Raw genomic sequence first — 67,742 nt, 5'->3', positions numbered from 1 at the left:
AAGTTTCTCTTCAAAACGTTTATCTTTCTTATTGGGATAACTTCTCTCTCTCTTTTTTCCATTTTGAGACAAAGTTTTGCTCCCATCACCCAGGCTGGAGTGCAATAGCATGATCTCGGATCACTGCAATGGCGCAATCTGGGCTCACTGCAACCTCCGCCTCCTGGGTTCAAAGGATTCTCCCGCCTCAGCCTCCTGAGCAGCTGGGACTACAGTGGCCCACCACCATGCCTGGCTAATTTTTCTATTTTTATGAGGGCGAGACATGAGAATCGCTTCAATCCCGGGAATGGAGTTCTCAGTGAGCCGAAGCCACCGCGCTCCAGCGTGGGTGAAAGAGTGAGAGTCTGTTTCAAAATAAATAAATAAATAAATAAATGAATAAATAAACCCGGAGGAATTACCAAGGGGTCTTGGTGCCTGCCTGCAGTCTGAGCTACTTGGCAACCTGATGTTGGAGGATCACCTGAGCTGAGGAGGTGCGGGCTGCAGTGAGCTGTGATTGCACCACTGCACTCCAGCCTGGATGACTGAATGAGACCCTGTCTTACTCCACGTACACATGTTTAGTGAAGCATTCTGGTGGTAGAAATGTCCTGGAAGTGGCGTATCAGCAGACCGCCACCTGCGGAATGTAAAACCTGTGCCTCTTTCCAGACAGATATACAGCAGGAAGAGAGTGGCACATGTGCGTGGGATGACTGCAAGGGGGCTTTCTGGCTTATGGATGACAGACCCCAATGGCAAGCCAAGAAGCAGCTCCCACTGCACAGTGCTCATTGTGATCCATGCCATGCTTCAATACGAAGTCGCCTGTTCCTAGTTTGGAGACGCACGGACTCCACAGAGGCTCTGCTCCTGACCACACCTGTGTTGCCTGCCTGGACCTTATAGTCACTTCAGCAGGACCCCTGGCACATGGCACGCCAGGTGTTTGTAAAAGCGAGCCACAAACGATGCTCTTAATGTGTACGTTTGTTGGTGTAGACTTGTGTGACTATGGGGAGAGATGCGATATGAATGGAGAACAGAGACTGGAGCCATTTTTCTACCTTCCTTTCTGCTTTTAGTAAACACATCTTATATTTGCGATTTGTGAAAGTTTAGTGAAAGAACTGTTGTATAAAATAAGTCCGAAGAGAAAGGTTTATTTAGAAGGATTGAATACACAAGAGAAAAATCTTTGATGTAAAAAGTTATCTGTATTTTATTTGGACGTTTACAAAGGAGTGAAAACCAGCCAATAAGAGGCTACTTAATAAAATACAAAATACAAAAATTCATAATACAACATTTATCAAACTCTGAAAAGATGGGAACTAACTCAACTTAAACATCTATGAGAAACTTACAGCAAACATCTTGGTTAATGGTGAAACATTTAAAATATTCCCATTAAAGCCAGGAGGAAGCCAAGGACACTGCCGTCAAATCACTGATTCCTCATTTAGCGGTTCCAGTGAGTCATGCACTCTCCTTGTTTCCGTTAACCTCCCCCCCACCACCCCGACACCTTTTGTCTGATTCATCAAATGTCCTTTGATCCACTTTTTCCTCAATCTGTTTGAAATTTTACCTTCTATTCCAATTCATTTAGTGGTTCCCAAAGGGTACCCACGTTGAGACTTAAAAATGTGTCAGTCTAGAGTTTTATCGCTCTTATATTCAGCCAGTCTATCGTCTCCAGGCACTAGACAAGAACTTTAGTAACTTCTAGCTCCTTCTGAATTTTCGCATGCCCCACATGTCTATATGAGTGTCTTCTGGAATTTTAATTCTAGGTCATCGATCCTTTTTCCAGAATCGTACTCCTCTGGACTTAAGAATACAGTTTCCTAATTTCCATGCTTACTGATCCTTGTTGCATCCCACTTCCTCCCGGTCGTCTGGTTTGGCTCTTTCTTGGCTGAAACACGTGACGTGTACTTTCACTGTACATGACAGTTCCATTCCAATCGCCTTGTACAGAAAGGGGGTTTGGCAGCTTGCATATTGCAAGTTGCGTACTCTAAGTTCAGGGGAAGCTCAGGCTTCAGGTCCAGTCGGGGGAGGAGTGGAGCAGAAGTGGGGCTGGGGGGAACGTCCAGGTGGAAGAAAGGGAGGCTGGGAACAACGTGGGTGGCGGATAGTGGTCAATATGCAATGTCGGTGAGGAACACTGGGACCCCTTGCACATAGGTGCCGTGGGGGGTTTGAATGACTTGTAAAACAGCTGAGTCACCCAGAGCCCTAAACCCGATGCAGGGATAGAGGGTCAACGCGGGTTGCCAGTCAACAGCCTGAGGCCCAGGAGCAGTGGGCGGCTCCTGAAACCCCAGCTCAGGTTGCGCCACGTCGGGGCCAGGGCCTTCCTGCACAGTTCCAGGCAGAGGACCTGTTTCAGAAAGAGAGAAGGCTGCGGTCTCCGTGATTTCCGGTTCCCCCTGGTGGCCTGGCTCTCCATGGTGGTCCAGTGGGATGTGCACGTCCGGTCCCATCACGCCTTCTGCCCCCTGTCTCTGGCCAGCGTCCCCGCGGGGCCCAGCCCTTCTGCCACGGCCTCGCCCTGGCCGCCGGCTTCCTCCCCGGCGCCGGCCTCTCTCTGCAGGACGGGGTGACTCTGGGCGAGCTGGGGGCTGCCATCTGAAGGGTTTCACGTAAGCGATGGGTTTTGCGGGTTGGGCTGGCTGTGCGGGCCCATCTGCTTCCACGGAGTCTTCAGGGTCCGCAACACAGCAGCCTGGCTCTGGAGGAGGCCCACCTGAGGCTAAAAGAGAAGCAGAGCGTGAGCAGAGAGAGATAGAAGGAATTTTACCCATCAAGCAGTTATAGGATACTTTTAAAAATAAATACTCAGAGAAAAGAGGGATTTTTGAAGTTAAAATTGTCAGAGAAGAAACAAAACTCTCCATGGAAATTGGAGAATGAAGTTGAGAAGATCTCCCACAGAACAAAGCAAAAACCTAAAATGATGGAAAGAAGGAGGAAATATAAGAGAATTAGAGGTATGTTGTGGCTGAGACATTTCACCACAAAATTTCAGAGTGCTGAGGAAAAAGAGAAGATTCTAAAAGATTGTAGGGAGCGGGAGACAGAGAAAGGAAAAGTCACATGGAAAGGGCTAGGATTCCACATGTCTCAAAAATCAGACATCTCAAAAGCAGCAGTTCAGTCTAGAACATAACAGAAAATGTCTTCGAAATTTCAAGGGAAATGAATTTCCCACCTAAAGTGTCCTGTCCAACCAAAGTTTCACTAAAGAATCTGGGAGGGGAGAATGAAGATGTTTCAGACCAGCAAGATGTTAAAGAATTTGCTTTCAGTGGATGCTTTATTGTTATGCATCTGTCAAACTAGACAAGATTAAAAGATTTAGGACACTCAGCGTAGGAAGGGAAATGTTTTGGAGAACAACGTGGCAACAGCCGTAAAATTCCAACTCCTCCGGGAAAGAACAAGGTGGAAGTACCGGTTTATCATAGATCAAGACGTAGCGTGAGGACTCGCTCTGCTTCGGAGAAACAGTAATACAAAACGAAACAGAAGGAAACAGCGACAACAACAGCAAATCTCAGATTTGGGAAATGGGATTACAGTTCGAAAGAGGGAAGGGAATTTGCCAGAGGATGTGGAACCTGGGAGCTGACTTCCAACAACCAGCCCAGGTTGAGGCAGGCTAGGAGAAGGTGAAACAGAGAATGCTCGATTGAGTTTGAATTCAAACAATTGGGGAAGAATTGGGGAACAAACGAAATCAAAAAGAGAGTGGCAGGCGTTTGATGTACCTTGATTAGGGGCCATGGAGCGAAGTCGCTTCGAAGGCCTTGGTTCCTCCATGAGCAATCGGCGGGAGGGGCTGGGGAGGAAAACAAGAGAGCAAGAACGGATTTAGGAAGACAGAGGTGACAAGGCAGGGGGATGGCCGTGGCCTTTCTAGGGGAATGAGGATTCTGTCCCCAGCTGCACCCACCCAAGATCTGTCCACCCCTCCGGGACTCCCAGACACACACCTGATCTTCCCACAGCTGGCTCCGGAGATCTGAAAATCAGGAGACTCTTCGACGAAGAGAGGCCCGAGGAGTCGGAGGTGTCCACAGGTTCACCGCTGTAGCTCTGAGGTAGTCCACCCGCAGCCAGGGAGTCTGGAGGGAGCACGCAGCAGGTTCTGGCTCCGAGCCCAGCAGAAAGCCGACTGCTGGAGGCCGAGCGCGGTCCCTCTTATATGGCAGCAAGGCAGTCGCGTAAGGGACAGGCGTCGTCAGAGGGGGGCCGGCTGGGGCGGGCCTGGCTGGGCTTGCGAGGCGCATTGGGCCAGTCCCCTGCCAGTCAAATGGGGCCCTTCTGAGATGCCGCCATTTCTAGACGCCCGTGGTTGACTGATTAATCTAATCATCGAGGGACAAATTGCATAATGGCCTTTGAGTGTCAGCACAATGGGGTGTGGTGCCCGGAAAGCGGCTGATAGGAAGATGCGATTAGCTTAGATCTGAGCACGGTGAAGGAAAGCATCCAAAGGGGGGATATCTGGGCTGAAATCTGGAACATAAAATTTGAAATTAGTCAACCTGAACCGGGTTGGGAGAGGCAGGGAGAAAGGAAAGGGAGTGAAGAGGGTGTGCTGAGGCCCGGACTGGAAGGGAGCCCGGCACATTCTGGCAATGGACCGGAGGCCAAGTCCAGGCCCAGAGGTGGTGCGAGGTGGAGGCAGGCTCCGCGCAGGAGCTGGTCTTGTTCCAAGGCAGCGGAAAACCGTGGAACGGTGTCCGGCAGCGGGTTAACATTTCAGAAACGACCAGCCTGGCTGTGAAGGAGCGCCAACCCAGGGTCCGCAGAATTAAGTCAGGAGAGGCAAGAAGGCTATTGCAGCCCTCGGGGTTGGGCGCAGGGTGCTGTTAGACTGAGACTGAGGGAGGTAGAGGAGGAGAAAGTTCCCTGGTGGGAGAGAAATTTCCCAGAGAAAGCGAGACCCAGTGTGGACAGCCCTTGAGGAAGAGACTGCGGCCTTGGTAGCCCGCCCGTTCATTCAGGCAGAGGTGGACCGAGAACCTGCTCTGAATGGGAAGTTGCGGAGCTTGGCTTGCGCACATCTGGCTGAAGGGGCTTTTGAACTGCCAAGTGAGGTTGTCAGGTGGCCTTTTGTAAAAAGAGTCGAGCTCAGCGCGATGGCGACGGGGCTGGAGATGCGTGTGAGACCCACACCACTGGCTTTTATTGCTGTGGCTGCACACACGGGTGGAGGAAGACAGCGGGAAACACAGCAGGACACTGGAGGGGAATCCCGCAGTGGGTTATTTGGTTGGTTTGCATCCTTGTTTTTTTTTTTTTTTACAGAGACGGGTTGTCGCTCTGTAGCCCAGGCTGGAGTGCAGCGGTGCCATCTCGGCTCGCTGCGGCTACTTGGGGGGCTGAGATAGGAGAATCAGTTCAAGTGATTCTCCTGTCTCGGCCTCCGGAGTAGCTGAACTACAGGTGAGCGCCACCACATCGGGACAATTTTCGGATTTTTTGGAGAGACGACGTTTCGCTATGTGCCCAGGCTTGTTTGGAAGGCCTGAGCTCAAGCCGTCCTTCCCGCTCCACCTCCCGAGTAGCTGGGACCCCAGGCGCAAGCCACCATGCCGGGCCAATTACTTTTTTGGGTTGTATATGTTGTTGAATGAGGTTTTGCTATGTTTTCACCTCACATACCTTTTCTGTCCCAAGACCCCATCCAGGGTACCACCTTACAATTCGTCACGGTTCCCCTTGGCTGCGACGGTTTCTCACACTTGCCTTGCTTTTGATGATCTTGACACTTTGAATACTGATCAGATATATTGTGGGATGTCCTCTCCTGAAGTTCGTGTGATGTATTCCTTGTGATCTGACTGGAATTATATGTTTTTGTAAGGAAGATTGCAGCGGGAAAGCGCCATTCCCATCCCATCCTGTCTAGAGTACACACCATCAAGCCGGCTTATCACTGCTGCTATTAGTCCTGGTCACCTGGCTGGGGCAGTGTTGATTAGGTTTCTCCACCATAAAGTGATTTTCCCACCTCTTTCTCTACTGTACTTTTTGGAAGTCGCTACCTGTGGCCTATACTTAAATAAAAGGGAAGTTTTGCTTTATCTCCGTGCAGGGGAATAGCTACCGAAATTCTGTGGAGTTCTCCTGTGTGGAGGATTTTCCCATTCTCCCCCACATGGTTGTTTATTTAGTCACTTATTTATATCCGTATGGACTTATGGACACCTATTGTATGCTTTGGTTTACACTCCAATACTTCAGGGGATGAATTATTTAATAATTGAACTAACTATTTTGTAAAATATTTTACTTAACTATTTAATTATTAATTATTTAGTTAATTACTTTGTTACTGAATGTCGCCAGCTTTGGCCACCGGGAGCTTCTTTAGTTGGCTTCCGTGTCCCTTTGTCAACCTCCCATCGCTGTGGCTTTTGGTTTTGTTTGGTTTTGGGCGGCTCCTTTCTCCCTGGCACCACAGGATGCTCCATGCTTATTTGCATATTCTCATCCTGATTGGGATTTCGTGTGCTCACTGACCAAACCCATAGATTCTTCTGTGAAGTTTCTCTTCAAAACGTTTATCTTTCTTATTGGGATAACTTCTCTCTCTCTTTTTTCCATTTTGAGACAAAGTTTTGCTCCCATCACCCAGGCTGGAGTGCAATAGCATGATCTCGGATCACTGCAATGGCGCAATCTGGGCTCACTGCAACCTCCGCCTCCTGGGTTCAAAGGATTCTCCCGCCTCAGCCTCCTGAGCAGCTGGGACTACAGTGGCCCACCACCATGCCTGGCTAATTTTTCTATTTTTATGAGGGCGAGACATGAGAATCGCTTCAATCCCGGGAATGGAGTTCTCAGTGAGCCGAAGCCACCGCGCTCCAGCGTGGGTGAAAGAGTGAGAGTCTGTTTCAAAATAAATAAATAAATAAATAAATGAATAAATAAACCCGGAGGAATTACCAAGGGGTCTTGGTGCCTGCCTGCAGTCTGAGCTACTTGGCAACCTGATGTTGGAGGATCACCTGAGCTGAGGAGGTGCGGGCTGCAGTGAGCTGTGATTGCACCACTGCACTCCAGCCTGGATGACTGAATGAGACCCTGTCTTACTCCACGTACACATGTTTAGTGAAGCATTCTGGTGGTAGAAATGTCCTGGAAGTGGCGTATCAGCAGACCGCCACCTGCGGAATGTAAAACCTGTGCCTCTTTCCAGACAGATATACAGCAGGAAGAGAGTGGCACATGTGCGTGGGATGACTGCAAGGGGGCTTTCTGGCTTATGGATGACAGACCCCAATGGCAAGCCAAGAAGCAGCTCCCACTGCACAGTGCTCATTGTGATCCATGCCATGCTTCAATACGAAGTCGCCTGTTCCTAGTTTGGAGACGCACGGACTCCACAGAGGCTCTGCTCCTGACCACACCTGTGTTGCCTGCCTGGACCTTATAGTCACTTCAGCAGGACCCCTGGCACATGGCACGCCAGGTGTTTGTAAAAGCGAGCCACAAACGATGCTCTTAATGTGTACGTTTGTTGGTGTAGACTTGTGTGACTATGGGGAGAGATGCGATATGAATGGAGAACAGAGACTGGAGCCATTTTTCTACCTTCCTTTCTGCTTTTAGTAAACACATCTTATATTTGCGATTTGTGAAAGTTTAGTGAAAGAACTGTTGTATAAAATAAGTCCGAAGAGAAAGGTTTATTTAGAAGGATTGAATACACAAGAGAAAAATCTTTGATGTAAAAAGTTATCTGTATTTTATTTGGACGTTTACAAAGGAGTGAAAACCAGCCAATAAGAGGCTACTTAATAAAATACAAAATACAAAAATTCATAATACAACATTTATCAAACTCTGAAAAGATGGGAACTAACTCAACTTAAACATCTATGAGAAACTTACAGCAAACATCTTGGTTAATGGTGAAACATTTAAAATATTCCCATTAAAGCCAGGAGGAAGCCAAGGACACTGCCGTCAAATCACTGATTCCTCATTTAGCGGTTCCAGTGAGTCATGCACTCTCCTTGTTTCCGTTAACCTCCCCCCCACCACCCCGACACCTTTTGTCTGATTCATCAAATGTCCTTTGATCCACTTTTTCCTCAATCTGTTTGAAATTTTACCTTCTATTCCAATTCATTTAGTGGTTCCCAAAGGGTACCCACGTTGAGACTTAAAAATGTGTCAGTCTAGAGTTTTATCGCTCTTATATTCAGCCAGTCTATCGTCTCCAGGCACTAGACAAGAACTTTAGTAACTTCTAGCTCCTTCTGAATTTTCGCATGCCCCACATGTCTATATGAGTGTCTTCTGGAATTTTAATTCTAGGTCATCGATCCTTTTTCCAGAATCGTACTCCTCTGGACTTAAGAATACAGTTTCCTAATTTCCATGCTTACTGATCCTTGTTGCATCCCACTTCCTCCCGGTCGTCTGGTTTGGCTCTTTCTTGGCTGAAACACGTGACGTGTACTTTCACTGTACATGACAGTTCCATTCCAATCGCCTTGTACAGAAAGGGGGTTTGGCAGCTTGCATATTGCAAGTTGCGTACTCTAAGTTCAGGGGAAGCTCAGGCTTCAGGTCCAGTCGGGGGAGGAGTGGAGCAGAAGTGGGGCTGGGGGGAACGTCCAGGTGGAAGAAAGGGAGGCTGGGAACAACGTGGGTGGCGGATAGTGGTCAATATGCAATGTCGGTGAGGAACACTGGGACCCCTTGCACATAGGTGCCGTGGGGGGTTTGAATGACTTGTAAAACAGCTGAGTCACCCAGAGCCCTAAACCCGATGCAGGGATAGAGGGTCAACGCGGGTTGCCAGTCAACAGCCTGAGGCCCAGGAGCAGTGGGCGGCTCCTGAAACCCCAGCTCAGGTTGCGCCACGTCGGGGCCAGGGCCTTCCTGCACAGTTCCAGGCAGAGGACCTGTTTCAGAAAGAGAGAAGGCTGCGGTCTCCGTGATTTCCGGTTCCCCCTGGTGGCCTGGCTCTCCATGGTGGTCCAGTGGGATGTGCACGTCCGGTCCCATCACGCCTTCTGCCCCCTGTCTCTGGCCAGCGTCCCCGCGGGGCCCAGCCCTTCTGCCACGGCCTCGCCCTGGCCGCCGGCTTCCTCCCCGGCGCCGGCCTCTCTCTGCAGGACGGGGTGACTCTGGGCGAGCTGGGGGCTGCCATCTGAAGGGTTTCACGTAAGCGATGGGTTTTGCGGGTTGGGCTGGCTGTGCGGGCCCATCTGCTTCCACGGAGTCTTCAGGGTCCGCAACACAGCAGCCTGGCTCTGGAGGAGGCCCACCTGAGGCTAAAAGAGAAGCAGAGCGTGAGCAGAGAGAGATAGAAGGAATTTTACCCATCAAGCAGTTATAGGATACTTTTAAAAATAAATACTCAGAGAAAAGAGGGATTTTTGAAGTTAAAATTGTCAGAGAAGAAACAAAACTCTCCATGGAAATTGGAGAATGAAGTTGAGAAGATCTCCCACAGAACAAAGCAAAAACCTAAAATGATGGAAAGAAGGAGGAAATATAAGAGAATTAGAGGTATGTTGTGGCTGAGACATTTCACCACAAAATTTCAGAGTGCTGAGGAAAAAGAGAAGATTCTAAAAGATTGTAGGGAGCGGGAGACAGAGAAAGGAAAAGTCACATGGAAAGGGCTAGGATTCCACATGTCTCAAAAATCAGACATCTCAAAAGCAGCAGTTCAGTCTAGAACATAACAGAAAATGTCTTCGAAATTTCAAGGGAAATGAATTTCCCACCTAAAGTGTCCTGTCCAACCAAAGTTTCACTAAAGAATCTGGGAGGGGAGAATGAAGATGTTTCAGACCAGCAAGATGTTAAAGAATTTGCTTTCAGTGGATGCTTTATTGTTATGCATCTGTCAAACTAGACAAGATTAAAAGATTTAGGACACTCAGCGTAGGAAGGGAAATGTTTTGGAGAACAACGTGGCAACAGCCGTAAAATTCCAACTCCTCCGGGAAAGAACAAGGTGGAAGTACCGGTTTATCATAGATCAAGACGTAGCGTGAGGACTCGCTCTGCTTCGGAGAAACAGTAATACAAAACGAAACAGAAGGAAACAGCGACAACAACAGCAAATCTCAGATTTGGGAAATGGGATTACAGTTCGAAAGAGGGAAGGGAATTTGCCAGAGGATGTGGAACCTGGGAGCTGACTTCCAACAACCAGCCCAGGTTGAGGCAGGCTAGGAGAAGGTGAAACAGAGAATGCTCGATTGAGTTTGAATTCAAACAATTGGGGAAGAATTGGGGAACAAACGAAATCAAAAAGAGAGTGGCAGGCGTTTGATGTACCTTGATTAGGGGCCATGGAGCGAAGTCGCTTCGAAGGCCTTGGTTCCTCCATGAGCAATCGGCGGGAGGGGCTGGGGAGGAAAACAAGAGAGCAAGAACGGATTTAGGAAGACAGAGGTGACAAGGCAGGGGGATGGCCGTGGCCTTTCTAGGGGAATGAGGATTCTGTCCCCAGCTGCACCCACCCAAGATCTGTCCACCCCTCCGGGACTCCCAGACACACACCTGATCTTCCCACAGCTGGCTCCGGAGATCTGAAAATCAGGAGACTCTTCGACGAAGAGAGGCCCGAGGAGTCGGAGGTGTCCACAGGTTCACCGCTGTAGCTCTGAGGTAGTCCACCCGCAGCCAGGGAGTCTGGAGGGAGCACGCAGCAGGTTCTGGCTCCGAGCCCAGCAGAAAGCCGACTGCTGGAGGCCGAGCGCGGTCCCTCTTATATGGCAGCAAGGCAGTCGCGTAAGGGACAGGCGTCGTCAGAGGGGGGCCGGCTGGGGCGGGCCTGGCTGGGCTTGCGAGGCGCATTGGGCCAGTCCCCTGCCAGTCAAATGGGGCCCTTCTGAGATGCCGCCATTTCTAGACGCCCGTGGTTGACTGATTAATCTAATCATCGAGGGACAAATTGCATAATGGCCTTTGAGTGTCAGCACAATGGGGTGTGGTGCCCGGAAAGCGGCTGATAGGAAGATGCGATTAGCTTAGATCTGAGCACGGTGAAGGAAAGCATCCAAAGGGGGGATATCTGGGCTGAAATCTGGAACATAAAATTTGAAATTAGTCAACCTGAACCGGGTTGGGAGAGGCAGGGAGAAAGGAAAGGGAGTGAAGAGGGTGTGCTGAGGCCCGGACTGGAAGGGAGCCCGGCACATTCTGGCAATGGACCGGAGGCCAAGTCCAGGCCCAGAGGTGGTGCGAGGTGGAGGCAGGCTCCGCGCAGGAGCTGGTCTTGTTCCAAGGCAGCGGAAAACCGTGGAACGGTGTCCGGCAGCGGGTTAACATTTCAGAAACGACCAGCCTGGCTGTGAAGGAGCGCCAACCCAGGGTCCGCAGAATTAAGTCAGGAGAGGCAAGAAGGCTATTGCAGCCCTCGGGGTTGGGCGCAGGGTGCTGTTAGACTGAGACTGAGGGAGGTAGAGGAGGAGAAAGTTCCCTGGTGGGAGAGAAATTTCCCAGAGAAAGCGAGACCCAGTGTGGACAGCCCTTGAGGAAGAGACTGCGGCCTTGGTAGCCCGCCCGTTCATTCAGGCAGAGGTGGACCGAGAACCTGCTCTGAATGGGAAGTTGCGGAGCTTGGCTTGCGCACATCTGGCTGAAGGGGCTTTTGAACTGCCAAGTGAGGTTGTCAGGTGGCCTTTTGTAAAAAGAGTCGAGCTCAGCGCGATGGCGACGGGGCTGGAGATGCGTGTGAGACCCACACCACTGGCTTTTATTGCTGTGGCTGCACACACGGGTGGAGGAAGACAGCGGGAAACACAGCAGGACACTGGAGGGGAATCCCGCAGTGGGTTATTTGGTTGGTTTGCATCCTTTTTTTTTTTTTTTTTACAGAGACGGGTTGTCGCTCTGTAGCCCAGGCTGGAGTGCAGCGGTGCCATCTCGGCTCGCTGCGGCTACTTGGGGGGCTGAGATAGGAGAATCAGTTCAAGTGATTCTCCTGTCTCGGCCTCCGGAGTAGCTGGACTACAGGTGAGCGCCACCACATCGGGACAATTTTCGGATTTTTTGGAGAGACGAGGTTTCGCTATGTGCCCAGGCTTGTTTGGAAGGCCTGAGCTCAAGCCGTCCTTCCCGCTCCACCTCCCGAGTAGCTGGGACCCCAGGCGCAAGCCACCATGCCGGGCCAATTACTTTTTTGGGTTGTATATGTTGTTGAAGTGAGGTTTTGCTATGTTTTCACCTCACATACCTTTTCTGTCCCAAGACCCCATCCAGGGTACCACCTTACAATTCGTCACGGTTCCCCTTGGCTGCGACGGTTTCTCACACTTGCCTTGCTTTTGATGATCTTGACACTTTGAATACTGATCAGATATATTGTGGGATGTCCTCTCCTGAAGTTCGTGTGATGTATTCCTTGTGATCTGACTGGAATTATATGTTTTTGTAAGGAAGATTGCAGCGGGAAAGCGCCATTCCCATCCCATCCTGTCTAGAGTACACACCATCAAGCCGGCTTATCACTGCTGCTATTAGTCCTGGTCACCTGGCTGGGGCAGTGTTGATTAGGTTTCTCCACCATAAAGTGATTTTCCCACCTCTTTCTCTACTGTACTTTTTGGAAGTCGCTACCTGTGGCCTATACTTAAATAAAAGGGAAGTTTTGCTTTATCTCCGTGCAGGGGAATAGCTACCGAAATTCTGTGGAGTTCTCCTGTGTGGAGGATTTTCCCATTCTCCCCCACATGGTTGTTTATTTAGTCACTTATTTATATCCGTATGGACTTATGGACACCTATTGTATGCTTTGGTTTACACTCCAATACTTCAGGGGATGAATTATTTAATAATTGAACTAACTATTTTGTAAAATATTTTACTTAACTATTTAATTATTAATTATTTAGTTAATTACTTTGTTACTGAATGTCGCCAGCTTTGGCCACCGGGAGCTTCTTTAGTTGGCTTCCGTGTCCCTTTGTCAACCTCCCATCGCTGTGGCTTTTGGTTTTGTTTGGTTTTGGGCGGCTCCTTTCTCCCTGGCACCACAGGATGCTCCATGCTTATTTGCATATTCTCATCCTGATTGGGATTTCGTGTGCTCACTGACCAAACCCATAGATTCTTCTGTGAAGTTTCTCTTCAAAACGTTTATCTTTCTTATTGGGATAACTTCTCTCTCTCTTTTTTCCATTTTGAGACAAAGTTTTGCTCCCATCACCCAGGCTGGAGTGCAATAGCATGATCTCGGATCACTGCAATGGCGCAATCTGGGCTCACTGCAACCTCCGCCTCCTGGGTTCAAAGGATTCTCCCGCCTCAGCCTCCTGAGCAGCTGGGACTACAGTGGCCCACCACCATGCCTGGCTAATTTTTCTATTTTTATGAGGGCGAGACATGAGAATCGCTTCAATCCCGGGAATGGAGTTCTCAGTGAGCCGAAGCCACCGCGCTCCAGCGTGGGTGAAAGAGTGAGAGTCTGTTTCAAAATAAATAAATAAATAAATAAATGAATAAATAAACCCGGAGGAATTACCAAGGGGTCTTGGTGCCTGCCTGCAGTCTGAGCTACTTGGCAACCTGATGTTGGAGGATCACCTGAGCTGAGGAGGTGCGGGCTGCAGTGAGCTGTGATTGCACCACTGCACTCCAGCCTGGATGACTGAATGAGACCCTGTCTTACTCCACGTACACATGTTTAGTGAAGCATTCTGGTGGTAGAAATGTCCTGGAAGTGGCGTATCAGCAGACCGCCACCTGCGGAATGTAAAACCTGTGCCTCTTTCCAGACAGATATACAGCAGGAAGAGAGTGGCACATGTGCGTGGGATGACTGCAAGGGGGCTTTCTGGCTTATGGATGACAGACCCCAATGGCAAGCCAAGAAGCAGCTCCCACTGCACAGTGCTCATTGTGATCCATGCCATGCTTCAATACGAAGTCGCCTGTTCCTAGTTTGGAGACGCACGGACTCCACAGAGGCTCTGCTCCTGACCACACCTGTGTTGCCTGCCTGGACCTTATAGTCACTTCAGCAGGACCCCTGGCACATGGCACGCCAGGTGTTTGTAAAAGCGAGCCACAAACGATGCTCTTAATGTGTACGTTTGTTGGTGTAGACTTGTGTGACTATGGGGAGAGATGCGATATGAATGGAGAACAGAGACTGGAGCCATTTTTCTACCTTCCTTTCTGCTTTTAGTAAACACATTTTATATTTGCGATTTGTGAAAGTTTAGTGAAAGAACTGTTGTATAAAATAAGTCCGAAGAGAAAGGTTTATTTAGAAGGATTGAATACACAAGAGAAAAATCTTTGATGTAAAAAGTTATCTGTATTTTATTTGGACGTTTACAAAGGAGTGAAAACCAGCCAATAAGAGGCTACTTAATAAAATACAAAATACAAAAATTCATAATACAACATTTATCAAACTCTGAAAAGATGGGAACTAACTCAACTTAAACATCTATGAGAAACTTACAGCAAACATCTTGGTTAATGGTGAAACATTTAAAATATTCCCATTAAAGCCAGGAGGAAGCCAAGGACACTGCCGTCAAATCACTGATTCCTCATTTAGCGGTTCCAGTGAGTCATGCACTCTCCTTGTTTCCGTTAACCTCCCCCCCACCACCCCGACACCTTTTGTCTGATTCATCAAATGTCCTTTGATCCACTTTTTCCTCAATCTGTTTGAAATTTTACCTTCTATTCCAATTCATTTAGTGGTTCCCAAAGGGTACCCACGTTGAGACTTAAAAATGTGTCAGTCTAGAGTTTTATCGCTCTTATATTCAGCCAGTCTATCGTCTCCAGGCACTAGACAAGAACTTTAGTAACTTCTAGCTCCTTCTGAATTTTCGCATGCCCCACATGTCTATATGAGTGTCTTCTGGAATTTTAATTCTAGGTCATCAATCCTTTTTCCAGAATCGTACTCCTCTGGACTTAAGAATACAGTTTCCTAATTTCCATGCTTACTGATCCTTGTTGCATCCCACTTCCTCCCGGTCGTCTGGTTTGGCTCTTTCTTGGCTGAAACACGTGACGTGTACTTTCACTGTACATGACAGTTCCATTCCAATCGCCTTGTACAGAAAGGGGGTTTGGCAGCTTGCATATTGCAAGTTGCGTACTCTAAGTTCAGGGGAAGCTCAGGCTTCAGGTCCAGTCCGGGGAGGAGTGGAGCAGAAGTGGGGCTGGGGGGAACGTCCAGGTGGAAGAAAGGGAGGCTGGGAACAACGTGGGTGGCGGATAGTGGTCAATATGCAATGTCGGTGAGGAACACTGGGACCCCTTGCACATAGGTGCCGTGGGGGGTTTGAATGACTTGTAAAACAGCTGAGTCACCCAGAGCCCTAAACCCGATGCAGGGATAGAGGGTCAACGCGGGTTGCCAGTCAACAGCCTGAGGCCCAGGAGCAGTGGGCGGCTCCTGAAACCCCAGCTCAGGTTGCGCCACGTCGGGGCCAGGGCCTTCCTGCACAGTTCCAGGCAGAGGACCTGTTTCAGAAAGAGAGAAGGCTGCGGTCTCCGTGATTTCCGGTTCCCCCTGGTGGCCTGGCTCTCCATGGTGGTCCAGTGGGATGTGCACGTCCGGTCCCATCACGCCTTCTGCCCCCTGTCTCTGGCCAGCGTCCCCGCGGGGCCCAGCCCTTCTGCCACGGCCTCGCCCTGGCCGCCGGCTTCCTCCCCGGCGCCGGCCTCTCTCTGCAGGACGGGGTGACTCTGGGCGAGCTGGGGGCTGCCATCTGAAGGGTTTCACGTAAGCGATGGGTTTTGCGGGTTGGGCTGGCTGTGCGGGCCCATCTGCTTCCACGGAGTCTTCAGGGTCCGCAACACAGCAGCCTGGCTCTGGAGGAGGCCCACCTGAGGCTAAAAGAGAAGCAGAGCGTGAGCAGAGAGAGATAGAAGGAATTTTACCCATCAAGCAGTTATAGGATACTTTTAAAAATAAATACTCAGAGAAAAGAGGGATTTTTGAAGTTAAAATTGTCAGAGAAGAAACAAAACTCTCCATGGAAATTGGAGAATGAAGTTGAGAAGATCTCCCACAGAACAAAGCAAAAACCTAAAATGATGGAAAGAAGGAGGAAATATAAGAGAATTAGAGGTATGTTGTGGCTGAGACATTTCACCACAAAATTTCAGAGTGCTGAGGAAAAAGAGAAGATTCTAAAAGATTGTAGGGAGCGGGAGACAGAGAAAGGAAAAGTCACATGGAAAGGGCTAGGATTCCACATGTCTCAAAAATCAGACATCTCAAAAGCAGCAGTTCAGTCTAGAACATAACAGAAAATGTCTTCGAAATTTCAAGGGAAATGAATTTCCCACCTAAAGTGTCCTGTCCAACCAAAGTTTCACTAAAGAATCTGGGAGGGGAGAATGAAGATGTTTCAGACCAGCAAGATGTTAAAGAATTTGCTTTCAGTGGATGCTTTATTGTTATGCATCTGTCAAACTAGACAAGATTAAAAGATTTAGGACACTCAGCGTAGGAAGGGAAATGTTTTGGAGAACAACGTGGCAACAGCCGTAAAATTCCAACTCCTCCGGGAAAGAACAAGGTGGAAGTACCGGTTTATCATAGATCAAGACGTAGCGTGAGGACTCGCTCTGCTTCGGAGAAACAGTAATACAAAACGAAACAGAAGGAAACAGCGACAACAACAGCAAATCTCAGATTTGGGAAATGGGATTACAGTTCGAAAGAGGGAAGGGAATTTGCCAGAGGATGTGGAACCTGGGAGCTGACTTCCAACAACCAGCCCAGGTTGAGGCAGGCTAGGAGAAGGTGAAACAGAGAATGCTCGATTGAGTTTGAATTCAAACAATTGGGGAAGAATTGGGGAACAAACGAAATCAAAAAGAGAGTGGCAGGCGTTTGATGTACCTTGATTAGGGGCCATGGAGCGAAGTCGCTTCGAAGGCCTTGGTTCCTCCATGAGCAATCGGCGGGAGGGGCTGGGGAGGAAAACAAGAGAGCAAGAACGGATTTAGGAAGACAGAGGTGACAAGGCAGGGGGATGGCCGTGGCCTTTCTAGGGGAATGAGGATTCTGTCCCCAGCTGCACCCACCCAAGATCTGTCCACCCCTCCGGGACTCCCAGACACACACCTGATCTTCCCACAGCTGGCTCCGGAGATCTGAAAATCAGGAGACTCTTCGACGAAGAGAGGCCCGAGGAGTCGGAGGTGTCCACAGGTTCACCGCTGTAGCTCTGAGGTAGTCCACCCGCAGCCAGGGAGTCTGGAGGGAGCACGCAGCAGGTTCTGGCTCCGAGCCCAGCAGAAAGCCGACTGCTGGAGGCCGAGCGCGGTCCCTCTTATATGGCAGCAAGGCAGTCGCGTAAGGGACAGGCGTCGTCAGAGGGGGGCCGGCTGGGGCGGGCCTGGCTGGGCTTGCGAGGCGCATTGGGCCAGTCCCCTGCCAGTCAAATGGGGCCCTTCTGAGATGCCGCCATTTCTAGACGCCCGTGGTTGACTGATTAATCTAATCATCGAGGGACAAATTGCATAATGGCCTTTGAGTGTCAGCACAATGGGGTGTGGTGCCCGGAAAGCGGCTGATAGGAAGATGCGATTAGCTTAGATCTGAGCACGGTGAAGGAAAGCATCCAAAGGGGGGATATCTGGGCTGAAATCTGGAACATAAAATTTGAAATTAGTCAACCTGAACCGGGTTGGGAGAGGCAGGGAGAAAGGAAAGGGAGTGAAGAGGGTGTGCTGAGGCCCGGACTGGAAGGGAGCCCGGCACATTCTGGCAATGGACCGGAGGCCAAGTCCAGGCCCAGAGGTGGTGCGAGGTGGAGGCAGGCTCCGCGCAGGAGCTGGTCTTGTTCCAAGGCAGCGGAAAACCGTGGAACGGTGTCCGGCAGCGGGTTAACATTTCAGAAACGACCAGCCTGGCTGTGAAGGAGCGCCAACCCAGGGTCCGCAGAATTAAGTCAGGAGAGGCAAGAAGGCTATTGCAGCCCTCGGGGTTGGGCGCAGGGTGCTGTTAGACTGAGACTGAGGGAGGTAGAGGAGGAGAAAGTTCCCTGGTGGGAGAGAAATTTCCCAGAGAAAGCGAGACCCAGTGTGGACAGCCCTTGAGGAAGAGACTGCGGCCTTGGTAGCCCGCCCGTTCATTCAGGCAGAGGTGGACCGAGAACCTGCTCTGAATGGGAAGTTGCGGAGCTTGGCTTGCGCACATCTGGCTGAAGGGGCTTTTGAACTGCCAAGTGAGGTTGTCAGGTGGCCTTTTGTAAAAAGAGTCGAGCTCAGCGCGATGGCGACGGGGCTGGAGATGCGTGTGAGACCCACACCACTGGCTTTTATTGCTGTGGCTGCACACACGGGTGGAGGAAGACAGCGGGAAACACAGCAGGACACTGGAGGGGAATCCCGCAGTGGGTTATTTGGTTGGTTTGCATCCTTTTTTTTTTTTTTTTTACAGAGACGGGTTGTCGCTCTGTAGCCCAGGCTGGAGTGCAGCGGTGCCATCTCGGCTCGCTGCGGCTACTTGGGGGGCTGAGATAGGAGAATCAGTTCAAGTGATTCTCCTGTCTCGGCCTCCGGAGTAGCTGAACTACAGGTGAGCGCCACCACATCGGGACAATTTTCGGATTTTTTGGAGAGACGACGTTTCGCTATGTGCCCAGGCTTGTTTGGAAGGCCTGAGCTCAAGCCGTCCTTCCCGCTCCACCTCCCGAGTAGCTGGGACCCCAGGCGCAAGCCACCATGCCGGGCCAATTACTTTTTTGGGTTGTATATGTTGTTGAAGTGAGGTTTTGCTATGTTTTCACCTCACATACCTTTTCTGTCCCAAGACCCCATCCAGGGTACCACCTTACAATTCGTCACGGTTCCCCTTGGCTGCGACGGTTTCTCACACTTGCCTTGCTTTTGATGATCTTGACACTTTGAATACTGATCAGATATATTGTGGGATGTCCTCTCCTGAAGTTCGTGTGATGTATTCCTTGTGATCTGACTGGAATTATATGTTTTTGTAAGGAAGATTGCAGCGGGAAAGCGCCATTCCCATCCCATCCTGTCTAGAGTACACACCATCAAGCCGGCTTATCACTGCTGCTATTAGTCCTGGTCACCTGGCTGGGGCAGTGTTGATTAGGTTTCTCCACCATAAAGTGATTTTCCCACCTCTTTCTCTACTGTACTTTTTGGAAGTCGCTACCTGTGGCCTATACTTAAATAAAAGGGAAGTTTTGCTTTATCTCCGTGCAGGGGAATAGCTACCGAAATTCTGTGGAGTTCTCCTGTGTGGAGGATTTTCCCATTCTCCCCCACATGGTTGTTTATTTAGTCACTTATTTATATCCGTATGGACTTATGGACACCTATTGTATGCTTTGGTTTACACTCCAATACTTCAGGGGATGAATTATTTAATAATTGAACTAACTATTTTGTAAAATATTTTACTTAACTATTTAATTATTAATTATTTAGTTAATTACTTTGTTACTGAATGTCGCCAGCTTTGGCCACCGGGAGCTTCTTTAGTTGGCTTCCGTGTCCCTTTGTCAACCTCCCATCGCTGTGGCTTTTGGTTTTGTTTGGTTTTGGGCGGCTCCTTTCTCCCTGGCACCACAGGATGCTCCATGCTTATTTGCATATTCTCATCCTGATTGGGATTTCGTGTGCTCACTGACCAAACCCATAGATTCTTCTGTGAAGTTTCTCTTCAAAACGTTTATCTTTCTTATTGGGATAACTTCTCTCTCTCTTTTTTCCATTTTGAGACAAAGTTTTGCTCCCATCACCCAGGCTGGAGTGCAATAGCATGATCTCGGATCACTGCAATGGCGCAATCTGGGCTCACTGCAACCTCCGCCTCCTGGGTTCAAAGGATTCTCCCGCCTCAGCCTCCTGAGCAGCTGGGACTACAGTGGCCCACCACCATGCCTGGCTAATTTTTCTATTTTTATGAGGGCGAGACATGAGAATCGCTTCAATCCCGGGAATGGAGTTCTCAGTGAGCCGAAGCCACCGCGCTCCAGCGTGGGTGAAAGAGTGAGAGTCTGTTTCAAAATAAATAAATAAATAAATAAATGAATAAATAAACCCGGAGGAATTACCAAGGGGTCTTGGTGCCTGCCTGCAGTCTGAGCTACTTGGCAACCTGATGTTGGAGGATCACCTGAGCTGAGGAGGTGCGGGCTGCAGTGAGCTGTGATTGCACCACTGCACTCCAGCCTGGATGACTGAATGAGACCCTGTCTTACTCCACGTACACATGTTTAGTGAAGCATTCTGGTGGTAGAAATGTCCTGGAAGTGGCGTATCAGCAGACCGCCACCTGCGGAATGTAAAACCTGTGCCTCTTTCCAGACAGATATACAGCAGGAAGAGAGTGGCACATGTGCGTGGGATGACTGCAAGGGGGCTTTCTGGCTTATGGATGACAGACCCCAATGGCAAGCCAAGAAGCAGCTCCCACTGCACAGTGCTCATTGTGATCCATGCCATGCTTCAATACGAAGTCGCCTGTTCCTAGTTTGGAGACGCACGGACTCCACAGAGGCTCTGCTCCTGACCACACCTGTGTTGCCTGCCTGGACCTTATAGTCACTTCAGCAGGACCCCTGGCACATGGCACGCCAGGTGTTTGTAAAAGCGAGCCACAAACGATGCTCTTAATGTGTACGTTTGTTGGTGTAGACTTGTGTGACTATGGGGAGAGATGCGATATGAATGGAGAACAGAGACTGGAGCCATTTTTCTACCTTCCTTTCTGCTTTTAGTAAACACATTTTATATTTGCGATTTGTGAAAGTTTAGTGAAAGAACTGTTGTATAAAATAAGTCCGAAGAGAAAGGTTTATTTAGAAGGATTGAATACACAAGAGAAAAATCTTTGATGTAAAAAGTTATCTGTATTTTATTTGGACGTTTACAAAGGAGTGAAAACCAGCCAATAAGAGGCTACTTAATAAAATACAAAATACAAAAATTCATAATACAACATTTATCAAACTCTGAAAAGATGGGAACTAACTCAACTTAAACATCTATGAGAAACTTACAGCAAACATCTTGGTTAATGGTGAAACATTTAAAATATTCCCATTAAAGCCAGGAGGAAGCCAAGGACACTGCCGTCAAATCACTGATTCCTCATTTAGCGGTTCCAGTGAGTCATGCACTCTCCTTGTTTCCGTTAACCTCACCCCCACCACCCCGACACCTTTTGTCTGATTCATCAAATGTCCTTTGATCCACTTTTTCCTCAATCTGTTTGAAATTTTACCTTCTATTCCAATTCATTTAGTGGTTCCCAAAGGGTACCCACGTTGAGACTTAAAAATGTGTCAGTCTAGAGTTTTATCGCTCTTATATTCAGCCAGTCTATCGTCTCCAGGCACTAGACAAGAACTTTAGTAACTTCTAGCTCCTTCTGAATTTTCGCATGCCCCACATGTCTATATGAGTGTCTTCTGGAATTTTAATTCTAGGTCATCAATCCTTTTTCCAGAATCGTACTCCTCTGGACTTAAGAATACAGTTTCCTAATTTCCATGCTTACTGATCCTTGTTGCATCCCACTTCCTCCCGGTCGTCTGGTTTGGCTCTTTCTTGGCTGAAACACGTGACGTGTACTTTCACTGTACATGACAGTTCCATTCCAATCGCCTTGTACAGAAAGGGGGTTTGGCAGCTTGCATATTGCAAGTTGCGTACTCTAAGTTCAGGGGAAGCTCAGGCTTCAGGTCCAGTCGGGGGAGGAGTGGAGCAGAAGTGGGGCTGGGGGGAACGTCCAGGTGGAAGAAAGGGAGGCTGGGAACAACGTGGGTGGCGGATAGTGGTCAATATGCAATGTCGGTGAGGAACACTGGGACCCCTTGCACATAGGTGCCGTGGGGGGTTTGAATGACTTGTAAAACAGCTGAGTCACCCAGAGCCCTAAACCCGATGCAGGGATAGAGGGTCAACGCGGGTTGCCAGTCAACAGCCTGAGGCCCAGGAGCAGTGGGCGGCTCCTGAAACCCCAGCTCAGGTTGCGCCACGTCGGGGCCAGGGCCTTCCTGCACAGTTCCAGGCAGAGGACCTGTTTCAGAAAGAGAGAAGGCTGCGGTCTCCGTGATTTCCGGTTCCCCCTGGTGGCCTGGCTCTCCATGGTGGTCCAGTGGGATGTGCACGTCCGGTCCCATCACGCCTTCTGCCCCCTGTCTCTGGCCAGCGTCCCCGCGGGGCCCAGCCCTTCTGCCACGGCCTCGCCCTGGCCGCCGGCTTCCTCCCCGGCGCCGGCCTCTCTCTGCAGGACGGGGTGACTCTGGGCGAGCTGGGGGCTGCCATCTGAAGGGTTTCACGTAAGCGATGGGTTTTGCGGGTTGGGCTGGCTGTGCGGGCCCATCTGCTTCCACGGAGTCTTCAGGGTCCGCAACACAGCAGCCTGGCTCTGGAGGAGGCCCACCTGAGGCTAAAAGAGAAGCAGAGCGTGAGCAGAGAGAGATAGAAGGAATTTTACCCATCAAGCAGTTATAGGATACTTTTAAAAATAAATACTCAGAGAAAAGAGGGATTTTTGAAGTTAAAATTGTCAGAGAAGAAACAAAACTCTCCATGGAAATTGGAGAATGAAGTTGAGAAGATCTCCCACAGAACAAAGCAAAAACCTAAAATGATGGAAAGAAGGAGGAAATATAAGAGAATTAGAGGTATGTTGTGGCTGAGACATTTCACCACAAAATTTCAGAGTGCTGAGGAAAAAGAGAAGATTCTAAAAGATTGTAGGGAGCGGGAGACAGAGAAAGGAAAAGTCACATGGAAAGGGCTAGGATTCCACATGTCTCAAAAATCAGACATCTCAAAAGCAGCAGTTCAGTCTAGAACATAACAGAAAATGTCTTCGAAATTTCAAGGGAAATGAATTTCCCACCTAAAATGTCCTGTCCAACCAAAGTTTCACTAAAGAATCTGGGAGGGGAGAATGAAGATGTTTCAGACCAGCAAGATGTTAAAGAATTTGCTTTCAGTGGATGCTTTATTGTTATGCATCTGTCAAACTAGACAAGATTAAAAGATTTAGGACACTCAGCGTAGGAAGGGAAATGTTTTGGAGAACAACGTGGCAACAGCCGTAAAATTCCAACTCCTCCGGGAAAGAACAAGGTGGAAGTACCGGTTTATCATAGATCAAGACGTAGCGTGAGGACTCGCTCTGCTTCGGAGAAACAGTAATACAAAACGAAACAGAAGGAAACAGCGACAACAACAGCAAATCTCAGATTTGGGAAACGGGATTACAGTTCGAAAGAGGGAAGGGAATTTGCCAGAGGATGTGGAACCTGGGAGCTGACTTCCAACAACCAGCCCAGGTTGAGGCAGGCTAGGAGAAGGTGAAACAGAGAATGCTCGATTGAGTTTGAATTCAAACAATTGGGGAAGAATTGGGGAACAAACGAAATCAAAAAGAGAGTGGCAGGCGTTTGATGTACCTTGATTAGGGGCCATGGAGCGAAGTCGCTTCGAAGGCCTTGGTTCCTCCATGAGCAATCGGCGGGAGGGGCTGGGGAGGAAAACAAGAGAGCAAGAACGGATTTAGGAAGACAGAGGTGACAAGGCAGGGGGATGGCCGTGGCCTTTCTAGGGGAATGAGGATTCTGTCCCCAGCTGCACCCACCCAAGATCTGTCCACCCCTCCGGGACTCCCAGACACACACCTGATCTTCCCACAGCTGGCTCCGGAGATCTGAAAATCAGGAGACTCTTCGACGAAGAGAGGCCCGAGGAGTCGGAGGTGTCCACAGGTTCACCGCTGTAGCTCTGAGGTAGTCCACCCGCAGCCAGGGAGTCTGGAGGGAGCACGCAGCAGGTTCTGGCTCCGAGCCCAGCAGAAAGCCGACTGCTGGAGGCCGAGCGCGGTCCCTCTTATATGGCAGCAAGGCAGTCGCGTAAGGGACAGGCGTCGTCAGAGGGGGGCCGGCTGGGGCGGGCCTGGCTGGGCTTGCGAGGCGCATTGGGCCAGTCCCCTGCCAGTCAAATGGGGCCCTTCTGAGATGCCGCCATTTCTAGACGCCCGTGGTTGACTGATTAATCTAATCATCGAGGGACAAATTGCATAATGGCCTTTGAGTGTCAGCACAATGGGGTGTGGTGCCCGGAAAGCGGCTGATAGGAAGATGCGATTAGCTTAGATCTGAGCACGGTGAAGGAAAGCATCCAAAGGGGGGATATCTGGGCTGAAATCTGGAACATAAAATTTGAAATTAGTCAACCTGAACCGGGTTGGGAGAGGCAGGGAGAAAGGAAAGGGAGTGAAGAGGGTGTGCTGAGGCCCGGACTGGAAGGGAGCCCGGCACATTCTGGCAATGGACCGGAGGCCAAGTCCAGGCCCAGAGGTGGTGCGAGGTGGAGGCAGGCTCCGCGCAGGAGCTGGTCTTGTTCCAAGGCAGCGGAAAACCGTGGAACGGTGTCCGGCAGCGGGTTAACATTTCAGAAACGACCAGCCTGGCTGTGAAGGAGCGCCAACCCAGGGTCCGCAGAATTAAGTCAGGAGAGGCAAGAAGGCTATTGCAGCCCTCGGGGTTGGGCGCAGGGTGCTGTTAGACTGAGACTGAGGGAGGTAGAGGAGGAGAAAGTTCCCTGGTGGGAGAGAAATTTCCCAGAGAAAGCGAGACCCAGTGTGGACAGCCCTTGAGGAAGAGACTGCGGCCTTGGTAGCCCGCCCGTTCATTCAGGCAGAGGTGGACCGAGAACCTGCTCTGAATGGGAAGTTGCGGAGCTTGGCTTGCGCACATCTGGCTGAAGGGGCTTTTGAACTGCCAAGTGAGGTTGTCAGGTGGCCTTTTGTAAAAAGAGTCGAGCTCAGCGCGATGGCGACGGGGCTGGAGATGCGTGTGAGACCCACACCACTGGCTTTTATTGCTGTGGCTGCACACACGGGTGGAGGAAGACAGCGGGAAACACAGCAGGACACTGGAGGGGAATCCCGCAGTGGGTTATTTGGTTGGTTTGCATCCTTGTTTTTTTTTTTTTTTACAGAGACGGGTTGTCGCTCTGTAGCCCAGGCTGGAGTGCAGCGGTGCCATCTCGGCTCGCTGCGGCTACTTGGGGGGCTGAGATAGGAGAATCAGTTCAAGTGATTCTCCTGTCTCGGCCTCCGGAGTAGCTGAACTACAGGTGAGCGCCACCACATCGGGACAATTTTCGGATTTTTTGGAGAGACGACGTTTCGCTATGTGCCCAGGCTTGTTTGGAAGGCCTGAGCTCAAGCCGTCCTTCCCGCTCCACCTCCCGAGTAGCTGGGACCCCAGGCGCAAGCCACCATGCCGGGCCAATTACTTTTTTGGGTTGTATATGTTGTTGAATGAGGTTTTGCTATGTTTTCACCTCACATACCTTTTCTGTCCCAAGACCCCATCCAGGGTACCACCTTACAATTCGTCACGGTTCCCCTTGGCTGCGACGGTTTCTCACACTTGCCTTGCTTTTGATGATCTTGACACTTTGAATACTGATCAGATATATTGTGGGATGTCCTCTCCTGAAGTTCGTGTGATGTATTCCTTGTGATCTGACTGGAATTATATGTTTTTGTAAGGAAGATTGCAGCGGGAAAGCGCCATTCCCATCCCATCCTGTCTAGAGTACACACCATCAAGCCGGCTTATCACTGCTGCTATTAGTCCTGGTCACCTGGCTGGGGCAGTGTTGATTAGGTTTCTCCACCATAAAGTGATTTTCCCACCTCTTTCTCTACTGTACTTTTTGGAAGTCGCTACCTGTGGCCTATACTTAAATAAAAGGGAAGTTTTGCTTTATCTCCGTGCAGGGGAATAGCTACCGAAATTCTGTGGAGTTCTCCTGTGTGGAGGATTTTCCCATTCTCCCCCACATGGTTGTTTATTTAGTCACTTATTTATATCCGTATGGACTTATGGACACCTATTGTATGCTTTGGTTTACACTCCAATACTTCAGGGGATGAATTATTTAATAATTGAACTAACTATTTTGTAAAATATTTTACTTAACTATTTAATTATTAATTATTTAGTTAATTACTTTGTTACTGAATGTCGCCAGCTTTGGCCACCGGGAGCTTCTTTAGTTGGCTTCCGTGTCCCTTTGTCAACCTCCCATCGCTGTGGCTTTTGGTTTTGTTTGGTTTTGGGCGGCTCCTTTCTCCCTGGCACCACAGGATGCTCCATGCTTATTTGCATATTCTCATCCTGATTGGGATTTCGTGTGCTCACTGACCAAACCCATAGATTCTTCTGTGAAGTTTCTCTTCAAAACGTTTATCTTTCTTATTGGGATAACTTCTCTCTCTCTTTTTTCCATTTTGAGACAAAGTTTTGCTCCCATCACCCAGGCTGGAGTGCAATAGCATGATCTCGGATCACTGCAATGGCGCAATCTGGGCTCACTGCAACCTCCGCCTCCTGGGTTCAAAGGATTCTCCCGCCTCAGCCTCCTGAGCAGCTGGGACTACAGTGGCCCACCACCATGCCTGGCTAATTTTTCTATTTTTATGAGGGCGAGACATGAGAATCGCTTCAATCCCGGGAATGGAGTTCTCAGTGAGCCGAAGCCACCGCGCTCCAGCGTGGGTGAAAGAGTGAGAGTCTGTTTCAAAATAAATAAATAAATAAATAAATGAATAAATAAACCCGGAGGAATTACCAAGGGGTCTTGGTGCCTGCCTGCAGTCTGAGCTACTTGGCAACCTGATGTTGGAGGATCACCTGAGCTGAGGAGGTGCGGGCTGCAGTGAGCTGTGATTGCACCACTGCACTCCAGCCTGGATGACTGAATGAGACCCTGTCTTACTCCACGTACACATGTTTAGTGAAGCATTCTGGTGGTAGAAATGTCCTGGAAGTGGCGTATCAGCAGACCGCCACCTGCGGAATGTAAAACCTGTGCCTCTTTCCAGACAGATATACAGCAGGAAGAGAGTGGCACATGTGCGTGGGATGACTGCAAGGGGGCTTTCTGGCTTATGGATGACAGACCCCAATGGCAAGCCAAGAAGCAGCTCCCACTGCACAGTGCTCATTGTGATCCATGCCATGCTTCAATACGAAGTCGCCTGTTCCTAGTTTGGAGACGCACGGACTCCACAGAGGCTCTGCTCCTGACCACACCTGTGTTGCCTGCCTGGACCTTATAGTCACTTCAGCAGGACCCCTGGCACATGGCACGCCAGGTGTTTGTAAAAGCGAGCCACAAACGATGCTCTTAATGTGTACGTTTGTTGGTGTAGACTTGTGTGACTATGGGGAGAGATGCGATATGAAAGGAGAACAGAGACTGGAGCCATTTTTCTACCTTCCTTTCTGCTTTTAGTAAACACATTTTATATTTGCGATTTGTGAAAGTTTAGTGAAAGAACTGTTGTATAAAATAAGTCCGAAGAGAAAGGTTTATTTAGAAGGATTGAATACACAAGAGAAAAATCTTTGATGTAAAAAGTTATCTGTATTTTATTTGGACGTTTACAAAGGAGTGAAAACCAGCCAATAAGAGGCTACTTAATAAAATACAAAATACAAAAATTCATAATACAACATTTATCAAACTCTGAAAAGATGGGAACTAACTCAACTTAAACATCTATGAGAAACTTACAGCAAACATCTTGGTTAATGGTGAAACATTTAAAATATTCCCATTAAAGCCAGGAGGAAGCCAAGGACACTGCCGTCAAATCACTGATTCCTCATTTAGCGGTTCCAGTGAGTCATGCACTCTCCTTGTTTCCGTTAACCTCCCCCCCACCACCCCGACACCTTTTGTCTGATTCATCAAATGTCCTTTGATCCACTTTTTCCTCAATCTGTTTGAAATTTTACCTTCTATTCCAATTCATTTAGTGGTTCCCAAAGGGTACCCACGTTGAGACTTAAAAATGTGTCAGTCTAGAGTTTTATCGCTCTTATATTCAGCCAGTCTATCGTCTCCAGGCACTAGACAAGAACTTTAGTAACTTCTAGCTCCTTCTGAATTTTCGCATGCCCCACATGTCTATATGAGTGTCTTCTGGAATTTTAATTCTAGGTCATCAATCCTTTTTCCAGAATCGTACTCCTCTGGACTTAAGAATACAGTTTCCTAATTTCCATGCTTACTGATCCTTGTTGCATCCCACTTCCTCCCGGTCGTCTGGTTTGGCTCTTTCTTGGCTGAAACACGTGACGTGTACTTTCACTGTACATGACAGTTCCATTCCAATCGCCTTGTACAGAAAGGGGGTTTGGCAGCTTGCATATTGCAAGTTGCGTACTCTAAGTTCAGGGGAAGCTCAGGCTTCAGGTCCAGTCCGGGGAGGAGTGGAGCAGAAGTGGGGCTGGGGGGAACGTCCAGGTGGAAGAAAGGGAGGCTGGGAACAACGTGGGTGGCGGATAGTGGTCAATATGCAATGTCGGTGAGGAACACTGGGACCCCTTGCACATAGGTGCCGTGGGGGGTTTGAATGACTTGTAAAACAGCTGAGTCACCCAGAGCCCTAAACCCGATGCAGGGATAGAGGGTCAACGCGGGTTGCCAGTCAACAGCCTGAGGCCCAGGAGCAGTGGGCGGCTCCTGAAACCCCAGCTCAGGTTGCGCCACGTCGGGGCCAGGGCCTTCCTGCACAGTTCCAGGCAGAGGACCTGTTTCAGAAAGAGAGAAGGCTGCGGTCTCCGTGATTTCCGGTTCCCCCTGGTGGCCTGGCTCTCCATGGTGGTCCAGTGGGATGTGCACGTCCGGTCCCATCACGCCTTCTGCCCCCTGTCTCTGGCCAGCGTCCCCGCGGGGCCCAGCCCTTCTGCCACGGCCTCGCCCTGGCCGCCGGCTTCCTCCCCGGCGCCGGCCTCTCTCTGCAGGACGGGGTGACTCTGGGCGAGCTGGGGGCTGCCATCTGAAGGGTTTCACGTAAGCGATGGGTTTTGCGGGTTGGGCTGGCTGTGCGGGCCCATCTGCTTCCACGGAGTCTTCAGGGTCCGCAACACAGCAGCCTGGCTCTGGAGGAGGCCCACCTGAGGCTAAAAGAGAAGCAGAGCGTGAGCAGAGAGAGATAGAAGGAATTTTACCCATCAAGCAGTTATAGGATACTTTTAAAAATAAATACTCAGAGAAAAGAGGGATTTTTGAAGTTAAAATTGTCAGAGAAGAAACAAAACTCTCCATGGAAATTGGAGAATGAAGTTGAGAAGATCTCCCACAGAACAAAGCAAAAACCTAAAATGATGGAAAGAAGGAGGAAATATAAGAGAATTAGAGGTATGTTGTGGCTGAGACATTTCACCACAAAATTTCAGAGTGCTGAGGAAAAAGAGAAGATTCTAAAAGATTGTAGGGAGCGGGAGACAGAGAAAGGAAAAGTCACATGGAAAGGGCTAGGATTCCACATGTCTCAAAAATCAGACATCTCAAAAGCAGCAGTTCAGTCTAGAACATAACAGAAAATGTCTTCGAAATTTCAAGGGAAATGAATTTCCCACCTAAAATGTCCTGTCCAACCAAAGTTTCACTAAAGAATCTGGGAGGGGAGAATGAAGATGTTTCAGACCAGCAAGATGTTAAAGAATTTGCTTTCAGTGGATGCTTTATTGTTATGCATCTGTCAAACTAGACAAGATTAAAAGATTTAGGACACTCAGCGTAGGAAGGGAAATGTTTTGGAGAACAACGTGGCAACAGCCGTAAAATTCCAACTCCTCCGGGAAAGAACAAGGTGGAAGTACCGGTTTATCATAGATCAAGACGTAGCGTGAGGACTCGCTCTGCTTCGGAGAAACAGTAATACAAAACGAAACAGAAGGAAACAGCGACAACAACAGCAAATCTCAGATTTGGGAAATGGGATTACAGTTCGAAAGAGGGAAGGGAATTTGCCAGAGGATGTGGAACCTGGGAGCTGACTTCCAACAACCAGCCCAGGTTGAGGCAGGCTAGGAGAAGGTGAAACAGAGAATGCTCGATTGAGTTTGAATTCAAACAATTGGGGAAGAATTGGGGAACAAACGAAATCAAAAAGAGAGTGGCAGGCGTTTGATGTACCTTGATTAGGGGCCATGGAGCGAAGTCGCTTCGAAGGCCTTGGTTCCTCCATGAGCAATCGGCGGGAGGGGCTGGGGAGGAAAACAAGAGAGCAAGAACGGATTTAGGAAGACAGAGGTGACAAGGCAGGGGGATGGCCGTGGCCTTTCTAGGGGAATGAGGATTCTGTCCCCAGCTGCACCCACCCAAGATCTGTCCACCCCTCCGGGACTCCCAGACACACACCTGATCTTCCCACAGCTGGCTCCGGAGATCTGAAAATTAGGAGACTCTTCGACGAAGAGAGGCCCGAGGAGTCGGAGGTGTCCACAGGTTCACCGCTGTAGCTCTGAGGTAGTCCACCCGCAGCCAGGGAGTCTGGAGGGAGCACGCAGCAGGTTCTGGCTCCGAGCCCAGCAGAAAGCCGACTGCTGGAGGCCGAGCGCGGTCCCTCTTATATGGCAGCAAGGCAGTCGCGTAAGGGACAGGCGTCGTCAGAGGGGGGCCGGCTGGGGCGGGCCTGGCTGGGCTTGCGAGGCGCATTGGGCCAGTCCCCTGCCAGTCAAATGGGGCCCTTCTGAGATGCCGCCATTTCTAGACGCCCGTGGTTGATTGATTAATCTAATCATCGAGGGACAAATTGCATAATGGCCTTTGAGTGTCAGCACAATGGGGTGTGGTGCCCGGAAAGCGGCTGATAGGAAGATGCGATTAGCTTAGATCTGAGCACGGTGAAGGAAAGCATCCAAAGGGGGGATATCTGGGCTGAAATCTGGAACATAAAATTTGAAATTAGTCAACCTGAACCGGGTTGGGAGAGACAGGGAGAAAGGAAAGGGAGTGAAGAGGGTGTGCTGAGGCCCGAATGGAAGGGAGCCCGGCACATTCTGGCAATGGACCGGAGGCCAAGTCCAGGCCCAGAGGTGGTGCGAGGTGGAGCAGGCTCCGCGCAGGAGCTGGTCTTGTTCCAAGGCAGCGGAAAACCGTGGAACGGTGTCCGGCAGCGGGTTAACATTTCAGAAACGACCAGCCTGGCTGTGAGGGAGCGCCAACCCAGGGTCCGCAGAATTAAGTCAGGAGAGGCAAGAAGGCTATTGCAGCCCTCGGGGTTGGGCGCAGGGTGCTGTTAGACTGAGACTGAGGGAGGTAGAGGAGGAGAAAGTTCCCTGGTGGGAGAGAAATTTCCCAGAGAAAGCCAGACCCAGTGTGGACAGCCCTTGAGGAAGAGACTGCGGCCTTGGTAGCCCGCCCGTTCATTCAGGCAGAGGTGGACCGAGAACCTGCTCTGAATGGGAAGTTGCGGAGCTTGGCTTGCGCACATCTGGCTGAAGGGGCTTTTGAACTGCCAAGTGAGGTTGTCAGGTGGCCTTTTGTAAAAAGAGTCGAGCTCAGCGCGATGGCGACGGGGCTGGAGATGCGTGTGAGACCCACACCACTGGCTTTTATTGCTGTGGCTGCACACACGGGTGGAGGAAGACAGCGGGAAACACAGCAGGACACTGGAGGGGAATCCCGCAGTGGGTTATTTGGTTGGTTTGCATCCTTGTTTTTTTTTTTTTTTTACAGAGACGGGTTGTCGCTCTGTAGCCCAGGCTGGAGTGCAGCGGTGCCATCTCGGCTCGCTGCGGCTACTTGGGGGGCTGAGAATCAAGTGATTCTCCTGTCTCGGCCTCCGGAGTAGCTGAACTACAGGTGAGCGCCACCACATCGGGACAATTTTCGGATTTTTTGGAGAGACGACGTTTCGCTATGTGCCCAGGCTTGTTTGGAAGGCCTGAGCTCAAGCCGTCCTTCCCGCTCCACCTCCCGAGTAGCTGGGACCCCAGGCGCAAGCCACCATGCCGGGCCAATTATTTTTTTGGGTTGTATATGTTGTTGAAGTGAGGTTTTGCTATGTTTTCACCTCACATACCTTTTCTGTCCCAAGACCCCATCCAGGGTACCACCTTACAATTCGTCACGATTCCCCTTGGCTGCGACGGTTTCTCACACTTGCCTTGTTTTTGATGATCTTGACACTTTGAATACTGATCAGATATATTGTGGGATGTCCTCTCCTGAAGTTCGTGTGATGTATTCCTTGTGATCTGACTGGAATTATATGTTTTTGTAAGGAAGATTGCAGCGGGAAAGCGCCATTCCCATCCCATCCTGTCTAGAGTACACACCATCAAGCCGGCTTATCACTGCTGCTATTAGTCCTGGTCACCTGGCTGGGGCAGTGTTGATTAGGTTTCTCCACCATAAAGTGATTTTCCCACCTCTTTCTCTACTGTACTTTTTGGAAGTCGCTACCTGTGGCCTATACTTAAATAAAAGGGAAGTTTTGCTTTATCTCCGTGCAGGGGAATAGCTACCGAAATTCTGTGGAGTTCTCCTGTGTGGAGGATTTTCCCATTCTCCCCCACATGGTTGTTTATTTAGTCACTTATTTATATCCGTATGGACTTATGGACACCTATTGTATGCTTTGGTTTACACTCCAATACTTCAGGGGATGAATTATTTAATAATTGAACTAATTATTTTGTCAGATATTTTACTCTACTATTTAATTATTAATTATTTAGTTAATTACTTTGTTACTGAATGTCGCCAGCTTTGGCCACCGGGAGCTCCTTTAGTTGGCTTCCGTGTCCCTTTGTCAACCTCCCATCGCTGTGGCTTTTGGTTTTGTTTGGTTTTGGGCGGCTCCTTTCTTCCTGGCACCACAGGATGCTCCATGCTTATTTGCATATTCTCATCCTTATTGGGATTTCGTGTGTTCACTGACCAAACCCATAGATTCTTCTGTGAAGTTTCTCTTCAAAACGTTTATCTTTCTTATTGGGATAACTTCTGTCTCTCTTTTTTCCATTTTGAGACAAAGTTTTGCTCCCGTCACCCAGGCTGGAGTGCAATAGCATGATCTCGGATCACTGCAATGGCGCAATCTGGGCTCACTGCAACCTCCGCCTCCTGGGTTCAAAGGATTCTCCCGCCTCAGCCTCCTGAGCAGCTGGGACTACAGTGGCCCACCACCATGCCTGGCTAATTTTTCTATTTTTATGAGGGCGAGACATGAGAATCGCTTCAATCCCGGGAATGGAGTTCTCAGTGAGCCGAAGCCACCGCGCTCCAGCGTGGGTGAAAGAGTGAGAGTCTGTTTCAAAATAAATAAATGAATAAATAAATAAATGAATAAATAAACCCGGAGGAATTACCAAGGGGTCTTGGTGCCTGCCTGCAGTCTGAGCTACTTGGCAACCTGATGTTGGAGGATCACCTGAGCTGAGGAGGTGCGGGCTGCAGTGAGCTGTGATTGCACCACTGCACTCCAGCCTGGATGACTGAATGAGACCCTGTCTTACTCCACGTACACATGTTTAGTGAAGCATTCTGGTGGTAGAAATGTCCTGGAAGTGGCGTATCAGCAGACCGCCACCTGCGGAATGTAAAACCTGTGCCTCTTTCCAGACAGATATACAGCAGGAAGAGAGTGGCACATGTGCGTGGGATGACTGCAAGGGGGCTTTCTGGCTTATGGATGACAGACCCCAATGGCAAGCCAAGAAGCAGCTCCCACTGCACAGTGCTCATTGTGATCCATGCCATGCTTCAATACGAAGTCGCCTGTTCCTAGTTTGGAGACGCACGGACTCCACAGAGGCTCTGCTCCTGACCACACCTGTGTTGCCTGCCTGGACCTTATAGTCACTTCAGCAGGACCCCTGGCACATGGCACGCCAGGTGTTTGTAAAAGCGAGCCACAAACGATGCTCTTAATGTGTACGTTTGTTGGTGTAGACTTGTGTGACTATGGGGAGAGATGCGATATGAATGGAGAACAGAGACTGGAGCCATTTTTCTACCTTCCTTTCTGCTTTTAGTAAACACATTTTATATTTGCGATTTGTGAAAGTTTAGTGAAAGAACTGTTGTATAAAATAAGTCCGAAGAGAAAGGTTTATTTAGAAGGATTGAATACACAAGAGAAAAATCTTTGATGTAAAAAGTTATCTGTATTTTATTTGGACGTTTACAAAGGAGTGAAAACCAGCCAATAAGAGGCTACTTAATAAAATACAAAATACAAAAACTCATAATACAACATTTATCAAACTCTGAAAAGATGGGAACTAACTCAACTTAAACATCTATGAGAAACTTACAGCAAACATCTTGGTTAATGGTGAAACATTTAAAATATTCCCATTAAAGCCAGGAGGAAGCCAAGGACACTGCCGTCAAATCACTGATTCCTCATTTAGCGGTTCCAGTGAGTCATGCACTCTCCTTGTTTCCGTTAACCTCCCTCCCACCACCCCGACACCTTTTGTCTGATTCATCAAATGTCCTTTGATCCACTTTTTCCTCAATCTGTTTGAAATTTTACCTTCTATTCCAATTCATTTAGTGGTTCCCAAAGGGTACCCACGTTGAGACTTAAAAATGTGTCAGTCTAGAGTTTTATCGCTCTTATATTCAGCCAGTCTATCGTCTCCAGGCACTAGACAAGAACTTTAGTAACTTCTAGCTCCTTCTGAATTTTCGCATGCCCCACATGTCTATATGAGTGTCTTCTGGAATTTTAATTCTAGGTCATCGATCCTTTTTCCAGAATCGTACTCCTCTGGACTTAAGAATACAGTTTCCTATATCCATGCTTACTGATCCTTGTTGCATCCCACTTCCTCCCGGTCGTCTGGTTTGGCTCTTTCTTGGCTGAAACACGTGACGTGTACTTTCACTGTACATGACAGTTCCATTCCAATCGCCTTGTACAGAAAGGGGGTTTGGCAGCTTGCATATTGCAAGTTGCCTACTCTAAGTTCAGGGGAAGCTCAGGCTTCAGGTCCAGTCGGGGCAGGAGTGGAGCAGAAGTGGGGCTGGGGGGAACGTCCAGGTGGAAGAAAGGGAGGCTGGGAACAACGTGGGTGGCGGATAGTGGTCAATATGCAATGTCGGTGAGGAACACTGGGACCCCTTGCACATAGGTGCCGTGGGGGGTTTGAATGACTTGTAAAACAGCTGAGTCACCCAGAGCCCTAAACCCGATGCAGGGATAGAGGGTCAACGCGGGTTGCCAGTCAACAGCCTGAGGCCCAGGAGCAGTGGGCGGCTCCTGAAACCCCAGCTCAGGTTGCGCCACGTCGGGGCCAGGGCCTTCCTGCACAGTTCCAGGCAGAGGACCTGTTTCAGAAAGAGAGAAGGCTGCGGTCTCCGTGATTTCCGGTTCCCCCTGGTGGCCTGGCTCTCCATGGTGGTCCAGTGGGATGTGCACGTCCGGTCCCATCACGCCTTCTGCCCCCTGTCTCTGGCCAGCGTCCCCGCGGGGCCCAGCCCTTCTGCCACGGCCTCGCCCTGGCCGCCGGCTTCCTCCCCGGCGCCGGCCTCTCTCTGCAGGACGGGGTGACTCTGGGCGAGCTGGGGGCTGCCATCTGAAGGGTTTCACGTAAGCGATGGGTTTTGCGGGTTGGGCTGGCTGTGCGGGCCCATCTGCTTCCACGGAGTCTTCAGGGTCCGCAACACAGCAGCCTGGCTCTGGAGGAGGCCCACCTGAGGCTAAAAGAGAAGCAGAGCGTGAGCAGAGAGAGATAGAAGGAATTTTACCCATCAAGCAGTTATAGGATACTTTTAAAAATAAATACTCAGAGAAAAGAGGGATTTTTGAAGTTAAAATTGTCAGAGAAGAAACAAAACTCTCCATGGAAATTGGAGAATGAAGTTGAGAAGATCTCCCACAGAACAAAGCAAAAACCTAAAATGATGGAAAGAAGGAGGAAATATAAGAGAATTAGAGGTATGTTGTGGCTGAGACATTTCACCACAAAATTTCAGAGTGCTGAGGAAAAAGAGAAGATTCTAAAAGATTGTAGGGAGCGGGAGACAGAGAAAGGAAAAGTCACATGGAAAGGGCTAGGATTCCACATGTCTCAAAAATCAGACATCTCAAAAGCAGCAGTTCAGTCTAGAACATAACAGAAAATGTCTTCGAAATTTCAAGGGAAATGAATTTCCCACCTAAAATGTCCTGTCCAACCAAAGTTTCACTAAAGAATCTGGGAGGGGAGAATGAAGATGTTTCAGACCAGCAAGATATTAAAGAATTTGCTTTCAGTGGATGCTTTATTGTTATGCATCTGTCAAACTAGACAAGATTAAAAGATTTAGGACACTCAGCGTAGGAAGGGAAATGTTTTGGAGAACAACGTGGCAACAGCCGTAAAATTCCAACTCCTCCGGGAAAGAACAAGGTGGAAGTACCGGTTTATCACAGATCAAGACGTAGCGTGAGGACTCGCTCTGCTTCGGAGAAACAGTAATACAAAACGAAACAGAAGGAAACAGCGACAACAACAGCAAATCTCAGATTTGGGAAATGGGATTACAGTTCGAAAGAGGGAAGGGAATTTGCCAGAGGATGTGGAACCTGGGAGCTGACTTCCAACAACCAGCCCAGGTTGAGGCAGGCTAGGAGAAGGTGAAACAGAGAATGCTCGATTGAGTTTGAATTCAAACAATTGGGGAAGAATTGGGGAACAAACGAAATCAAAAAGAGAGTGGCAGGCGTTTGATGTACCTTGATTAGGGGCCATGGAGCGAAGTCGCTTCGAAGGCCTTGGTTCCTCCATGAGCAATCGGCGGGAGGGGCTGGGGAGGAAAACAAGAGAGCAAGAACGGATTTAGGAAGACAGAGGTGACAAGGCAGGGGGATGGCCGTGGCCTTTCTAGGGGAATGAGGATTCTGTCCCCAGCTGCACCCACCCAAGATCTGTCCACCCCTCCGGGACTCCCAGACACACACCTGATCTTCCCACAGCTGGCTCCGGAGATCTGAAAATCAGGAGACTCTTCGACGAAGAGAGGCCCGAGGAGTCGGAGGTGTCCACAGGTTCACCGCTGTAGCTCTGAGGTAGCCCACCCGCAGCCAGGGAGTCTGGAGGGAGCACGCAGCAGGTTCTGGCTCCGAGCCCAGCAGAAAGCCGACTGCTGGAGGCCGAGCGCGGTCCCTCTTATATGGCAGCAAGGCAGTCGCGTAAGGGACAGGCGTCGTCAGAGGGGGGCCGGCTGGGGCGGGCCTGGCTGGGCTTGCGAGGCGCATTGGGCCAGTCCCCTGCCAGTCAAATGGGGCCCTTCTGAGATGCCGCCATTTCTAGACGCCCGTGGTTGACTGATTAATCTAATCATCGAGGGACAAATTGCATAATGGCCTTTGAGTGTCAGCACAATGGGGTGTGGTGCCCGGAAAGCGGCTGATAGGAAGATGCGATTAGCTTAGATCTGAGCACGGTGAAGGAAAGCATCCAAAGGGGGGATATCTGGGCTGAAATCTGGAACATAAAATTTGAAATTAGTCAACCTGAACCGGGTTGGGAGAGGCAGGGAGAAAGGAAAGGGAGTGAAGAGGGTGTGCTGAGGCCCGGACTGGAAGGGAGCCCGGCACATTCTGGCAATGGACTGGAGGCCAAGTCCAGGCCCAGAGGTGGTGCGAGGTGGAGGCAGGCTCCGCGCAGGAGCTGGTCTTGTTCCAAGGCAGCGGAAAACCGTGGAACGGTGTCCGGCAGCGGGTTAACATTTCAGAAACGACCAGCCTGGCTGTGAGGGAGCGCCAACCCAGGGTCCGCAGAATTAAGTCAGGAGAGGCAAGAAGGCTATTGCAGCCCTCGGGGTTGGGCGCAGGGTGCTGTTAGACTGAGACTGAGGGAGGTAGAGGAGGAGAAAGTTCCCTGGTGGGAGAGAAATTTCCCAGAGAAAGCCAGACCCAGTGTGGACAGCCCTTGAGGAAGAGACTGCGGCCTTGGTAGCCCGCCCGTTCATTCAGGCAGAGGTGGACCGAGAACCTGCTCTGAATGGGAAGTTGCGGAGCTTGGCTTGCGCACATCTGGCTGAAGGGGCTTTTGAACTGCCAAGTGAGGTTGTCAGGTGGCCTTTTGTAAAAAGAGTCGAGCTCAGCGCGATGGCGACGGGGCTGGAGATGCGTGTGAGACCCACACCACTGGCTTTTATTGCTGTGGCTGCACACACGGGTGGAGGAAGACAGCGGGAAACACAGCAGGACACTGGAGGGGAATCCCGCAGTGGGTTATTTGGTTGGTTTGCATCCTTGTTGTTTTTTTTTCACAGAGACGGTTTGTTGCTCTGTAGCCCAGGCTGGAGTGCAGCGGTGCCATCTCGGCTCGCTGCGGCTACTTGGGGGGCTGAGATAGGAGAATCAGTTCAAGTGATTCTCCTGTCTCGGCCTCCGGAGTAGCTGGACTACAGGTGAGCGCCACCACATCGGGACAATTTTCGGATTTTTTGGAGAGACGAGGTTTCGCTATGTGCCCAGGCTTGTTTGGAAGGCCTGAGCTCAAGCCGTCCTTCCCGCTCCACCTCCCGAGTAGCTGGGACCCCAGGCGCAAGCCACCATGCCGGGCCAATTATTTTTTTGGGGTTGTATATGTTGTTGAAGTGAGGTTTTGCTATGTTTTCACCTCACATACCTTTTCTGTCCCAAGACCCCATCCAGGGTACCACCTTACAATTCGTCACGGTTCCCCTTGGCTGCGACGGTTTCTCACACTTGCCTTGTTTTTGATGACCTTGACACTTTGAATACTGATCACATATATTGTGGGATGTCCCCTCCTGAAGTTCGTGTGATGTATTCCTTGTGATCTGACTGGAATTATATGTTTTTGTAAGGAAGATTGCAGCGGGAAAGCGCCATTCCCATCCCATCCTGTCTAGAGTACACACCATCAAGCCGGCTTATCACTGCTGCTATTAGTCCTGGTCACCTGGCTGGGGCAGTGTTGATTAGGTTTCTCCACCATAAAGTGATTTTCCCACCTCTTTCTCTACTGTACTTTTTGGAAGTCGCTACCTGTGGCCTATACTTAAATAAAAGGGAAGTTTTGCTTTATCTCCGTGCAGGGGAATAGCTACCGAAATTCTGTGGAGTTCTCCTGTGTGGAGGATTTTCCCATTCTCCCCCACATGGTTGTTTATTTAGTCACTTATTTATATCCGTATGGACTTATGGACACCTATTGTATGCTTTGGTTTACACTCCAGTACTTCAGGGGATGAATTATTTAATAATTGAACTAATTATTTTGTCAGATATTTTACTCAACTATTTAATTATTAATTATTTAGTTAATTACTTTGTTACTGAATGTCGCCAGCTTTGGCCACCGGGAGCTCCTTTAGTTGGCTTCCGTGTCCCTTTGTCAACCTCCCATCGCTGTGGCTTTTGGTTTTGTTTGGTTTTGGGCGGCTCCTTTCTTCCTGGCACCACAGGATGCTCCATGCTTATTTGCATATTCTCATCCTTATTGGGATTTCGTGTGTTCACTGACCAAACCCATAGATTCTTCTGTGAAGTTTCTCTTCAAAACGTTTATCTTTCTTATTGGGATAACTTCTCTCTCTCTTTTTTCCATTTTGAGACAAAGTTTTGCTCCCGTCACCCGGGCTGGAGTGCAATAGCATGACCTCGGATCACTGCAATGGCGCAATCTGGGCTCACTGCAACCTCCGCCTCCTGGGTTCAAAGGATTCTCCCGCCTCAGCCTCCTGAGCAGCTGGGACTACAGTGGCCCACCACCATGCCTGGCTAATTTTTCTATTTTTATGAGGGCGAGACATGAGAATCGCTTCCATCCCGGGGATGGAGTTCTCAGTGAGCCGAAGCCACCGCGCTCCAGCGTGGGTGAAAGAGTGAGAGTCTGTTTCAAAATAAATAAATAAATAAATAAATAAATAAATAAATGAATAAATAAACCCGGAGGAATTACCAAGGGGTCTTGGTGCCTGCCTGCAGTCTGAGCTATTTGGCAACCTGATGTTGGAGGATCACCTGAGCTGAGGAGGTGCGGGCTGCAGTGAGCTGTGATTGCACCACTGCACTCCAGCCTGGATGACTGAATGAGACCCTGTCTTACTCCACGTACACATGTTTAGTGAAGCATTCTGGTGGTAGAAGTGTCCTGGAAGTGGCGTATCAGCAGACCGCCACCTGCGGAATGTAAAACCTGTGCCTCTTTCCAGACAGATATACAGCAGGAAGAGAGTGGCACATGTGCGTGGGATGACTGCAAGGGGGCTTTCTGGCTTATGGATGACAGACCCCAATGGCAAGCCAAGAAGCAGCTCCCACTGCACAGTGCTCATTGTGATCCATGCCATGCTTCAATACGAAGTCGCCTGTTCCTAGTTTGGAGACGCACGGACTCCACAGAGGCTCTGCTCCTGACCACACCTGTGTTGCCTGCCTGGACCTTATAGTCACTTCAGCAGGACCCCTGGCACATGGCACGCCAGGTGTTTGTAAAAGCGAGCCACAAACGATGCTCTTAATGTGTACGTTTGTTGGTGTAGACTTGTGTGACTATGGGGAGAGATGCGATATGAATGGAGAACAGAGACTGGAGCCATTTTTCTACCTTCCTTTCTGCTTTTAGTAAACACATTTTATATTTGCGATTTGTGAAAGTTTAGTGAAAGAACTGTTGTATAAAATAAGTCCGAAGAGAAAGGTTTATTTAGAAGGATTGAATACACAAGAGGAAAATCTTTGATGTAAAAAGTTATCTGTATTTTATTTGGACGTTTACAAAGGAGTGAAAACCAGCCAATAAGAGGCTACTTAATAAAATACAACATACAAAAATTCATAATACAACATTTATCAAACTCTGAAAAGATGGGAACTAACTCAACTTAAACATCTATGAGAAACTTACAGCAAACATCTTGGTTAATGGTGAAACATTTAAAATATTCCCATTAAAGCCAGGAGGAAGCCAAGGACACTGCCGTCAAATCACTGATTCCTCATTTAGCGGTTCCAGTGAGTCATGCACTCTCCTTGTTTCCGTTAACCTCCCTCCCACCACCCCGACACCTTTTGTCTGATTCATCAAATGTCCTTTGATCCACTTTTTCCTCAATCTGTTTGAAATTTTACCTTCTATTCCAATTCATTTAGTGGTTCCCAAAGGGTACCCACGTTGAGACTTAAAAATGTGTCAGTCTAGAGTTTTATCGCTCTTATATTCAGCCAGTCTATCGTCTCCAGGCACTAGACAAGAACTTTAGTAACTTCTAGCTCCTTCTGAATTTTCGCATGCCCCACATGTCTATATGAGTGTCTTCTGGAATTTTAATTCTAGGTCATCGATCCTTTTTCCAGAATCGTACTCCTCTGGACTTAAGAATACAGTTTCCTATATCCATGCTTACGGATCCTTGTTGCATCCCACTTCCTCCCGGTCGTCTGGTTTGGCTCTTTCTTGGCTGAAACACGTGACGTGTACTTTCACTGTACATGACAGTTCCATTCCAATCGCCTTGTACAGAAAGGGGGTTTGGCAGCTTGCATATTGCAAGTTGCCTACTCTAAGTTCAGGGGAAGCTCAGGCTTCAGGTCCAGTCGGGGCAGGAGTGGAGCAGAAGTGGGGCTGGGGGGAACGTCCAGGTGGAAGAAAGGGAGGCTGGGAACAACGTGGGTGGCGGATAGTGGTCAATATGCAATGTCGGTGAGGAACACTGGGACCCCTTGCACATAGGTGCCGTGGGGGGTTTGAATGACTTGTAAAACAGCTGAGTCACCCAGAGCCCTAAACCCGATGCAGGGATAGAGGGTCAACGCGGGTTGCCAGTCAACAGCCTGAGGCCCAGGAGCAGTGGGCGGCTCCTGAAACCCCAGCTCAGGTTGCGCCACGTCGGGGCCAGGGCCTTCCTGCACAGTTCCAGGCAGAGGACCTGTTTCAGAAAGAGAGAAGGCTGCGGTCTCCGTGATTTCCGGTTCCCCCTGGTGGCCTGGCTCTCCATGGTGGTCCAGTGGGATGTGCACGTCCGGTCCCATCACGCCTTCTGCCCCCTGTCTCTGGCCAGCGTCCCCGCGGGGCCCAGCCCTTCTGCCACGGCCTCGCCCTGGCCGCCGGCTTCCTCCCCGGCGCCGGCCTCTCTCTGCAGGACGGGGTGACTCTGGGCGAGCTGGGGGCTGCCATCTGAAGGGTTTCACGTAAGCGATGGGTTTTGCGGGTTGGGCTGGCTGTGCGGGCCCATCTGCTTCCACGGAGTCTTCAGGGTCCGCAACACAGCAGCCTGGCTCTGGAGGAGGCCCACCTGAGGCTAAAAGAGAAGCAGAGCGTGAGCAGAGAGAGATAGAAGGAATTTTACCCATCAAGCAGTTATAGGATACTTTTAAAAATAAATACTCAGAGAAAAGAGGGATTTTTGAAGTTAAAATTGTCAGAGAAGAAACAAAACTCTCCATGGAAATTGGAGAATGAAGTTGAGAAGATCTCCCACAGAACAAAGCAAAAACCTAAAATGATGGAAAGAAGGAGGAAATATAAGAGAATTAGAGGTATGTTGTGGCTGAGACATTTCACCACAAAATTTCAGAGTGCTGAGGAAAAAGAGAAGATTCTAAAAGATTGTAGGGAGCGGGAGACAGAGAAAGGAAAAGTCACATGGAAAGGGCTAGGATTCCACATGTCTCAAAAATCAGACATCTCAAAAGCAGCAGTTCAGTCTAGAACATAACAGAAAATGTCTTCGAAATTTCAAGGGAAATGAATTTCCCACCTAAAATGTCCTGTCCAACCAAAGTTTCACTAAAGAATCTGGGAGGGGAGAATGAAGATGTTTCAGACCAGCAAGATGTTAAAGAATTTGCTTTCAGTGGATGCTTTATTGTTATGCATCTGTCAAACTAGACAAGATTAAAAGATTTAGGACACTCAGCGTAGGAAGGGAAATGTTTTGGAGAACAACGTGGCAACAGCCGTAAAATTCCAACTCCTCCGGGAAAGAACAAGGTGGAAGTACCGGTTTATCACAGATCAAGACGTAGCGTGAGGACTCGCTCTGCTTCGGAGAAACAGTAATACAAAACGAAACAGAAGGAAACAGCGACAACAACAGCAAATCTCAGATTTGGGAAATGGGATTACAGTTCGAAAGAGGGAAGGGAATTTGCCAGAGGATGTGGAACCTGGGAGCTGACTTCCAACAACCAGCCCAGGTTGAGGCAGGCTAGGAGAAGGTGAAACAGAGAATGCTCGATTGAGTTTGAATTCAAACAATTGGGGAAGAATTGGGGAACAAACGAAATCAAAAAGAGAGTGGCAGGCGTTTGATGTACCTTGATTAGGGGCCATGGAGCGAAGTCGCTTCGAAGGCCTTGGTTCCTCCATGAGCAATCGGCGGGAGGGGCTGGGGAGGAAAACAAGAGAGCAAGAACGGATTTAGGAAGACAGAGGTGACAAGGCAGGGGGATGGCCGTGGCCTTTCTAGGGGAATGAGGATTCTGTCCCCAGCTGCACCCACCCAAGATCTGTCCACCCCTCCGGGACTCCCAGACACACACCTGATCTTCCCACAGCTGGCTCCGGAGATCTGAAAATCAGGAGACTCTTCGACGAAGAGAGGCCCGAGGAGTCGGAGGTGTCCACAGGTTCACCGCTGTAGCTCTGAGGTAGCCCACCCGCAGCCAGGGAGTCTGGAGGGAGCACGCAGCAGGTTCTGGCTCCGAGCCCAGCAGAAAGCCGACTGCTGGAGGCCGAGCGCGGTCCCTCTTATATGGCAGCAAGGCAGTCGCGTAAGGGACAGGCGTCGTCAGAGGGGGGCCGGCTGGGGCGGGCCTGGCTGGGCTTGCGAGGCGCATTGGGCCAGTCCCCTGCCAGTCAAATGGGGCCCTTCTGAGATGCCGCCATTTCTAGACGCCCGTGGTTGATTGATTAATCTAATCATCGAGGGACAAATTGCATAATGGCCTTTGAGTGTCAGCACAATGGGGTGTGGTGCCCGGAAAGCGGCTGATAGGAAGATGCGATTAGCTTAGATCTGAGCACGGTGAAGGAAAGCATCCAAAGGGGGGATATCTGGGCTGAAATCTGGAACATAAAATTTGAAATTAGTCAACCTGAACCGGGTTGGGAGAGGCAGGGAGAAAGGAAAGGGAGTGAAGAGGGTGTGCTGAGGCCCGGACTGGAAGGGAGCCCGGCACATTCTGGCAATGGACCGGAGGCCAAGTCCAGGCCCAGAGGTGGTGCGAGGTGGAGGCAGGCTCCGCGCAGGAGCTGGTCTTGTTCCAAGGCAGCGGAAAACCGTGGAACGGTGTCCGGCAGCGGGTTAACATTTCAGAAACGACCAGCCTGGCTGTGAGGGAGCGCCAACCCAGGGTCCGCAGAATTAAGTCAGGAGAGGCAAGAAGGCTATTGCAGCCCTCGGGGTTGGGCGCAGGGTGCTGTTAGACTGAGACTGAGGGAGGTAGAGGAGGAGAAAGTTCCCTGGTGGGAGAGAAATTTCCCAGAGAAAGCCAGACCCAGTGTGGACAGCCCTTGAGGAAGAGACTGCGGCCTTGGTAGCCCGCCCGTTCATTCAGGCAGAGGTGGACCGAGAACCTGCTCTGAATGGGAAGTTGCGGAGCTTGGCTTGCGCACATCTGGCTGAAGGGGCTTTTGAACTGCCAAGTGAGGTTGTCAGGTGGCCTTTTGTAAAAAGAGTCGAGCTCAGCGCGATGGCGACGGGGCTGGAGATGCGTGTGAGACCCACACCACTGGCTTTTATTGCTGTGGCTGCACACACGGGTGGAGGAAGACAGCGGGAAACACAGCAGGACACTGGAGGGGAATCCCGCAGTGGGTTATTTGGTTGGTTTGCATCCTTGTTGTTTTTTTTTTACAGAGACGGTTTGTTGCTCTGTAGCCCAGGCTGGAGTGCAGCGGTGCCATCTCGGCTCGCTGCGGCTACTTGGGGGGCTGAGATAGGAGAATCAGTTCAAGTGATTCTCCTGTCTCGGCCTCCGGAGTAGCTGGACTACAGGTGAGCGCCACCACATCGGGACAATTTTCGGATTTTTTGGAGAGACGAGGTTTCGCTATGTGCCCAGGCTTGTTTGGAAGGCCTGAGCTCAAGCCGTCCTTCCCGCTCCACCTCCCGAGTAGCTGGGACCCCAGGCGCAAGCCACCATGCCGGGCCAATTATTTTTTTGGGGTTGTATATGTTGTTGAAGTGAGGTTTTGCTATGTTTTCACCTCACATACCTTTTCTGTCCCAAGACCCCATCCAGGGTACCACCTTACAATTCGTCACGGTTCCCCTTGGCTGCGACGGTTTCTCACACTTGCCTTGTTTTTGATGACCTTGACACTTTGAATACTGATCACATATATTGTGGGATGTCCCCTCCTGAAGTTCGTGTGATGTATTCCTTGTGATCTGACTGGAATTATATGTTTTTGTAAGGAAGATTGCAGCGGGAAAGCGCCATTCCCATCCCATCCTGTCTAGAGTACACACCATCAAGCCGGCTTATCACTGCTGCTATTAGTCCTGGTCACCTGGCTGGGGCAGTGTTGATTAGGTTTCTCCACCATAAAGTGATTTTCCCACCTCTTTCTCTACTGTACTTTTTGGAAGTCGCTACCTGTGGCCTATACTTAAATAAAAGGGAAGTTTTGCTTTATCTCCGTGCAGGGGAATAGCTACCGAAATTCTGTGGAGTTCTCCTGTGTGGAGGATTTTCCCATTCTCCCCCACATGGTTGTTTATTTAGTCACTTATTTATATCCGTATGGACTTATGGACACCTATTGTATGCTTTGGTTTACACTCCAATACTTCAGGGGATGAATTATTTAATAATTGAACTAATTATTTTGTCAGATATTTTACTCAACTATTTAATTATTAATTATTTAGTTAATTACTTTGTTACTGAATGTCGCCAGCTTTGGCCACCGGGAGCTCCTTTAGTTGGCTTCCGTGTCCCTTTGTCAACCTCCCATCGCTGTGGCTTTTGGTTTTGTTTGGTTTTGGGCGGCTCCTTTCTTCCTGGCACCACAGGATGCTCCATGCTTATTTGCATATTCTCATCCTTATTGGGATTTCGTGCGCTCACTGACCAAACCCATAGATTCTTCTGTGAAGTTTCTCTTCAAAACGTTTATCTTTCTTATTGGGATAACTTCTCTCTCTCTTTTTTCCATTTTGAGACAAAGTTTTGCTCCCGTCACCCGGGCTGGAGTGCAATAGCATGACCTCGGATCACTGCAATGGCGCAATCTGGGCTCACTGCAACCTCCGCCTCCTGGGTTCAAAGGATTCTCCCGCCTCAGCCTCCTGAGCAGCTGGGACTACAGTGGCCCACCACCATGCCTGGCTAATTTTTCTATTTTTATGAGGGCGAGACATGAGAATCGCTTCCATCCCGGGGATGGAGTTCTCAGTGAGCCGAAGCCACCGCGCTCCAGCGTGGGTGAAAGAGTGAGAGTCTGTTTCAAAATAAATAAATAAATAAATAAATAAATAAATAAATGAATAAATAAACCCGGAGGAATTACCAAGGGGTCTTGGTGCCTGCCTGCAGTCTGAGCTATTTGGCAACCTGATGTTGGAGGATCACCTGAGCTGAGGAGGTGCGGGCTGCAGTGAGCTGTGATTGCACCACTGCACTCCAGCCTGGATGACTGAATGAGACCCTGTCTTACTCCACGTACACATGTTTAGTGAAGCATTCTGGTGGTAGAAGTGTCCTGGAAGTGGCGTATCAGCAGACCGCCACCTGCGGAATGTAAAACCTGTGCCTCTTTCCAGACAGATATACAGCAGGAAGAGAGTGGCACATGTGCGTGGGATGACTGCAAGGGGGCTTTCTGGCTTATGGATGACAGACCCCAATGGCAAGCCAAGAAGCAGCTCCCACTGCACAGTGCTCATTGTGATCCATGCCATGCTTCAATACGAAGTCGCCTGTTCCTAGTTTGGAGACGCACGGACTCCACAGAGGCTCTGCTCCTGACCACACCTGTGTTGCCTGCCTGGACCTTATAGTCACTTCAGCAGGACCCCTGGCACATGGCACGCCAGGTGTTTGTAAAAGCGAGCCACAAACGATGCTCTTAATGTGTACGTTTGTTGGTGTAGACTTGTGTGACTATGGGGAGAGATGCGATATGAATGGAGAACAGAGACTGGAGCCATTTTTCTACCTTCCTTTCTGCTTTTAGTAAACACATTTTATATTTGCGATTTGTGAAAGTTTAGTGAAAGAACTGTTGTATAAAATAAGTCCGAAGAGAAAGGTTTATTTAGAAGGATTGAATACACAAGAGGAAAATCTTTGATGTAAAAAGTTATCTGTATTTTATTTGGACGTTTACAAAGGAGTGAAAACCAGCCAATAAGAGGCTACTTAATAAAATACAACATACAAAAATTCATAATACAACATTTATCAAACTCTGAAAAGATGGGAACTAACTCAACTTAAACATCTATGAGAAACTTACAGCAAACATCTTGGTTAATGGTGAAACATTTAAAATATTCCCATTAAAGCCAGGAGGAAGCCAAGGACACTGCCGTCAAATCACTGATTCCTCATTTAGCGGTTCCAGTGAGTCATGCACTCTCCTTGTTTCCGTTAACCTCCCTCCCACCACCCCGACACCTTTTGTCTGATTCATCAAATGTCCTTTGATCCACTTTTTCCTCAATCTGTTTGAAATTTTACCTTCTATTCCAATTCATTTAGTGGTTCCCAAAGGGTACCCACGTTGAGACTTAAAAATGTGTCAGTCTAGAGTTTTATCGCTCTTATATTCAGCCAGTCTATCGTCTCCAGGCACTAGACAAGAACTTTAGTAACTTCTAGCTCCTTCTGAATTTTCGCATGCCCCACATGTCTATATGAGTGTCTTCTGGAATTTTAATTCTAGGTCATCGATCCTTTTTCCAGAATCGTACTCCTCTGGACTTAAGAATACAGTTTCCTATATCCATGCTTACGGATCCTTGTTGCATCCCACTTCCTCCCGGTCGTCTGGTTTGGCTCTTTCTTGGCTGAAACACGTGACGTGTACTTTCACTGTACATGACAGTTCCATTCCAATCGCCTTGTACAGAAAGGGGGTTTGGCAGCTTGCATATTGCAAGTTGCCTACTCTAAGTTCAGGGGAAGCTCAGGCTTCAGGTCCAGTCGGGGGAGGAGTGGAGCAGAAGTGGGGCTGGGGGGAACGTCCAGGTGGAAGAAAGGGAGGCTGGGAACAACGTGGGTGGCGGATAGTGGTCAATATGCAATGTCGGTGAGGAACACTGGGACCCCTTGCACATAGGTGCCGTGGGGGGTTTGAATGACTTGTAAAACAGCTGAGTCACCCAGAGCCCTAAACCCGATGCAGGGATAGAGGGTCAACGCGGGTTGCCAGTCAACAGCCTGAGGCCCAGGAGCAGTGGGCGGCTCCTGAAACCCCAGCTCAGGTTGCGCCACGTCGGGGCCAGGGCCTTCCTGCACAGTTCCAGGCAGAGGACCTGTTTCAGAAAGAGAGAAGGCTGCGGTCTCCGTGATTTCCGGTTCCCCCTGGTGGCCTGGCTCTCCATGGTGGTCCAGTGGGATGTGCACGTCCGGTCCCATCACGCCTTCTGCCCCCTGTCTCTGGCCAGCGTCCCCGCGGGGCCCAGCCCTTCTGCCACGGCCTCGCCCTGGCCGCCGGCTTCCTCCCCGGCGCCGGCCTCTCTCTGCAGGACGGGGTGACTCTGGGCGAGCTGGGGGCTGCCATCTGAAGGGTTTCACGTAAGCGATGGGTTTTGCGGGTTGGGCTGGCTGTGCGGGCCCATCTGCTTCCACGGAGTCTTCAGGGTCCGCAACACAGCAGCCTGGCTCTGGAGGAGGCCCACCTGAGGCTAAAAGAGAAGCAGAGCGTGAGCAGAGAGAGATAGAAGGAATTTTACCCATCAAGCAGTTATAGGATACTTTTAAAAATAAATACTCAGAGAAAAGAGGGATTTTTGAAGTTAAAATTGTCAGAGAAGAAACAAAACTCTCCATGGAAATTGGAGAATGAAGTTGAGAAGATCTCCCACAGAACAAAGCAAAAACCTAAAATGATGGAAAGAAGGAGGAAATATAAGAGAATTAGAGGTATGTTGTGGCTGAGACATTTCACCACAAAATTTCAGAGTGCTGAGGAAAAAGAGAAGATTCTAAAAGATTGTAGGGAGCGGGAGACAGAGAAAGGAAAAGTCACATGGAAAGGGCTAGGATTCCACATGTCTCAAAAATCAGACATCTCAAAAGCAGCAGTTCAGTCTAGAACATAACAGAAAATGTCTTCGAAATTTCAAGGGAAATGAATTTCCCACCTAAAATGTCCTGTCCAACCAAAGTTTCACTAAAGAATCTGGGAGGGGAGAATGAAGATGTTTCAGACCAGCAAGATGTTAAAGAATTTGCTTTCAGTGGATGCTTTATTGTTATGCATCTGTCAAACTAGACAAGATTAAAAGATTTAGGACACTCAGCGTAGGAAGGGAAATGTTTTGGAGAACAACGTGGCAACAGCCGTAAAATTCCAACTCCTCCGGGAAAGAACAAGGTGGAAGTACCGGTTTATCACAGATCAAGACGTAGCGTGAGGACTCGCTCTGCTTCGGAGAAACAGTAATACAAAACGAAACAGAAGGAAACAGCGACAACAACAGCAAATCTCAGATTTGGGAAATGGGATTACAGTTCGAAAGAGGGAAGGGAATTTGCCAGAGGATGTGGAACCTGGGAGCTGACTTCCAACAACCAGCCCAGGTTGAGGCAGGCTAGGAGAAGGTGAAACAGAGAATGCTCGATTGAGTTTGAATTCAAACAATTGGGGAAGAATTGGGGAACAAACGAAATCAAAAAGAGAGTGGCAGGCGTTTGATGTACCTTGATTAGGGGCCATGGAGCGAAGTCGCTTCGAAGGCCTTGGTTCCTCCATGAGCAATCGGCGGGAGGGGCTGGGGAGGAAAACAAGAGAGCAAGAACGGATTTAGGAAGACAGAGGTGACAAGGCAGGGGGATGGCCGTGGCCTTTCTAGGGGAATGAGGATTCTGTCCCCAGCTGCACCCACCCAAGATCTGTCCACCCCTCCGGGACTCCCAGACACACACCTGATCTTCCCACAGCTGGCTCCGGAGATCTGAAAATCAGGAGACTCTTCGACGAAGAGAGGCCCGAGGAGTCGGAGGTGTCCACAGGTTCACCGCTGTAGCTCTGAGGTAGCCCACCCGCAGCCAGGGAGTCTGGAGGGAGCACGCAGCAGGTTCTGGCTCCGAGCCCAGCAGAAAGCCGACTGCTGGAGGCCGAGCGCGGTCCCTCTTATATGGCAGCAAGGCAGTCGCGTAAGGGACAGGCGTCGTCAGAGGGGGGCCGGCTGGGGCGGGCCTGGCTGGGCTTGCGAGGCGCATTGGGCCAGTCCCCTGCCAGTCAAATGGGGCCCTTCTGAGATGCCGCCATTTCTAGACGCCCGTGGTTGATTGATTAATCTAATCATCGAGGGACAAATTGCATAATGGCCTTTGAGTGTCAGCACAATGGGGTGTGGTGCCCGGAAAGCGGCTGATAGGAAGATGCGATTAGCTTAGATCTGAGCACGGTGAAGGAAAGCATCCAAAGGGGGGATATCTGGGCTGAAATCTGGAACATAAAATTTGAAATTAGTCAACCTGAACCGGGTTGGGAGAGGCAGGGAGAAAGGAAAGGGAGTGAAGAGGGTGTGCTGAGGCCCGGACTGGAAGGGAGCCCGGCACATTCTGGCAATGGACCGGAGGCCAAGTCCAGGCCCAGAGGTGGTGCGAGGTGGAGGCAGGCTCCGCGCAGGAGCTGGTCTTGTTCCAAGGCAGCGGAAAACCGTGGAACGGTGTCCGGCAGCGGGTTAACATTTCAGAAACGACCAGCCTGGCTGTGAGGGAGCGCCAACCCAGGGTCCGCAGAATTAAGTCAGGAGAGGCAAGAAGGCTATTGCAGCCCTCGGGGTTGGGCGCAGGGTGCTGTTAGACTGAGACTGAGGGAGGTAGAGGAGGAGAAAGTTCCCTGGTGGGAGAGAAATTTCCCAGAGAAAGCCAGACCCAGTGTGGACAGCCCTTGAGGAAGAGACTGCGGCCTTGGTAGCCCGCCCGTTCATTCAGGCAGAGGTGGACCGAGAACCTGCTCTGAATGGGAAGTTGCGGAGCTTGGCTTGCGCACATCTGGCTGAAGGGGCTTTTGAACTGCCAAGTGAGGTTGTCAGGTGGCCTTTTGTAAAAAGAGTCGAGCTCAGCGCGATGGCGACGGGGCTGGAGATGCGTGTGAGACCCACACCACTGGCTTTTATTGCTGTGGCTGCACACACGGGTGGAGGAAGACAGCGGGAAACACAGCAGGACACTGGAGGGGAATCCCGCAGTGGGTTATTTGGTTGGTTTGCATCCTTGTTGTTTTTTTTTTACAGAGACGGTTTGTTGCTCTGTAGCCCAGGCTGGAGTGCAGCGGTGCCATCTCGGCTCGCTGCGGCTACTTGGGGGGCTGAGATAGGAGAATCAGTTCAAGTGATTCTCCTGTCTCGGCCTCCGGAGTAGCTGGACTACAGGTGAGCGCCACCACATCGGGACAATTTTCGGATTTTTTGGAGAGACGAGGTTTCGCTATGTGCCCAGGCTTGTTTGGAAGGCCTGAGCTCAAGCCGTCCTTCCCGCTCCACCTCCCGAGTAGCTGGGACCCCAGGCGCAAGCCACCATGCCGGGCCAATTATTTTTTTGGGGTTGTATATGTTGTTGAAGTGAGGTTTTGCTATGTTTTCACCTCACATACCTTTTCTGTCCCAAGACCCCATCCAGGGTACCACCTTACAATTCGTCACGGTTCCCCTTGGCTGCGACGGTTTCTCACACTTGCCTTGTTTTTGATGACCTTGACACTTTGAATACTGATCACATATATTGTGGGATGTCCCCTCCTGAAGTTCGTGTGATGTATTCCTTGTGATCTGACTGGAATTATATGTTTTTGTAAGGAAGATTGCAGCGGGAAAGCGCCATTCCCATCCCATCCTGTCTAGAGTACACACCATCAAGCCGGCTTATCACTGCTGCTATTAGTCCTGGTCACCTGGCTGGGGCAGTGTTGATTAGGTTTCTCCACCATAAAGTGATTTTCCCACCTCTTTCTCTACTGTACTTTTTGGAAGTCGCTACCTGTGGCCTATACTTAAATAAAAGGGAAGTTTTGCTTTATCTCCGTGCAGGGGAATAGCTACCGAAATTCTGTGGAGTTCTCCTGTGTGGAGGATTTTCCCATTCTCCCCCACATGGTTGTTTATTTAGTCACTTATTTATATCCGTATGGACTTATGGACACCTATTGTATGCTTTGGTTTACACTCCAATACTTCAGGGGATGAATTATTTAATAATTGAACTAATTATTTTGTCAGATATTTTACTCAACTATTTAATTATTAATTATTTAGTTAATTACTTTGTTACTGAATGTCGCCAGCTTTGGCCACCGGGAGCTCCTTTAGTTGGCTTCCGTGTCCCTTTGTCAACCTCCCATCGCTGTGGCTTTTGGTTTTGTTTGGTTTTGGGCGGCTCCTTTCTTCCTGGCACCACAGGATGCTCCATGCTTATTTGCATATTCTCATCCTTATTGGGATTTCGTGCGCTCACTGACCAAACCCATAGATTCTTCTGTGAAGTTTCTCTTCAAAACGTTTATCTTTCTTATTGGGATAACTTCTCTCTCTCTTTTTTCCATTTTGAGACAAAGTTTTGCTCCCGTCACCCGGGCTGGAGTGCAATAGCATGACCTCGGATCACTGCAATGGCGCAATCTGGGCTCACTGCAACCTCCGCCTCCTGGGTTCAAAGGATTCTCCCGCCTCAGCCTCCTGAGCAGCTGGGACTACAGTGGCCCACCACCATGCCTGGCTAATTTTTCTATTTTTATGAGGGCGAGACATGAGAATCGCTTCCATCCCGGGGATGGAGTTCTCAGTGAGCCGAAGCCACCGCGCTCCAGCGTGGGTGAAAGAGTGAGAGTCTGTTTCAAAATAAATAAATAAATAAATAAATAAATAAATAAATGAATAAATAAACCCGGAGGAATTACCAAGGGGTCTTGGTGCCTGCCTGCAGTCTGAGCTATTTGGCAACCTGATGTTGGAGGATCACCTGAGCTGAGGAGGTGCGGGCTGCAGTGAGCTGTGATTGCACCACTGCACTCCAGCCTGGATGACTGAATGAGACCCTGTCTTACTCCACGTACACATGTTTAGTGAAGCATTCTGGTGGTAGAAGTGTCCTGGAAGTGGCGTATCAGCAGACCGCCACCTGCGGAATGTAAAACCTGTGCCTCTTTCCAGACAGATATACAGCAGGAAGAGAGTGGCACATGTGCGTGGGATGACTGCAAGGGGGCTTTCTGGCTTATGGATGACAGACCCCAATGGCAAGCCAAGAAGCAGCTCCCACTGCACAGTGCTCATTGTGATCCATGCCATGCTTCAATACGAAGTCGCCTGTTCCTAGTTTGGAGACGCACGGACTCCACAGAGGCTCTGCTCCTGACCACACCTGTGTTGCCTGCCTGGACCTTATAGTCACTTCAGCAGGACCCCTGGCACATGGCACGCCAGGTGTTTGTAAAAGCGAGCCACAAACGATGCTCTTAATGTGTACGTTTGTTGGTGTAGACTTGTGTGACTATGGGGAGAGATGCGATATGAATGGAGAACAGAGACTGGAGCCATTTTTCTACCTTCCTTTCTGCTTTTAGTAAACACATTTTATATTTGCGATTTGTGAAAGTTTAGTGAAAGAACTGTTGTATAAAATAAGTCCGAAGAGAAAGGTTTATTTAGAAGGATTGAATACACAAGAGGAAAATCTTTGATGTAAAAAGTTACCTGTATTTTATTTGGACGTTTACAAAGGAGTGAAAACCAGCCAATAAGAGGCTACTTAATAAAATACAAAATACAAAAATTCATAATACAACATTTATCAAACTCTGAAAAGATGGGAACTAACTCAACTTAAACATCTATGAGAAACTTACAGCAAACATCTTGGTTAATGGTGAAACATTTAAAATATTCCCATTAAAGCCAGGAGGAAGCCAAGGACACTGCCGTCAAATCACTGATTCCTCATTTAGCGGTTCCAGTGAGTCATGCACTCTCCTTGTTTCCGTTAACCTCCCTCCCACCACCCCGACACCTTTTGTCTGATTCATCAAATGTCCTTTGATCCACTTTTTCCTCAATCTGTTTGAAATTTTACCTTCTATTCCAATTCATTTAGTGGTTCCCAAAGGGTACCCACGTTGAGACTTAAAAATGTGTCAGTCTAGAGTTTTATCGCTCTTATATTCAGCCAGTCTATCGTCTCCAGGCACTAGACAAGAACTTTAGTAACTTCTAGCTCCTTCTGAATTTTCGCATGCCCCACATGTCTATATGAGTGTCTTCTGGAATTTTAATTCTAGGTCATCGATCCTTTTTCCAGAATCGTACTCCTCTGGACTTAAGAATACAGTTTCCTATATCCATGCTTACGGATCCTTGTTGCATCCCACTTCCTCCCGGTCGTCTGGTTTGGCTCTTTCTTGGCTGAAACACGTGACGTGTACTTTCACTGTACATGACAGTTCCATTCCAATCGCCTTGTACAGAAAGGGGGTTTGGCAGCTTGCATATTGCAAGTTGCCTACTCTAAGTTCAGGGGAAGCTCAGGCTTCAGGTCCAGTCGGGGCAGGAGTGGAGCAGAAGTGGGGCTGGGGGGAACGTCCAGGTGGAAGAAAGGGAGGCTGGGAACAACGTGGGTGGCGGATAGTGGTCAATATGCAATGTCGGTGAGGAACACTGGGACCCCTTGCACATAGGTGCCGTGGGGGGTTTGAATGACTTGTAAAACAGCTGAGTCACCCAGAGCCCTAAACCCGATGCAGGGATAGAGGGTCAACGCGGGTTGCCAGTCAACAGCCTGAGGCCCAGGAGCAGTGGGCGGCTCCTGAAACCCCAGCTCAGGTTGCGCCACGTCGGGGCCAGGGCCTTCCTGCACAGTTCCAGGCAGAGGACCTGTTTCAGAAAGAGAGAAGGCTGCGGTCTCCGTGATTTCCGGTTCCCCCTGGTGGCCTGGCTCTCCATGGTGGTCCAGTGGGATGTGCACGTCCGGTCCCATCACGCCTTCTGCCCCCTGTCTCTGGCCAGCGTCCCCGCGGGGCCCAGCCCTTCTGCCACGGCCTCGCCCTGGCCGCCGGCTTCCTCCCCGGCGCCGGCCTCTCTCTGCAGGACGGGGTGACTCTGGGCGAGCTGGGGGCTGCCATCTGAAGGGTTTCACGTAAGCGATGGGTTTTGCGGGTTGGGCTGGCTGTGCGGGCCCATCTGCTTCCACGGAGTCTTCAGGGTCCGCAACACAGCAGCCTGGCTCTGGAGGAGGCCCACCTGAGGCTAAAAGAGAAGCAGAGCGTGAGCAGAGAGAGATAGAAGGAATTTTACCCATCAAGCAGTTATAGGATACTTTTAAAAATAAATACTCAGAGAAAAGAGGGATTTTTGAAGTTAAAATTGTCAGAGAAGAAACAAAACTCCCCATGGAAATTGGAGAATGAAGTTGAGAAGATCTCCCACAGAACAAAGCAAAAACCTAAAATGATGGAAAGAAGGAGGAAATATAAGAGAATTAGAGGTATGTTGTGGCTGAGACATTTCACCACAAAATTTCAGAGTGCTGAGGAAAAAGAGAAGATTCTAAAAGATTGTAGGGAGCGGGAGACAGAGAAAGGAAAAGTCACATGGAAAGGGCTAGGATTCCACATGTCTCAAAAATCAGACATCTCAAAAGCAGCAGTTCAGTCTAGAACATAACAGAAAATGTCTTCGAAATTTCAAGGGAAATGAATTTCCCACCTAAAATGTCCTGTCCAACCAAAGTTTCACTAAAGAATCTGGGAGGGGAGAATGAAGATGTTTCAGACCAGCAAGATGTTAAAGAATTTGCTTTCAGTGGATGCTTTATTGTTATGCATCTGTCAAACTAGACAAGATTAAAAGATTTAGGACACTCAGCGTAGGAAGGGAAATGTTTTGGAGAACAACGTGGCAACAGCCGTAAAATTCCAACTCCTCCGGGAAAGAACAAGGTGGAAGTACCGGTTTATCATAGATCAAGACGTAGCGTGAGGACTCGCTCTGCTACGGAGAAACAGTAATACAAAACGAAACAGAAGGAAACAGCGACAACAACAGCAAATCTCAGATTTGGGAAATGGGATTACAGTTCGAAAGAGGGAAGGGAATTTGCCAGAGGATGTGGAACCTGGGAGCTGACTTCCAACAACCAGCCCAGGTTGAGGCAGGCTAGGAGAAGGTGAAACAGAGAATGCTCGATTGAGTTTGAATTCAAACAATTGGGGAAGAATTGGGGAACAAACGAAATCAAAAAGAGAGTGGCAGGCGTTTGATGTACCTTGATTAGGGGCCATGGAGCGAAGTCGCTTCGAAGGCCTTGGTTCCTCCATGAGCAATCGGCGGGAGGGGCTGGGGAGAAAAACAAGAGAGCAAGAACGGATTTAGGAAGACAGAGGTGACAAGGCAGGGGGATGGCCGTGGCCTTTCTAGGGGAATGAGGATTCTGTCCCCAGCTGCACCCACCCAAGATCTGTCCACCCCTCCGGGACTCCCAGACACACACCTGATCTTCCCACAGCTGGCTCCGGAGATCTGAAAATCAGGAGACTCTTCGACGAAGAGAGGCCCGAGGAGTCGGAGGTGTCCACAGGTTCACCGCTGTAGCTCTGAGGTAGTCCACCCGCAGCCAGGGAGTCTGGAGGGAAAACGCAGCAGGTTCTGGCTCCGAGCCCAGCAGAAAGCCGACTGCTGGAGGCCGAGCGCGGTCCCTCTTATATGGCAGCAAGGCAGTCGCGTAAGGGACAGGCGTCGTCAGAGGGGGGCCGGCTGGGGCGGGCCTGGCTGGGCTTGCGAGGCGCATTGGGCCAGTCCCCTGCCAGTCAAATGGGGCCCTTCTGAGATGCCGCCATTTCTAGACGCCCGTGGTTGATTGATTAATCTAATCATCGAGGGACAAATTGCATAATGGCCTTTGAGTGTCAGCACAATGGGGTGTGGTGCCCGGAAAGCGGCTGATAAGAAGATGCGATTAGCTTAGATCTGAGCATGGTGAAGGAAGGCATCCAAAGGGGGGATATCTGGGCTGAAATCTGGAACATAAAATTTGAAATTAGTCAACCAGACCCGGGTTGGGAGAGGCAGGGAGAAAGGAAAGGGAGTGAAGAGGGTGTGCTGAGGCCCGAATGGAAGGGAGCCCGGCACATTCTGGCAATGGACCGGAGGCCAAGTCCAGGCCCAGAGGTGGTGCGAGGTGGAGGCAGGCTACGCGCAGGAGCTGGTCTTGTTCCAAGGCAGCGGAAAACCGTGGAACGGTGTCCGGCAGCGGGTTAACATTTCAGAAACGACCAGCCTGGCTGTGAGGGAGCGCCAACCCAGGGTCCGCAGAATTAAGTCAGGAGAGGCAAGAAGGCTATTGCAGCCCTCGGGGTTGGGCGCAGGGTGCTGTTAGACTGAGACTGAGGGAGGTAGAGGAGGAGAAAGTTCCCTGGTGGGAGAGAAATTTCCCAGAGAAAGCGAGACCCAGTGTGGACAGCCCTTGAGGAAGAGACTGCGGCCTTGGTAGCCCGCCCGTTCATTCAGGCAGAGGTGGACCGAGAACCTGCTCTGAATGGGAAGTTGCGGAGCTTGGCTTGCGCACATCTGGCTGAAGGGGCTTTTGAACTGCCAAGTGAGGTTGTCAGGGGGCCTTTTGTAAAAAGAGTCGAGCTCAGCGCGATGGCGACGGGGCTGGAGATGAGTGTGAGACCCACACCACTGGCTTTTATTGCTGTGGCTGCACACACGGGTGGAGGAAGACAGCGGGAAACACAGCAGGACACTGGAGGGGAATCCCGCAGTGGGTTATTTGGTTGGTTTGCATCCTTGGTGTTTTTTTTTTACAGAGACGGGTTGTCGCTCTGTAGCCCAGGCTGGAGTGCAGCGGTGCCATCTCGGCTCGCTGCGGCTACTTGGGGGGCTGAGATAGGAGAATCAGTTCAAGTGATTCTCCTGTCTCGGCCTCCGGAGTAGCTGGACTACAGGTGAGCGCCACCACATCGGGACAATTTTCGGATTTTTTGGAGAGACGAGGTTTCGCTATGTGCCCAGGCTTGTTTGAAAGGCCTGAGCTCAAGCCGTCCTTCCCGCTCCAACTCCCGAGTAGCTGGGACCCCAGGCGCAAGCCACCATGCCGGGCCAATTATTTTTTTGGGTTGTATATGTTGTTGAAGTGAGGTTTTGCTATGTTTTCACCTCACATACCTTTTCTGTCCCAAGACCCCATCCAGGGTACCACCTTACAATTCGTCACGGTTCCCCTTGGCTGCGACGGTTTCTCACACTTGCCTTGTTTTTGATGACCTTGACACTTTGAATACTGATCACATATATTGTGGGATGTCCCCTCCTGAAGTTCGTGTGATGTATTCCTTGTGATCTGACTGGAATTATATGTTTTTGTAAGGAAGATTGCAGCGGGAAAGCGCCATTCCCATCCCATCCTGTCTAGAGTACACACCATCAAGCCGGCTTATCACTGCTGCTATTAGTCCTGGTCACCTGGCTGGGGCAGTGTTGATTAGGTTTCTCCACCATAAAGTGATTTTCCCACCTCTTTCTCTACTGTACTTTTTGGAAGTCGCTACCTGTGGCCTATACTTAAATAAAAGGGAAGTTTTGCTTTATCTCCGTGCAGGGGAATAGCTACCGAAATTCTGTGGAGTTCTCCTGTGTGGAGGATTTTCCCATTCTCCCCCACATGGTTGTTTATTTAGTCACTTATTTATATCCGTATGGACTTATGGACACCTATTGTATGCTTTGGTTTACACTCCAGTACTTCAGGGGATGAATTATTTAATAATTGAACTAATTATTTTGTCAGATATTTTACTCAACTATTTAATTATTAATTATTTAGTTAATTACTTTGTTACTGAATGTCGCCAGCTTTGGCCACCGGGAGCTCCTTTAGTTGGCTTCCGTGTCCCTTTGTCAACCTCCCATCGCTGTGGCTTTTGGTTTTGTTTGGTTTTGGGCGGCTCCTTTCTCCCTGGCACCACAGGATGCTCCATGCTTATTTGCATATTCTCATCCTTATTGGGATTTCGTGCGCTCACTGACCAAACCCATAGATTCTTCTGTGAAGTTTCTCTTCAAAACGTTTATCTTTCTTATTGGGATAACTTCTCTCTCTCTCTTTTCCATTTTGAGACAAAGTTTTGCTCCCGTCACCCAGGCTGGAGTGCAATAGCATGATCTCGGATCACTGCAATGGCGCAATCTGGGCTCACTGCAACCTCCGCCTCCTGGGTTCAAAGGATTCTCCCGCCTCAGCCTCCTGAGCAGCTGGGACTACAGTGGCCCTCCACCATGCCTGGCTAATTTTTCTATTTTTATGAGGGCGAGACATGAGAATCGCTTCAATCCCGGGGATGGAGTTCTCAGTGAGCCGAAGCCACCGCGCTCCAGCGTGGGTGAAAGAGTGAGAGTCTGTTTCAAAATAAATAAATAAATAAATAAATGAATGAATAAATAAACCCGGAGGAATTACCAAGGGGTCTTGGTGCCTGCCTGCAGTCTGAGCTATTTGGCAACCTGATGTTGGAGGATCACCTGAGCTGAGGAGGTGCGGGCTGCAGTGAGCTGTGATTGCACCACTGCACTCCAGCCTGGATGACTGAATGAGACCCTGTCTTACTCCACGTACACATGTTTAGTGAAGCATTCTGGTGGTAGAAGTGTCCTGGAAGTAGCGTATCAGCAGACCGCCACCTGCGGAATGTAAAACCTGTGCCTCTTTCCAGACAGATATACAGCAGGAAGAGAGTGGCACATGTGCGTGGGATGACTGCAAGGGGGCTTTCTGGCTTATGGATGACAGACCCCAATGGCAAGCCAAGAAGCAGCTCCCACTGCACAGTGCTCATTGTGATCCATGCCATGCTTCAATACGAAGTCGCCTGTTCCTAGTTTGGAGACGCACGGACTCCACAGAGGCTCTGCTCCTGACCACACCTGTGTTGCCTGCCTGGACCTTATAGTCACTTCAGCAGGACCCCTGGCACATGGCACGCCAGGTGTTTGTAAAAGCGAGCCACAAACGATGCTCTTAATGTGTACGTTTGTTGGTGTAGACTTGTGTGACTATGGGGAGAGATGCGATATGAATGGAGAACAGAGACTGGAGCCATTTTTCTACCTTCCTTTCTGCTTTTAGTAAACACATTTTATATTTGCGATTTGTGAAAGTTTAGTGAAAGAACTGTTGTATAAAATAAGTCCGAAGAGAAAGGTTTATTTAGAAGGATTGAATACACAAGAGGAAAATCTTTGATGTAAAAAGTTATCTGTATTTTATTTGGACGTTTACAAAGGAGTGAAAACCAGCCAATAAGAGGCTACTTAATAAAATACAAAAATTCATAATACAACATTTATCAAACTCTGAAAAGATGGGAACTAACTCAACTTAAACATCTATGAGAAACTTACAGCAAACATCTTGGTTAATGGTGAAACATTTAAAATATTCCCATTAAAGCCAGGAGGAAGCCAAGGACACTGCCGTCAAATTACTGATTCCTCATTTAGCGGTTCCAGTGAGTCATGCACTCTCCTTGTTTCCGTTAACCTCCCTCCCACCACCCCGACACCTTTTGTCTGATTCATCAAATGTCCTTTGATCCACTTTTTCCTCAATCTGTTTGAAATTTTACCTTCTATTCCAATTCATTTAGTGGTTCCCAAAGGGTACCCACGTTGAGACTTAAAAATGTGTCAGTCTAGAGTTTTATCGCTCTTATATTCAGCCAGTCTATCGTCTCCAGGCACTAGACAAGAACTTTAGTAACTTCTAGCTCCTTCTGAATTTTCGCATGCCCCACATGTCTATATGAGTGTCTTCTGGAATTTTAATTCTAGGTCATCGATCCTTTTTCCAGAATCGTACTCCTCTGGACTTAAGAATACAGTTTCCTAATTTCCATGCTTACTGATCCTTGTTGCATCCCACTTCCTCCCGGTCGTCTGGTTTGGCTCTTTCTTGGCTGAAACACGTGACGTGTACTTTCACTGTACATGACAGTTCCATTCCAATCGCCTTGTACAGAAAGGGGGTTTGGCAGCTTGCATATTGTAAGTTGCCTACTCTAAGTTCAGGGGAAGCTCAGGGTTCAGGTCCAGTCCGGGGAGGAGTGGAGCAGAAGTGGGGCTGGGGGGAACGTCCAGGTGGAAGAAAGGGAGGCTGGGAACAACGTGGGTGGCGGATAGTGGTCAATATGCAATGTCGGTGAGGAACACTGGGACCCCTTGCACATAGGTGCCGTGGGGGGTTTGAATGACTTGTAAAACAGCTGAGTCACCCAGAGCCCTAAACCCGATGCAGGGATAGAGGGTCAACGCGGGTTGCCAGTCAACAGCCTGAGGCCCAGGAGCAGTGGGCGGCTCCTGAAACCCCAGCTCAGGTTGCGCCACGTCGGGGCCAGGGCCTTCCTGCACAGTTCCAGGCAGAGGACCTGTTTCAGAAAGAGAGAAGGCTGCGGTCTCCGTGATTTCCGGTTCCCCCTGGTGGCCTGGCTCTCCATGGTGGTCCAGTGGGATGTGCACGTCCGGTCCCATCACGCCTTCTGCCCCCTGTCTCTGGCCAGCGTCCCCGCGGGGCCCAGCCCTTCTGCCACGGCCTCGCCCTGGCCGCCGGCTTCCTCCCCGGCGCCGGCCTCTCTCTGCAGGACGGGGTGACTCTGGGCGAGCTGGGGGCTGCCATCTGAAGGGTTTCACGTAAGCGATGGGTTTTGCGGGTTGGGCTGGCTGTGCGGGCCCATCTGCTTCCACGGAGTCTTCAGGGTCCGCAACACAGCAGCCTGGCTCTGGAGGAGGCCCACCTGAGGCTAAAAGAGAAGCAGAGCGTGAGCAGAGAGAGATAGAAGGAATTTTACCCATCAAGCAGTTATAGGATACTTTTAAAAATAAATACTCAGAGAAAAGAGGGATTTTTGAAGTTAAAATTGTCAGAGAAGAAACAAAACTCTCCATGGAAATTGGAGAATGAAGTTGAGAAGATCTCCCACAGAACAAAGCAAAAACCTAAAATGATGGAAAGAAGGAGGAAATATAAGAGAATTAGAGGTATGTTGTGGCTGAGACATTTCACCACAAAATTTCAGAGTGCTGAGGAAAAAGAGAAGATTCTAAAAGATTGTAGGGAGCGGGAGACAGAGAAAGGAAAAGTCACATGGAAAGGGCTAGGATTCCACATGTCTCAAAAATCAGACATCTCAAAAGCAGCAGTTCAGTCTAGAACATAACAGAAAATGTCTTCGAAATTTCAAGGGAAATGAATTTCCCACCTAAAATGTCCTGTCCAACCAAAGTTTCACTAAAGAATCTGGGAGGGGAGAATGAAGATGTTTCAGACCAGCAAGATGTTAAAGAATTTGCTTTCAGTGGATGCTTTATTGTTATGCATCTGTCAAACTAGACAAGATTAAAAGATTTAGGACACTCAGCGTAGGAAGGGAAATGTTTTGGAGAACAACGTGGCAACAGCCGTAAAATTCCAACTCCTCCGGGAAAGAACAAGGTGGAAGTACCGGTTTATCATAGATCAAGACGTAGCGTGAGGACTCGCTCTGCTTCGGAGAAACAGTAATACAAAACGAAACAGAAGGAAACAGCGACAACAACAGCAAATCTCAGATTTGGGAAATGGGATTACAGTTCGAAAGAGGGAAGGGAATTTGCCAGAGGATGTGGAACCTGGGAGCTGACTTCCAACAACCAGCCCAGGTTGAGGCAGGCTAGGAGAAGGTGAAACAGAGAATGCTCGATTGAGTTTGAATTCAAACAATTGGGGAAGAATTGGGGAACAAACGAAATCAAAAAGAGAGTGGCAGGCGTTTGATGTACCTTGATTAGGGGCCATGGAGCGAAGTCGCTTCGAAGGCCTTGGTTCCTCCATGAGCAATCGGCGGGAGGGGCTGGGGAGGAAAACAAGAGAGCAAGAACGGATTTAGGAAGACAGAGGTGACAAGGCAGGGGGATGGCCGTGGCCTTTCTAGGGGAATGAGGATTCTGTCCCCAGCTGCACCCACCCAAGATCTGTCCACCCCTCCGGGACTCCCAGACACACACCTGATCTTCCCACAGCTGGCTCCGGAGATCTGAAAATCAGGAGACTCTTCGACGAAGAGAGGCCCGAGGAGTCGGAGGTGTCCACAGGTTCACCGCTGTAGCTCTGAGGTAGCCCACCCGCAGCCAGGGAGTCTGGAGGGAGCACGCAGCAGGTTCTGGCTCCGAGCCCAGCAGAAAGCCGACTGCTGGAGGCCGAGCGCGGTCCCTCTTATATGGCAGCAAGGCAGTCGCGTAAGGGACAGGCGTCGTCAGAGGGGGGCCGGCTGGGGCGGGCCTGGCTGGGCTTGCGAGGCGCATTGGGCCAGTCCCCTGCCAGTCAAATGGGGCCCTTCTGAGATGCCGCCATTTCTAGACGCCCGTGGTTGACTGATTAATCTAATCATCGAGGGACAAATTGCATAATGGCCTTTGAGTGTCAGCACAATGGGGTGTGGTGCCCGGAAAGCGGCTGATAGGAAGATGCGATTAGCTTAGATCTGAGCACGGTGAAGGAAAGCATCCAAAGGGGGGATATCTGGGCTGAAATCTGGAACATAAAATTTGAAATTAGTCAACCTGAACCGGGTTGGGAGAGGCAGGGAGAAAGGAAAGGGAGTGAAGAGGGTGTGCTGAGGCCCGGACTGGAAGGGAGCCCGGCACATTCTGGCAATGGACCGGAGGCCAAGTCCAGGCCCAGAGGTGGTGCGAGGTGGAGGCAGGCTCCGCGCAGGAGCTGGTCTTGTTCCAAGGCAGCGGAAAACCGTGGAACGGTGTCCGGCAGCGGGTTAACATTTCAGAAACGACCAGCCTGGCTGTGAGGGAGCGCCAACCCAGGGTCCGCAGAATTAAGTCAGGAGAGGCAAGAAGGCTATTGCAGCCCTCGGGGTTGGGCGCAGGGTGCTGTTAGACTGAGACTGAGGGAGGTAGAGGAGGAGAAAGTTCCCTGGTGGGAGAGAAATTTCCCAGAGAAAGCCAGACCCAGTGTGGACAGCCCTTGAGGAAGAGACTGCGGCCTTGGTAGCCCGCCCGTTCATTCAGGCAGAGGTGGACCGAGAACCTGCTCTGAATGGGAAGTTGCGGAGCTTGGCTTGCGCACATCTGGCTGAAGGGGCTTTTGAACTGCCAAGTGAGGTTGTCAGGTGGCCTTTTGTAAAAAGAGTCGAGCTCAGCGCGATGGCGACGGGGCTGGAGATGCGTGTGAGACCCACACCACTGGCTTTTATTGCTGTGGCTGCACACACGGGTGGAGGAAGACAGCGGGAAACACAGCAGGACACTGGAGGGGAATCCCGCAGTGGGTTATTTGGTTGGTTTGCATCCTTGTTGTTTTTTTTTTACAGAGACGGTTTGTCGCTCTGTAGCCCAGGCTGGAGTGCAGCGGTGCCATCTCGGCTCGCTGCGGCTACTTGGGGGGCTGAGATAGGAGAATCAGTTCAAGTGATTCTCCTGTCTCGGCCTCCGGAGTAGCTGGACTACAGGTGAGCGCCACCACATCGGGACAATTTTCGGATTTTTTGGAGAGACGACGTTTCGCTATATGCCCAGGCTTGTTTGGAAGGCCTGAGCTCAAGCCGTCCTTCCCGCTCCACCTCCCGAGTAGCTGGGACCCCAGGCGCAAGCCACCATGCCGGGCCAATTATTTTTTTGGGGTTGTATATGTTGTTGAAGTGAGGTTTTGCTATGTTTTCACCTCACATACCTTTTCTGTCCCAAGACCCCATCCAGGGTACCACCTTACAATTCGTCACGGTTCCCCTTGGCTGCGACGGTTTCTCACACTTGCCTTGTTTTTGATGACCTTGACACTTTGAATACTGATCACATATATTGTGGGATGTCCCCTCCTGAAGTTCGTGTGATGTATTCCTTGTGATCTGACTGGAATTATATGTTTTTGTAAGGAAGATTGCAGCGGGAAAGCGCCATTCCCATCCCATCCTGTCTAGAGTACACACCATCAAGCCGGCTTATCACTGCTGCTATTAGTCCTGGTCAGCTGGCTGGGGCAGTGTTGATTAGGTTTCTCCACCATAAAGTGATTTTCCCACCTCTTTCTCTACTGTACTTTTTGGAAGTCGCTACCTGTGGCCTATACTTAAATAAAAGGGAAGTTTTGCTTTATCTCCGTGCAGGGGAATAGCTACCGAAATTCTGTGGAGTTCTCCTGTGTGGAGGATTTTCCCATTCTCCCCCACATGGTTGTTTATTTAGTCACTTATTTATATCCGTATGGACTTATGGACACCTATTGTATGCTTTGGTTTACACTCCAATACTTCAGGGGATGAATTATTTAATAATTGAACTAATTATTTTGTCAGATATTTTACTCAACTATTTAATTATTAATTATTTAGTTAATTACTTTGTTACTGAATGTCGCCAGCTTTGGCCACCGGGAGCTCCTTTAGTTGGCTTCCGTGTCCCTTTGTCAACCTCCCATCGCTGTGGCTTTTGGTTTTGTTTGGTTTTGGGCGGCTCCTTTCTTCCTGGCACCACAGGATGCTCCATGCTTATTTGCATATTCTCATCCTTATTGGGATTTCGTGCGCTCACTGACCAAACCCATAGATTCTTCTGTGAAGTTTCTCTTCAAAACGTTTATCTTTCTTATTGGGATAACTTCTCTCTCTCTTTTTTCCATTTTGAGACAAAGTTTTGCTCCCGTCACCCGGGCTGGAGTGCAATAGCATGACCTCGGATCACTGCAATGGCGCAATCTGGGCTCACTGCAACCTCCGCCTCCTGGGTTCAAAGGATTCTCCCGCCTCAGCCTCCTGAGCAGCTGGGACTACAGTGGCCCACCACCATGCCTGGCTAATTTTTCTATTTTTATGAGGGCGAGACATGAGAATCGCTTCCATCCCGGGGATGGAGTTCTCAGTGAGCCGAAGCCACCGCGCTCCAGCGTGGGTGAAAGAGTGAGAGTCTGTTTCAAAATAAATAAATAAATAAATAAATAAATAAATAAATAAATGAATAAATAAACCCGGAGGAATTACCAAGGGGTCTTGGTGCCTGCCTGCAGTCTGAGCTATTTGGCAACCTGATGTTGGAGGATCACCTGAGCTGAGGAGGTGCGGGCTGCAGTGAGCTGTGATTGCACCACTGCACTCCAGCCTGGATGACTGAATGAGACCCTGTCTTACTCCACGTACACATGTTTAGTGAAGCATTCTGGTGGTAGAAGTGTCCTGGAAGTGGCGTATCAGCAGACCGCCACCTGCGGAATGTAAAACCTGTGCCTCTTTCCAGACAGATATACAGCAGGAAGAGAGTGGCACATGTGCGTGGGATGACTGCAAGGGGGCTTTCTGGCTTATGGATGACAGACCCCAATGGCAAGCCAAGAAGCAGCTCCCACTGCACAGTGCTCATTGTGATCCATGCCATGCTTCAATACGAAGTCGCCTGTTCCTAGTTTGGAGACGCACGGACTCCACAGAGGCTCTGCTCCTGACCACACCTGTGTTGCCTGCCTGGACCTTATAGTCACTTCAGCAGGACCCCTGGCACATGGCACGCCAGGTGTTTGTAAAAGCGAGCCACAAACGATGCTCTTAATGTGTACGTTTGTTGGTGTAGACTTGTGTGACTATGGGGAGAGATGCGATATGAATGGAGAACAGAGACTGGAGCCATTTTTCTACCTTCCTTTCTGCTTTTAGTAAACACATTTTATATTTGCGATTTGTGAAAGTTTAGTGAAAGAACTGTTGTATAAAATAAGTCCGACGAGAAAGGTTTATTTAGAAGGATTGAATACACAAGAGGAAAATCTTTGATGTAAAAAGTTATCTGTATTTTATTTGGACGTTTACAAAGGAGTGAAAACCAGCCAATAAGAGGCTACTTAATAAAATACAAAATACAAAAATTCATAATACAACATTTATCAAACTCTGAAAAGATGGGAACTAACTCAACTTAAACATCTATGAGAAACTTACAGCAAACATCTTGGTTAATGGTGAAACATTTAAAATATTCCCATTAAAGCCAGGAGGAAGCCAAGGACACTGCCGTCAAATCACTGATTCCTCATTTAGCGGTTCCAGTGAGTCATGCACTCTCCTTGTTTCCGTTAACCTCCCCCCCACCACCCCGACACCTTTTGTCTGATTCATCAAATGTCCTTTGATCCACTTTTTCCTCAATCTGTTTGAAATTTTACCTTCTATTCCAATTCATTTAGTGGTTCCCAAAGGGTACCCACGTTGAGACTTAAAAATGTGTCAGTCTAGAGTTTTATCGCTCTTATATTCAGCCAGTCTATCGTCTCCAGGCACTAGACAAGAACTTTAGTAACTTCTAGCTCCTTCTGAATTTTCGCATGCCCCACATGTCTATATGAGTGTCTTCTGGAATTTTAATTCTAGGTCATCAATCCTTTTTCCAGAATCGTACTCCTCTGGACTTAAGAATACAGTTTCCTAATTTCCATGCTTACTGATCCTTGTTGCATCCCACTTCCTCCCGGTCGTCTGGTTTGGCTCTTTCTTGGCTGAAACACGTGACGTGTACTTTCACTGTACATGACAGTTCCATTCCAATCGCCTTGTACAGAAAGGGGGTTTGGCAGCTTGCATATTGCAAGTTGCCTACTCTAAGTTCAGGGGAAGCTCAGGCTTCAGGTCCAGTCCGGGGAGGAGTGGAGCAGAAGTGGGGCTGGGGGGAACGTCCAGGTGGAAGAAAGGGAGGCTGGGAACAACGTGGGTGGCGGATAGTGGTCAATATGCAATGTCGGTGAGGAACACTGGGACCCCTTGCACATAGGTGCCGTGGGGGGTTTGAATGACTTGTAG

General features: G+C 49.5%; 9 protein-coding genes across 9 annotated transcripts in view; all 9 read right to left on the bottom strand.

Moving 5' to 3' along the window:
• Window positions 1-14,285: 14,285 nt before the first annotated feature.
• Window positions 14,286-16,929, bottom strand: LOC134808225 (proline-rich protein 20E). The gene is made up of 2 exons (XM_063792645.1): window positions 16,865-16,929; window positions 14,286-15,846 (listed from the first exon to the last, which is right to left on the bottom strand). The coding sequence occupies exons 1-2, from the start codon at window positions 16,914-16,916 to the stop codon at window positions 15,233-15,235; spliced, it is 666 nt and encodes a 221-aa protein (XP_063648715.1). The 5' UTR covers window positions 16,917-16,929; the 3' UTR covers window positions 14,286-15,232.
• A 4,853-nt stretch (window positions 16,930-21,782) lies between these two features.
• Window positions 21,783-23,466, bottom strand: LOC134808224 (proline-rich protein 20E). Its single transcript, XM_063792644.1, has 2 exons — window positions 23,415-23,466; window positions 21,783-22,396 (listed from the first exon to the last, which is right to left on the bottom strand). The coding sequence occupies exons 1-2, from the start codon at window positions 23,464-23,466 to the stop codon at window positions 21,783-21,785; spliced, it is 666 nt and encodes a 221-aa protein (XP_063648714.1).
• Window positions 23,467-28,332: 4,866 nt separating this feature from the next.
• LOC134808223 (proline-rich protein 20E) lies at window positions 28,333-30,016 on the bottom strand. The gene is made up of 2 exons (XM_063792643.1): window positions 29,965-30,016; window positions 28,333-28,946 (listed from the first exon to the last, which is right to left on the bottom strand). The coding sequence occupies exons 1-2, from the start codon at window positions 30,014-30,016 to the stop codon at window positions 28,333-28,335; spliced, it is 666 nt and encodes a 221-aa protein (XP_063648713.1).
• A 4,857-nt stretch (window positions 30,017-34,873) lies between these two features.
• On the bottom strand, window positions 34,874-36,557 carry LOC134808222 (proline-rich protein 20E). Its single transcript, XM_063792642.1, has 2 exons — window positions 36,506-36,557; window positions 34,874-35,487 (listed from the first exon to the last, which is right to left on the bottom strand). The coding sequence occupies exons 1-2, from the start codon at window positions 36,555-36,557 to the stop codon at window positions 34,874-34,876; spliced, it is 666 nt and encodes a 221-aa protein (XP_063648712.1).
• A 4,877-nt stretch (window positions 36,558-41,434) lies between these two features.
• LOC134808221 (proline-rich protein 20E) lies at window positions 41,435-43,118 on the bottom strand. Its single transcript, XM_063792641.1, has 2 exons — window positions 43,067-43,118; window positions 41,435-42,048 (listed from the first exon to the last, which is right to left on the bottom strand). Exons 1-2 carry the CDS (start codon window positions 43,116-43,118, stop codon window positions 41,435-41,437), a joined length of 666 nt encoding a protein of 221 aa, XP_063648711.1.
• A 4,877-nt stretch (window positions 43,119-47,995) lies between these two features.
• Window positions 47,996-49,679, bottom strand: LOC134808220 (proline-rich protein 20E). Its single transcript, XM_063792640.1, has 2 exons — window positions 49,628-49,679; window positions 47,996-48,609 (listed from the first exon to the last, which is right to left on the bottom strand). Exons 1-2 carry the CDS (start codon window positions 49,677-49,679, stop codon window positions 47,996-47,998), a joined length of 666 nt encoding a protein of 221 aa, XP_063648710.1.
• Window positions 49,680-54,556: 4,877 nt separating this feature from the next.
• On the bottom strand, window positions 54,557-56,240 carry LOC134808219 (proline-rich protein 20E). The gene is made up of 2 exons (XM_063792639.1): window positions 56,189-56,240; window positions 54,557-55,170 (listed from the first exon to the last, which is right to left on the bottom strand). The coding sequence occupies exons 1-2, from the start codon at window positions 56,238-56,240 to the stop codon at window positions 54,557-54,559; spliced, it is 666 nt and encodes a 221-aa protein (XP_063648709.1).
• A 4,861-nt stretch (window positions 56,241-61,101) lies between these two features.
• Window positions 61,102-62,785, bottom strand: LOC134808218 (proline-rich protein 20E). The gene is made up of 2 exons (XM_063792638.1): window positions 62,734-62,785; window positions 61,102-61,715 (listed from the first exon to the last, which is right to left on the bottom strand). The coding sequence occupies exons 1-2, from the start codon at window positions 62,783-62,785 to the stop codon at window positions 61,102-61,104; spliced, it is 666 nt and encodes a 221-aa protein (XP_063648708.1).
• A 4,882-nt stretch (window positions 62,786-67,667) lies between these two features.
• Window positions 67,668-67,742, bottom strand: part of LOC129136770 (proline-rich protein 20E) — a 1,684-nt gene continuing 1,609 nt past the window's right edge. Inside the window, exon 2 of the mRNA XM_054665046.2 lies at window positions 67,668-67,742. This exon is cut by the window's right edge and continues 539 nt beyond it. Within this exon, the coding sequence (XP_054521021.1) occupies window positions 67,668-67,742 (75 nt within the window).

The sequence above is a fragment of the Pan troglodytes genome, chromosome 14 (assembly GCF_028858775.2).
Source record: "Pan troglodytes isolate AG18354 chromosome 14, NHGRI_mPanTro3-v2.0_pri, whole genome shotgun sequence".
Lineage (NCBI taxonomy): Eukaryota > Metazoa > Chordata > Mammalia > Primates > Hominidae > Pan > Pan troglodytes.
This window is presented reverse-complemented; position numbering and strand designations above follow the sequence as displayed.

Excerpts from the sequence above, each read along its gene's own strand:
- LOC134808225 (XM_063792645.1), bottom strand. The coding sequence starts at position 16,916 with ATGGAGGAACCAAGGCCTTCGAAGCGACTTCGCTCCATGGCCCCTAAT. Across the intron at positions 15,847-16,864 it reads CTCCATGGCCCCTAATCAAG|CCTCAGGTGGGCCTCCTCCA; the intron begins GTACATCAAACG and ends CTTCTCTTTTAG.
- LOC134808224 (XM_063792644.1), bottom strand. The coding sequence starts at position 23,466 with ATGGAGGAACCAAGGCCTTCGAAGCGACTTCGCTCCATGGCCCCTAAT. Across the intron at positions 22,397-23,414 it reads CTCCATGGCCCCTAATCAAG|CCTCAGGTGGGCCTCCTCCA; the intron begins GTACATCAAACG and ends CTTCTCTTTTAG.
- LOC134808223 (XM_063792643.1), bottom strand. The coding sequence starts at position 30,016 with ATGGAGGAACCAAGGCCTTCGAAGCGACTTCGCTCCATGGCCCCTAAT. Across the intron at positions 28,947-29,964 it reads CTCCATGGCCCCTAATCAAG|CCTCAGGTGGGCCTCCTCCA; the intron begins GTACATCAAACG and ends CTTCTCTTTTAG.
- LOC134808222 (XM_063792642.1), bottom strand. The coding sequence starts at position 36,557 with ATGGAGGAACCAAGGCCTTCGAAGCGACTTCGCTCCATGGCCCCTAAT. Across the intron at positions 35,488-36,505 it reads CTCCATGGCCCCTAATCAAG|CCTCAGGTGGGCCTCCTCCA; the intron begins GTACATCAAACG and ends CTTCTCTTTTAG.
- LOC134808221 (XM_063792641.1), bottom strand. The coding sequence starts at position 43,118 with ATGGAGGAACCAAGGCCTTCGAAGCGACTTCGCTCCATGGCCCCTAAT. Across the intron at positions 42,049-43,066 it reads CTCCATGGCCCCTAATCAAG|CCTCAGGTGGGCCTCCTCCA; the intron begins GTACATCAAACG and ends CTTCTCTTTTAG.
- LOC134808220 (XM_063792640.1), bottom strand. The coding sequence starts at position 49,679 with ATGGAGGAACCAAGGCCTTCGAAGCGACTTCGCTCCATGGCCCCTAAT. Across the intron at positions 48,610-49,627 it reads CTCCATGGCCCCTAATCAAG|CCTCAGGTGGGCCTCCTCCA; the intron begins GTACATCAAACG and ends CTTCTCTTTTAG.
- LOC134808219 (XM_063792639.1), bottom strand. The coding sequence starts at position 56,240 with ATGGAGGAACCAAGGCCTTCGAAGCGACTTCGCTCCATGGCCCCTAAT. Across the intron at positions 55,171-56,188 it reads CTCCATGGCCCCTAATCAAG|CCTCAGGTGGGCCTCCTCCA; the intron begins GTACATCAAACG and ends CTTCTCTTTTAG.
- LOC134808218 (XM_063792638.1), bottom strand. The coding sequence starts at position 62,785 with ATGGAGGAACCAAGGCCTTCGAAGCGACTTCGCTCCATGGCCCCTAAT. Across the intron at positions 61,716-62,733 it reads CTCCATGGCCCCTAATCAAG|CCTCAGGTGGGCCTCCTCCA; the intron begins GTACATCAAACG and ends CTTCTCTTTTAG.